General features: G+C 40.0%; 3 protein-coding genes across 4 annotated transcripts; all 3 read right to left on the bottom strand.

The window, feature by feature from the left end:
- Window positions 1–3,620: 3,620 nt before the first annotated feature.
- On the bottom strand, window positions 3,621–15,908 carry LOC111237852 (glycogenin-1-like). 2 transcript variants are annotated; one of them, XM_022767137.1, is made up of 8 exons: window positions 15,802–15,908; window positions 13,574–13,709; window positions 13,283–13,457; window positions 12,991–13,153; window positions 6,845–6,971; window positions 5,496–5,712; window positions 4,836–4,889; window positions 3,621–4,583 (listed from the first exon to the last, which is right to left on the bottom strand). In XM_022767137.1, the coding sequence occupies exons 1-8, from the start codon at window positions 15,806–15,808 to the stop codon at window positions 4,422–4,424; spliced, it is 1,041 nt and encodes a 346-aa protein (XP_022622858.1). In that variant the 5' UTR covers window positions 15,809–15,908; the 3' UTR covers window positions 3,621–4,421. The 2 variants fall into 2 exon arrangements, with proteins under 2 accessions (XP_022622858.1, XP_022622859.1); XM_022767138.1 differs by lacking the exon at window positions 4,836–4,889 and having other exon boundaries at window positions 15,802–15,904.
- Window positions 15,909–17,341: 1,433 nt separating this feature from the next.
- On the bottom strand, window positions 17,342–22,174 carry cpb1 (carboxypeptidase B1). Its single transcript, XM_022767226.1, has 11 exons — window positions 22,067–22,174; window positions 21,348–21,423; window positions 20,891–21,015; window positions 20,669–20,765; window positions 20,462–20,563; window positions 20,259–20,363; window positions 20,051–20,161; window positions 19,835–19,925; window positions 19,285–19,487; window positions 17,986–18,070; window positions 17,342–17,710 (listed from the first exon to the last, which is right to left on the bottom strand). Exons 1-11 carry the CDS (start codon window positions 22,129–22,131, stop codon window positions 17,523–17,525), a joined length of 1,248 nt encoding a protein of 415 aa, XP_022622947.1. The 5' UTR covers window positions 22,132–22,174; the 3' UTR covers window positions 17,342–17,522.
- A 310-nt stretch (window positions 22,175–22,484) lies between these two features.
- Window positions 22,485–29,100, bottom strand: agtr1 (angiotensin II receptor type 1). The gene is made up of 2 exons (XM_022767170.1): window positions 28,841–29,100; window positions 22,485–24,557 (listed from the first exon to the last, which is right to left on the bottom strand). Exon 2 carries the CDS (start codon window positions 24,449–24,451, stop codon window positions 23,363–23,365), a length of 1,089 nt encoding a protein of 362 aa, XP_022622891.1. The 5' UTR covers window positions 24,452–24,557; window positions 28,841–29,100; the 3' UTR covers window positions 22,485–23,362.
- Between the last annotated feature and the right edge of the window lie 42,989 nt (window positions 29,101–72,089).

The raw sequence follows: 72,089 nt of genomic DNA on the forward strand, positions 1-72,089 counted from the left end.
TGATGTTTTTTAAATTTTTATGCTACATTATAATGTGATGTTTTTTTGAGAATTTTATGCCATACTATACTATGACATTTTTGAGAATTTTTTGCCATAATATACTATGACGTTTTTTAAGAATTTTATGCCTGACTATACTGTGACGTTTTTGAGAATTTTATGCCAAATTATACTATGACGTTTTTACGAAATTTTTTATGCCATACTATACTATGACGCCTTTATAGCATTTTTTATGCCTTACTACAGTATGACGTTTTTATTACAGTTTTTATGCCTTACTATAATATTATGTTTTTATTCCTTACTATACTATGCTGTTTTTATGGCCTTTTTTATGGCTTACTATACTACGCATTTTGTTATGCCTTACTATACTATGATGTTTTCTTAGCCCTACTATACTATGACGTTTTTATGACATATTTTATGCCTTACTATAGAATGACATTTTTATTACAATTTTCATACCTTACTCTACTATGACCTTTTTTATGCCTACTATACTATGATGTTTTTTATGCCTTCCTATACTATGACGTTTTTATGCCTTATTATACTATGACGTTTTTTATGCCTTATTATACTATGACATTTTTTATACCTTACTATACTATGATGACTTTTTATGTCGCGGCACGGTGGTGCTCATGTTGAGAACTGTCATCCCACAGTGAGAAGGTTCTGAGTTTGAACACTGGGCCTGGGGCTTTCCTGTGTGGAGTTTGTATGTTCTCCCTGTGCCTGTGTGGGTGCTCTCCTCTCCTTCTCGCAATCTAAAGACATGTACATTAGGTTAATTGGCAACTCTAATGCCTTACTATACTATGACTTTTTTAAGCATTACTATAGTATGACGTTTTCATGCCTTACTATCCTATGATGTTTTTATGCCATACTAATATGGGCAACAAGGCACTACAGTGGTTAGAACTGTCCCTCCACTCTGAGAAGGTTCTGAGTTCAAATCTCAGCCCTAAGGCCTTTCTGTGTGGAGTTTGCATGTTCTCCCTGTGCCTGCACGGGTTCCCTCCAGGTACTCCAGCTTCCTCCCGCAATCCAAAGGCATGCACATAAGGGTAATTAGCCACTCTAATGTCTTAATATGAAATGAAAATCGAAAAGCTATTAACAATTAATTTTCAAAGACTTAACTTCCTCTTCAGTGACAATATTCAAATACAATAAGCAAAAAGCATCCACAGTCCATTTCATTTTCATGTCACTACGCCCTTTTGAGGTCAAAATAAAAATGAAAATGCACTCTGTCATCTCATCAATCTCATCAAGGCAGGTCGTTAGGATGTCACTTCCTTGCCACTTGTTTGTCTGTATGGGCAGGGTTACCAACACCACCAGCCATACTATCAAAGACCTTAACCAGGTCCTGTCAATTCATATCTTACAACCGTTAACGTAGTGTACATTACTTGTCGCCGATTTGTGGAAAAAAAACAACACATAGAAGACTACGCGCTCTTACTTTGAAAAGCGGAAATTGCGTTGTCAGCAAGTGCTCACGTGTTTTCCGAAAGTGGCCGAGTGATACAATTCAATTTTGGTTCAGCCTGGTGGAAAGTTTGTTTCAAAACTCCATATGTGTAAAATTGAAATCAACAAGCGTAGAATTGCGATCCACAAATGCTTTTTCGCTTCACAAATATAAAAATTGAGTCGCAAATGTCTGTTTGGAAGTTGTAAATGTTAGGAAGATATTCACAAGTGTTTTTCACAATTTGTAAATTAATTGAATGTATTCACAGATATTTCTTTACTTGTGGAATTTGTTTGTGTATTTGCAAATCCGTTTCATATTTGCAAGATATTTTTGTGAATTTGCAAATACATTTTTTGTATTTGTCGAAGGTGTTTTATATTTACAGATTGCACATTTACGCACGGGTTGTCGATCTGTTCACACAAATAATATTGAAACAAATCTACCTCCATTGCCGAGAGTAACACAGATATACAGTATGTGAGAAGGATGAAAAAGCTTACATAATGTATGCCGCGATTTCATATATTAAAAACATATAGGACGATTATTAAAAATAAAGTGTATGCATTGTCTATATATATAATACACAGTGTATAGAGGTTAACAGGACGTTAGTAAAGTAATACATTTATATTGCTCATGAATAGCCGTATTCAGTGTAACAGTATCGTATCTCCTTCAGGTCAAGGATTCCCACTAAGTTAATTGGACTAATTAAATGTCCACATTAGGGATCTCTATGACATATCAAAATGAAGCTATGATATTTGTATGCTTATTACACGTGTTATAACATAATGTATAGAACAAGAGTTCACTGTTGGAAATAATAGTCCATGCTGTTCCATTACCTCCACCAGTCCTCTGGGAAGTCGGGGTGTTGCAACACACAACACAAAAACTAAATACATCACAACTATGCACTCGGTAACACTCGTCTCCGGCAATCCCAACATACTCATCGCTGCGTTCAGTAGAGCAGGAAGTCCAAACCCCAACACAACTGTCAGAAAAACTGAAAATGACACGAGTAATGTAGCACGGAACACGGAGACTGGGGCCATCTTGACGGAATGGTGTGTTTACTTTCCTGGAGAAGCGGTCTACATCACCCGCAGTAGGGTTACGGCACGCCCCCGTGTTACATCGATAAAAACGAACGAAAACGGAACAATTTCGGTTGCGAAATTACGTTATTTGAAAATGAAACTAATACGCGCTAAGGTGCTGCTTTCCATAATGCTATTATCACATCTGGCAGCTAACTCACACCATTATATTATTTTTTGTTTTGGTAAAAACTAAACCTGTCAACAGTTAAGATAGTTAGCTGTTAACGGTCCTCCGTTCATCCGTAAGACCAAAGCTAACCACAAAAATGCCTAAATTAAACTAGCGATAACCAACGCTAGCACTGTCAAACTATCACCTTTAAGGGGTTAGATTCTACTGCAAAATAAGGAGGTATTGCGGACTTTATGGACAGTGATTTTTTAAACATTAATACACGTTACTATTTTTAACAGCCACAAGTCTCTGACACACAGGATCGAATCCGGTCTGACTGAGAGGGATTGAAGCGAAACCGGAAATGACCAGGAGAGAATCCTCTCGCTGTAAACCCCGTAGTTTTTTAACACATTTCACAAGTGTGGAAACTTTCTTACTGAAAATGAGTAAAATAAGGCAGCCCAATCAAGCTGGAATACTTATTATTAGATCAGCACACACATCATATTAAACACATAATTTGACATGTCATGAAATGAGCTGCTTTATTTTTAAAACACATTTACAAATACTGGTAACATTAGTCAGTTTAATGGGTATTTCCCACCTGACCAAACTCACTGATTCTACTCTATGATTCTATTCTACTGTTTCTCATCTTGGGAGAGACGCTGTCCCGGTGTCAACTGTAACATCTGCAACCGAAGGGCTTGGCTGGGTACATGATTGTGCTTTATTCAATATAGTGAAGGGACTGGAAGAGTATGCCTGCTAAATGCAGTAAACATATGCTTCCAAATCATTAAAACCTGCATACTGCATACTATTGGTATTGGTTCCCAAAAAACAAACAAACAAAAAAAAAAAAAACACTTGAGCAAATCCACAACTTTTCATGTTTTTAATGTTTCCAGATGAAAGATTTTGTAGTACAGCCAACATCCTGGTCAAGTAAAATGCAAGAAAGTTAAAAACCTAATCACATATTGAAAAGCTGCTAGCCAGGAACAGATAAGATGATGGCAGTGGAGAGAGCAAGACACTAAGGCACTGAGGATCTATATGTATGGCAACTAAATGACCGTCTATGGCATTTAGAGGTGCTGTAAACATGTTTTATATTTATGTTAAACAGTGGCTGTTCAGCTCAAAAGCAAGAGAAATAAACTTCAGAGAAAAGAAAATATTAATGCTCAGAAGATTGCTAGATGACTGTATCGTAAAAAAAAAAGAAGGAAAAATTAAGAATGTACATATAAGTGACTCCAATGCTTAGTAACAGTTACATAAGGCCCAGTTCAAATCTTGTTACCATCACCTTTTTCAAAAAGAGCACTAAGAAGAAAAAATGCTAAGTTTTAATCCATGTAACTCCAAAAAGTGAATTCGTGTTATAATAAATTTTTCCTGACTTTCCTCTCAGTGGAGCAGAACAGATACCTGTGGTACACTGGATAATGACAGTCTTGCACAGACAATTAAAGCCAATGATAAAATTTAACTCTTAATTTCCCCATTTAAATGGCTCTGTCTTTGGAGTGTGGAGAGGGAATTGCTGGTGGAGGGAGAGACTCAACTCATTTCTAGTTGAGAAACAGGAAGGAAAAATGCGACCTGTTTCTTGAAAGACCTGTCGTGAGTTTGTTAAACTGCAAGTGCTCTGTTGATATTCCACTTCATTCCTTCTTTATTTGAGAAAGGTATCAAGCTTTTTCTTGATATTGTCAAATGAGTCCATTCCCATGTAGTCTGCCTGACCTTGCTCCCATTTCTCTTTCCGTTGTTCTGAGGACAGCTGGGGTTCGGGTACTTGTTCATGTGAAGAGAAGCTTTCAACCTGCGCAACAACCTGAAATTAAAACACAACAGTGAAACATGGAAGGAAAATAGAAAATGACAGATTGCAGAGAACACATCCGTTGCGCTCATTGCTTTTTGATGCACTGAACTCGCCATACGTAGCCTTTCCAAATTAATAGCCGAAGGCAAACACACGCTGAAGCTTTTGATTTTAGAAGAAGGGTAGCGATAGCATTAAACCAGGTGCCAACAGATTGCTACTGACTGCTGAGCTATGAAAAACAAATCATTTTCTCCATACCTGTTCACTCTCAAAAGTGACCACTGTGTGAGTGACCTTTTCACTATGCTGGAACTTTTTGAGATAAACGGGAAGACAGGAAATAGGTATATCATCCAGAATCAGAGCAAAATTAAATAAAACAAAAAAAAAAAAAAAAAAAAAAAAAAAAAAAAAAAAAAAAAAAAAAAAAAAAAAAAAAGGTAAATGAAGGTGAAAGAAAAAAATAACACAGAAGTGACAGCAAAATACATGTGCTTACATAAATACAGAACAACCAATTTTCAAAACATATTTTCTATTGCAATCCTCACAATCCACACATCCTTTAGTTTTTTATACAGCTGGACAACCAGGAAACCTTGATGAGTGTGTCGATGGTCAAAATTGTGAGCTGTAAAAAAAATTGGTTATGATACACTTTTGGCATTGACTTGTATACTTGAGTATGAATTCGACAACATATTTAAGATACGGTGAAGTAATCCTATTATTTATTCCAATCTAGCCATGTAAATGCATCATCATAAAGTGATGGCAATTTGCTGTCAAATCCAGCAAAAAATACACAATTTGTTTTAAACATTTCTAATCTCCAACGCTTATTTTCAGTTTGAATAAACTATCATTTATCAGTGTAAATGCAGGGCTACAGGTCCAATAAAGCATGTGTTCAGTTACCTCCACACATCCGGAGTGAAACGGCTGGTCTCCATATTGCTCATGCAGCATGGGCACCACAGCGCTGGAGTACAAGGTCCACCAGTCCAGGAGGAAGTTGGGATGTGTAGTGGCCTCATGCACAGTCCCTGTGATCTGTTTGGCTTTGGGGTCAAATGTGTAACTCCATGGCTTGGTCTTCCCTAGGAAATGGACCACCTTAGCATTGCCACCATATCTGAAATGAGTAATACAGTAAATGAGGATTAGGATGTAGACACCTAAATGTTTTAATTATAGAAGTTTCATTATGGTTCATTTTAGCAAATTAAGTTTTTATGAACTATTTGGATAAAAAGTCATTGTGCTAACAAACTATAATTAGGAGACAGTCACTACTTTGAGTTGTGAATTTTTCTGAAACCTCTATTGTGTATTGAATTGGCAATATTAAAAACAACATTTGCAACAGGACATTGGTGTCTAAATGTTGCTGATGAGAAGAGGTACAATGAAGAAGATGTACAATGGCCAGGTTTATGAAACATTGCAATTCTGAATAGCTTTGAAAACATTAGTGCTGGAAAACTGGCTTAATACAGATAACATAAAATATATACACATACAAGTCATTTTGTGACACTTATATCAGAACATGTCTGAGGGTAGACTTCATGTTGTTGTTAGTGTGGTACTGGACTGCATTATATTAAATAGAGTCTATTAGGAAATCCCCCTCAGATAATGGCCAACTGCACGTGTACATAAATAAAGCTGAATCTGGGCCTGTGGGGTTTGTTTTGTTGTGTTTGCCAGACTTCTAAGCCCTATTGCTGACAACTACCAACAACTAAATACATGTTTATCACCCATGTCATTCTGATTGGTTGCCAGGAAATGTCAAACCTAAAAGCTTGTTGATGAGGTTTGTTTCTGTGGAGAGAGGTTTATACACAGAGGTGGTGGGGGGGGTTAAGAGGCAGTGCACAATGACCAGTCCTAGAGGCGAACATAAAAGGTCTTTAAATAAACTGCTCTATTTCAGGATTTGGTATCAGCTGTTGGGAGCTCAGGGTGGATATCCAACCCAGAGGCCTGCTGCGAAGCGCTCGGGCAGAGTCGCTGGAATCTTACTGCTCATCTCGCTCGTAACCTAATGTCATGTCACGATGTGACTACACATTCATGTGATCGAGTATCTCCTTACATCTTGGCTTTGCATCCCATACACAAGATTTCAGTAACACTGACAGACTCTAGTGCTGTAGTATAAACCAACTTTCTTGTGGAACACCAAAATGAAATGTTCACAGCCCTGACTACTGTGCGAGTGTTTTTCAGGAACATGACCTTGGCAAACAGACACTTACTGTTTGAATGCTGGAAGGTAAGTGTAGATGGCTATGCTGCTGAGGTTGTAGATGAAGGGAAGGTGTTTTGATATGTCAGCTGTTGCCCAGTTGCTGAAGAAGCCATTCAAAACACCTTGGTCTCCTCCTGCAACAGAGATTGTGGGGGGAAAAAAAAACAAAAACATATGTTTATAATGGTTTAGTAATCTGGGGGAAAAGTATATCTGATTCAGACAGTATATTAACATACTGTGCTTATCAGGAATAATTTGTACAAATCTGATGTTTCAGAAAAATCAATCATTTATCTGAAAGCAATAAAATCGGATAATCTTTCACAACTTCTGCAAAGCCTTTTGATCACAAATTGCACATTAGCTTTGATTTCCTTCATAAATACTTAATAGATTAAATTAGATATAGGACAGCAGCTTAAGCTTGTACTTGTGCAGGACTCCAGTGAAGCTAGTAGTAGTACCTTCCTTTAAGATCTACATCTTAAAATTCACTCAACTCATTTTTCAGGAATGGAAAGCTTCAGGTAACTTAAGTGTCATCATAGAGTCAAATTAGACTGCAGAGATGCTTTTACCTCATTTATTTGCATTAGTAGTGTGGAAATGATGTGAGAACCTGCTATGGGGGTGTAAACAGCCAACTCAGCTTACGAATGCGTCTTACGAAATGCTTTGACAGGTTTAGCGGATGACTGGGTGGCTTCAGTGGAAGAGGAAAAGCTGAGTGAGAGTGCAGTAAAATGATCTGCACACCTGTGACAGCCAGATTAATTAAATCTTTCTACTTGCGTTGGTCGACATTGATCAACACACCACTAAGATCAGTCCTGACAAGCTGGGAGACACCCTACTCTCTACTGATACCAAAATATCAAATATCAGTGTGTTCTAGAAAGACCCAGTGGTATATACTCATCAATAACTAATCAACCACAATACTGGGGAATTATTCAACTGATATTTTACAAAGACAGATTTTCTTTCTCTGCTCAGTTCCAATTGAAAATCAGCTCAGCTACACTAGAAGCCTTTCAGGGGCTGCATTGTTCACTTACATCCTTCAAATTGTTGTCGCTTAATGGAGTTACATGATCAAATTCCTCAGTTGAACATATAAATGTAGTAAAAGTCTCTCGTGCAAGAGATACAGTAGAGTTGCAGATCAAATGCAAGACTATACATCATGTTGTCTTGTAACTTCTACATCAATGCAATACTGAAAAAGAGAAACAACTGAATTTTACAGGAAGTGAAAATAGTTTCAAAAGTTACTCCAATTATTCACTGAATGTGGACAGGCAAAGAAGCATTTAGAAGTGTGGGAAAGTGTGCAACCGTAATTTATCATTTATTTCACAAAACATGCGGGAAAATGAAGCACCCCCTAAGACTTAAAGCAGTATTATTAGATTTAGTTCTGCCTCTTAGGGACATGCTTTAAACAAAGAGTAGTGTTTCTGAGCTCCTTACAAATGTAAGTCCAATATTCATTCTGTTCACACAGGGGCTAGACTGCATACTATTTTCACATGCCAGACACTAACTTTGACTTTCTGTTGTTTTGTGCTGTGCAGGTAGCGTACAGTGAATATTAGAAGTTTCTGGCTGAAAACAGCTGCCTGCTGCATCTGGAAAACAACGCCGATGAGAGCGGCAAGGGTGAAACAAAACAGTAAGGTTGAAATTCCCAAACAATGTGCAGAGAATGCTAAAATGCTCTATACAGCTGAGGAAATATTGATTTGTGGAGCTTTAAAGCTCATCACTCAAAATTCAAGCCCTATGGAATGTTTTATTTTCACCTGATATTTCATATCAAGCATTTTATATTAACCCGTGTGTGGTTCAGCATGCATGTATAGAAACAATTTTTGACTGGCTTTTAAAAACCTTCACATATTTATTGTTTTATTGTAAATTTGCTGTACTCAATTTTTGGTACATGGTGTGTCAGTACCAAAAAAGTACTAATGAGTACCATGTGCTGGCATCAAATGTGTAGTCAGAATCATGTAACATATTCTTGGATCAAACAGTTTCTGATTTAAAATCATTATTTTATCAAAGTTCAGTTGCTTGTGTTTTGTCAACATTTACCATTTAATTAATTGCTTTCTTTTATTACATTTAAAAAAAGTTTGTTTATAATAAACATTTTTATATTTCTCAAATGAAGGTATCCCATCATTCTGCTATAAGTACTGAAACTCAGGTATTGTATCTGCACTAGTACAGAAAATTCTCAAACAAAACCCAGCCCTATTCATGACTAGTCAGCTTTAAATAATACAACTAGACACAAGCATTTAAAATGTTTTGTCTCTTTGTGCTGGTGATGTGAATTAACATTGCGCTCTGAATTAAAACTTGTTTTAAAGTTTGCATTAGAGTTGCCTCCAGTCCTAGACGCCCAATGAGGGCTGGACAGCCACTCGGCCTCGCTCAATTTGGCTAATTTAGAACTGGGGCAAGCCTGTCATGGTGGTGGATTATGTAAACACAGAACTCTGGACAGTTTGGGGTGCAGGAATACATTTGATGTCAAGTAGGTCAGTTATAATTAAAGTATACAACCAGATTAGAAGTGAACCTTTACAAAATCTTTTTTCCAGTGAACATCTCCTCTGTTACATCATCAAATCTGCAACTGACCAGACAGAGCGCTGAATTTTGAGGCCAAGCAAAACATTACAAAACCTAATTGACTATCCATGCTGAATTGCTACACACACTGGCCATATAGTAAGCCTCTGGACTGACACTGGCACAAAGTGAGATGTTGGCTGTTAATGGAACTTTCACATGTAGTTCCTAAAAAGCACAGGACTGTGCAGCCTGTAAAACTGCTGTAGTTAAAAAAAAAAAAAAAAAAAAAAACCAAAAAAAAAAAAAAAAAAAAAAAACACTCATAGCAGCTGTTTGTCCAAACCCACAACCTTCACTGGGGATTTCAAAACTTAATATGGAGTTGAGTATCTTCATTTTGAGGGGATGAGCAGAGCTCAGCAAGAATGTGCATCCAACTCTGCCAGTTTGTCTTGGCAGCAGACAACGCTGCAAGCACAGATGCAGAGCTAGAGCCTCTGGGCTCAAACACAGAAAATATTTTCTTGTTGTCTTTCCCCAGCAATATTTCAGTATCATCCATGATAATCAGTGGGACAGAGAGGTGCACGTGTACATCATGTATTCCTTATAATAGAGCAGAACTGAAATGCTAAAGGTCAAAGCAGCTTCAACTCACGCCCCAGTACACATGAAAAGACCATCCACATCTATAAATAAGACAGCTTTACTCATTAGCATACCATCAGGCATACAGACACTGGCATCCAATTGGAATATTGGATATAAGAATAATAAAATTGTGCTGAATATTGCATGAATTTTACTGACAAAGAACAGTCTTTCCTGGAAAAATTAAGACAATAATGTCCTTTGTCTGGGGTTGTGACTGTGATGGAAAAAATTCCTGCCAACAAACACTTGTGGCAGACGGAATGAGTCGGTACTTGAAAGCGTTGGCCACTGTTAAACAAACTAATTGGTTTTTCTGATGTACTTTCCCTGCTGGAATCTCTTTCACAGTATCACAAGGGAAAACATTGTGTCATGTAATGTTAAAAAGGTTCACTGCTACTAAAGGACCAAGGACAAGCCCTGGCTTTTCCAAAGTTCACTACCAGTTACCAACAGCACTACCAATACTACTACCACCAGTACTTTCAACCAGTTTTGTTGATTCTAAAACTGTTTCCTTTTTTGTGTGATTTCTGAGGTCATAATTAAAGACTGATTTTGGCTTATCAAAAGATATGTAATGTGTGATGCATGTAGGTCATTCATGACTTTGAAAAAAACAGTATTACTTGCATTAAAATAGCATTATTCAGGACTTTCAACCACAGCTCATGACTGTCATTACTGATTGGATATATCTCAGTTGTCATGGAGGTGTCATCATGTGACCCAACTGTAGTCATGTGGTAACAGATGGATCATATATGGTCCTGGGTCAGGTGAGACAACAACAAAGACAACTCCATTTGCAGATGAAGACCATGACATCTGGTTGAAAACTTAAAAAAGCTAGCAAGTATAGTTTGAGTAAAGTTGATTTTGTCAAAACACAGATATATCAGTGATGTTGTTCTATAAGTAACAATAAGTCATAGTATAGAAATACCAAAGATATGTCTGAAGTACTTTAGTAACTGTGTCTCCATTACATAGTTTGTCCACCAAGAGAGGCACTGGTCAAGTTTATTTCAGTAGCTGTAAAATGTCCAAATCAGTGCACATAATATCTTGGTTACAATTATTTACCAAACCCTAACCAAATCCCAACCAAAGCAATCCCTTTCAAATAAGTTTCTTTATATTACTATTATCATCATTATTATTGTTATTATTATTATTAACATTATATTAAATTACATTTAAAAAACTAGATTCAACCGATATACTAGATATCTATTTTTTAAAATTTTATTACTGATATTGATATCAGTATAAAAACAAGCTAATATTGGTTGGGTTCTAATTTTTCTGCAGGCAATTATAAGAGCTTCTATATACTGCAGCTCTAAAATAAAGCTTGAAAGAACCAGGACCCCTATTAAAACATGCATTATCCATGAAAATGTATAATAATTACTGTATGTGAGAGTTATCAAGTCCCAGATTCAGGTTTTACATTTGCTTACGGTAAAAGCTGCTAGCTGAATGCTAGCTCAACATTGCATTGTACAAGAGCTATCTTCTAAGCTATCTCAAAAACTATGTGAAGCTCAACTGAGGTGATGTAATTGTATACTTGAGCAGGTTCAAGTGTTTAAAAGGATATTAATAAAGCTTAACATGAATGAATGCTGTGTCATGGTAAAATGTTTACTGGATACCTTTGGAATGCCATTTTTTTTTTTTTTTTTTTTAAAAAGCAAGGGCTGATTCAAGTGTTAGGATTTCAGCTTTTTTATGTAATGGTCATAAAACAGCTCTAACTTTTTTCTGGGGGGGCAAAGGTGGTAAACCTGAAGTATATGAGACTACATCCCCTACAAATGTAGACCAATGGTCTTTTCAGCCTCTGGTTTGAGAAGAGCTGCTCAGTAAACCTGATATGGAGCCAAAACGACAACCACAATTCAGTTACAGTACAGTGTGCCCCATGGAGAAGAGTTGCTGAATGTCAACCGGTGCTCTGTGCAAAATAGGGCCTCTCAAATTTAACCTTCACCCCACCCCAGCGAGCCCCTGAGAATAACTCAGCAGAGTTAGACTCTCTGTGACAGGAGGGCCTTGTGTCCGGGCACAGGGCTCGATAAAGGCCTTACTTAGAGCAAAAGATAAACAAGCTCAGTTTAACATCACGTTACCAGGAATTTAATGTTAGTCAAAGCTGGTCAAAGCCTGAATGTTTGTATATGACTGAAAAAAGACTATTGACATCAAAACTCAACTAAGTGGTAAACCAGAAATTCTTGACATACTCAATTCTGTCTTGTGATGCATTTGGCAATGACGTGTGAAAAGTGTATTTTGAGGTGAACTTGTAAAAGACACCAATAAATTTTATCTAATACCAACATGTATAAATAAGTTCAAAGGATAACTAATAATAAGTATGTTGCAAGCCATCTTAGCTTAGTATGAAGACTTCAGTTGGGGTGGTGGGATCAACCGAACAGCACCCCTAAAACTCATTAATAAACATGTGACATCTTGTCTCCTTTGTACAAAAACAACAAGTTTTGGTTTTACTGAAGGCTGCAAGTATTAATCTTCTTCACTAACAAAAGCAAATAATTGAGTTTCCAAAAATGTCAAACTATTTCTTTAAATAAATATGCTATATTACTATAATGAGTAGTCTAAATCTATGGTTTAGTCTTTAGCCCTACAAATCTAGTGTTTTATCCAACTAGCAATCCAAAACCCTAAAAAAGGTACTTAACTTAAAAATGCAATAAAATAAAATAGAAAAGCAAGCAATCTCACAGTTGAGAAGTTGAGATACATAATGTTCAACATTCTGCTTTGTAAATTACAACTAATAGCACAAACATTTCAGCACAAAACAAGAGAACATACACACAAAAAATGCTGTTAACATGAAAAAGGATAAGTATGTTCCTCCTGGCTTACCATCAAAGCTGCCGTGTTCTGTACAATACTGAAGCAGTTTGTCATAGGTCTCCATAGAAGGATGAAAAACAAACACACCAGAGTTGAAGCAGTCGGGCCACCCAGGGTCAGGAGCAGCTGACAATTCTTCTCTGTCAAATAGTTCATCTATATTTGAAAGAACCTAGGATGCAGACAAACAAATACAGGCAGACACTCATTTTCACATGCCTATGGTTAGAGTGCAACAATAAAAAAAAGGTAAAGCATCTTGAAGTTCTCCTTCTAATGAAAAATGCTCAGTTGGTCTCACCAGTGTGTCTGCGTCCATGAAAACACATTTAGAGTAATGTGTGAGGGTCCAGCAGTGGAGTTTGGTGAAGGTGCAGCCCAGATCAGGCCTCTTCATCATGGCCAGGTGAGCTGTGTCGCCACTGTCCAGCACATCCACCTCCCTCACCTCATCATAGATCCTCTTCAGCACGGACCTAATGATTCACAATACTAGGAAATGAATCACCATCAACCATCCAGCTGGAAAACAAGACATGACAGCTACCAGTGTGATTCAGAAATGTTCAAAAATGCCACTTAGGTATCTTACTGGCAAGGCTCTGACACTTGTGGACCAATGAGTACCACCAGCTTCTTGGATGTATTGTGGTTGCGCAGGGACTTGCCCAAAACCATGGCTCCCCGAGCATAGTTGTCATTGGTAGCCAACGTCACAAAAGCCTGGTCTGTAAAGGAAAGTAACAGGATTAAAATTTAGCCACTTCAAGGATAAATCTAACCTTGTAATGAGGTAACACAATATACTTTTTTGTTGCTTGTTTGCTGCTCATCTGGCTTACTTCTTTACTACAGCTGTTTGCATACTTATATCTATGCATACTATATTATTTAAAGTAGGTATTTGATAGAGGACCTTGCCCATCTTAGAAGTGTGTCCTGTTTAAAGATGGTCTACCTTGTCTACAACTCTTGCTTATATTGTGAATCATCTAATTTCTTTTTCTTTATTTAGGATTTGTTTTGTCTTCTACTTTACTTGGTAAAATCATACATTTTGTCAAATACTTCAACAAACTCCAGAAAACAGGTTTTAGTGAAAAAGTACAATATCTATGTCCAATAATGCCAGTAGCACAGTAAGTGCAAAGCTGCAAGCTCCAGTTGAGATAAAGCACAATGGGGATATATCTGGAGTTAGACAAGTAGCCATTGTTATTTGACTGACTGACACAGAAACATTAAGTTTGACATTGATGTTTCAAATAGTTTCAGTTAGATAGTATTTCTGTCTTTTAACTATATTTCTATCTGCGCTGCAAATGTCTTGTCATGGTGCCACAGCTTTCACATTTGGTCAGTTATTTGCAGTATTAAGAATCATAACAGCAAAAGCTTTTTTTCCCCCTTTAGGCAACAGTAGAAGCAGTTCTGGATGGTTCCTTTAAAGTCAAACAACTTAAAACATCAGGCAACTTAGTGTTTCAATCAATCCATAAGCTTAAAGACAACTGTCACTTTAATTGCTTAAAAACCCTGTATTCCCACAATCCATATGGCCTGGCCTCATTAGATTTCTCACTTGTTTCGAGAACAATAAGAGTTTAGTGCTGTGTACCAGATTTAATGTCTCATTAAGGTGAATTTTATTTGCAGTGTGGTGCCTACTCTGTACCACCACCTCTCATGGCAGGGAGGAAAATGTGTCAGCTACCTGCCAAGTCATGTCTCTGAACAATGACTTGCCTGTGAGAGAACATATAAATTGAGATGATGAAATCAGCATGGCAACTGGGGAGGCTGTGTGACGGTAGGACATGGGCCAACATGAATCCCACATGGATATATCAACACCTTGGCACTGTACCACCAATAATTGGAAAAGAAAGAACAAAAAGTACTTAGTGCAGTGTTAACCATCAGAGCTGCCAGGAAAATTTGTCCTGTTTCACTGCTTCTACACAGCGCCACACCTACTTTCCCTCACACCCCCTTTTTCAATTGGTACAACCAGTGCTGTAGTATTTATGCAAGTAGCCTAGCATGAAACACAAAAGTAACAATAAAAAAAAAAAAAAAAAAAAAAAAAAAAAAAAAAAAAAAAAGCAATTAATTCAACCAAAGCCCAGGCTCAGTGACAGTACAGGGTGAATCCCCTTCCATTTTGACTAGAGGGACAATCCCCAGTAAGATTATACTGCAAGTGAGAGTTGCGTTATGGAGAATGATGACATACAGAAGCACAGTGGTTCTCAAACTAAGGTCTTGGGACCTGAAAGGAGTTCAAAAAATATATCAAAGAATGATTTAATCTTGTTTTTATTTCATTCATTACAAATTGTCACCAGAGGATTATATACTGCTTTACACTAGTTAAATTTTAATACATTTAACAACTAGACATGGTTCAACTAAGTATTCTACCACAATTGGAGTGGACCACAAAGTTATCATTTATATCTGTCAATCACGTTTCAGACATGGCTGACAGCTTCACGCTATGAAGCTAGCTGGTAACAAAGATAGACAGCAAAACAAAGGTGGAGACTGTGTACTTGTACATAGCATGCTTTGGAAAACTCTCTGCTCACCCAAGGAGGCTGTACAAACATTATTGCCCAACAGGGAGACAGAGTCGGGCAAGCAACTATACCCACAGACAGACCATGTTCAAATTATTAGCTACATTTACTACTGCCAAAGTCCGCTATACTTTTAAAACTTTTCAGACAACACGTTTTAGCACGCGGGTACTTTCTCAGTGAAAACAACTGCGCAGTATCGAGGTTTGAAATGTTAAAATGTGAAATTGTTACATACCAGCCATGACTGAAGAAGAAGTCGAAGCTACTTTGTAGCCTGGACTTGAAGACACTGCAGCTTTACGTGGAGCAAAGGACTGACGGAATATACAGAGGTGGATTTATACCAGTATGACAGCAGGCAGACGCAGCGTCATGTGACGGTCTCCACACACCCACCTGCTCCCAACATGAGCCCCCACACCCCCAGCAGTTCAGGGAGTTCAACTATTCACAAATTTACAAATATACATTGTAAATGTAAAGGCAAAAGTAGCATTTGATATCGCTCAACATACTTTTTGTAGTTGTTTTGTAAAGTTACATGGTGATTTCATGTGGTCTCTAGGGAGAAAATTAAAATCTTATCTTAAGTCAGACATAGTTTTACATTCCCAGGACATCATTGTGCAGCCTTGACCTTTCAAACAACTTCCATGTAGCTCCCCTGCCTGGTGTCATCTTTACACATGATGACAATGTAGAGATGACGATGATGCTGTAATGAGGTGCTGACATCAGGAACAACATGTTCCATAATGTATATTTGGCATTTTGTCGCCATCTTGTGGAATAAATAATCTACAGCAGGACAGTGACAGGACAAACAGAGGTAGTTGTGGAGGCCACTGGTCCTACTGTGTTACACAACAGTGCATTATTTTTAGTGGTCTCAGTAGAGCTCTTGTATAAATTCTCAGATCAAGTAGTGTGGTAGTATTATACAAGATGGGTCCCATACTGAGGGAAAGGGATAAACTGTAGCCTTCAGCAGTTTTTATATTTAAATTTTTTCAGGGTCTTTAAGTGCACCCAAAATGGGTATTTGTAACATTCCTTACAAACATTCATACCGTAATGATTTTTAAAGAAAATGTAAGCACTGCTTGACCACGTATCATGAAAAATTTTAAATCTCTTGTCAGATTTTAATTCCTTTAAAAAAGCAGTCGGTGAAGTTTACCTTTCTACCCTCTGCTTCACAAATGTGTGCCAGTGCAGTTAGATTCCCTGCTGCTCTTTGGCTCCTTTATTTTCTCCACTCAGGCAGATGCTTGGTAGAGTGGATACACTGCCAATGAGTAGTCTGTGGTTGTCACGTACTGTGCTGCTGTACTAAAATCCTTAAAAACTGATACCCCCGCCCGCCCACCCTCCACCACTGGAACAGTGCCAGCTGAACAAAAGGGATCACCAGGGTTCAAAGGAGCTGGTATAGTAAATTGGTGGATCCTTTTGTTCCTTGAAGCATTGTCTTGTTTAAGTACATGGACACTGAATTGTTCAGGGCAACACACTGCATGGTTAAATTTCAGTGTCTCATTGTGCTTTCTTGGAACATGAAAGATTTTTTAAAAGTACATTATTCTCATAACTTACAAGAAATAATAATTTACAGCAGCCATGTTTTCTGGCCTAGTAGTGATGGGGTGTAAATTGTTAGCATTATTTTATTCACTATAAATCACAGTTTTTTCGTATATTTTCATACAAATGACAAAGGCTCAGTCCATCAGACTCTATGTTATCATATAGATATAAAAAATTGATTCAGCATGTGGGGATGGATCATTGATTTTATTGTTTGCACTCATCTTGACATTCTGTCAAGCACAGCGAGGAAACATGGCGGGTGGTGTCCGTATCCATGGATACGGACTGGAGATGGCTGAGAGGTTGGAGGGGCTGGGGGCTGGTACAGAGGAGCTGAGTTGGCAGGGGTCCTGGCAGTTCCGCTCGTTAATAGAGGTTCTTCTGCACATAGGCGGCGATGTACTTGACGGCCAGCATGGTCTCCTCACATGTGGGCTTGATCTGAGACTCAGGCAGCAGGAAGCCATAACGACCAGTGTCACGCAACTCGAAGGTGTAGGAATATTTCACTCCCAGGTCGTAGGCCCAGTCGTCAGAGCCTCCAGCAGCGGGGTCTGAGGGCAAATAAGTAGAGGGGGATTATTCAGAGTGGGATATGCTGATGACCTGGGACAGTCTGGATGTGTTTTCATACAAATACTGCTTTTGGGGGCCAAAAAAATCCTTTGTTTGCAAGGAATAGCCTTGGCTCCCGATAAGTCATTTATTTTTGTTGCCTCTAGAGGCAACAAAGGGTTTGTGTATCACAAACACATCAGAATGCATAATAGTAGAGGCGAAAATAGACTATCAAGCCTCCTCTCAATACACTATTTCCCCATGTACTTACAGATGGTTGCAGCACCAGGTCCGCTGGTGTAGCGGGTGCCATACAGACTACGCAGAGCAGCAGAAGCTCCCTCAGCAACCTTCAGCTACAATACAGAAAGGAAACAAAAAACAGATGTGTTAAAAAAAAAACATCAGTAGTTTGCTGACTTTGATAAATCTGAACCTGTTATACTCCTGAATCTACAACTTCTGACAGCATCAGAAAACATGTCTGTTACACAGCAAGATCTAAAGTTAGATACCATTAGCCACTATACTTGGTCATACCAGACCAAGTATACTTGTATTAGCAAAACACCTGAATGTAAAGAATTGAGTGACAGTAAAATGTATTGTTTATCAATTCAACTTCTGGTGTATAAGTGGAAGATTATGTTATTAATTCTTAAAAAAAAAGGGAAAAGATTGCCTGAAAAAAAGAACAATATCATACACAACCAAACAACTATTAAAATACAGCTGGTAGCAAGAATGGTAAATATATGTTTTTTTTCCCCAGAAGCATCCACCATCCATTTCTTCCAGTTCAAACAAAACATTTTTACTGATATTACATCACATAGTAATAAAGCTTCAGTGAGTTCCGGCAGGAAATGAAACCTCGAGAGAAATTCACAAGCAGGAAATGATATTTCTGGATGGACAGATGAGTTATGATGGATCCCCAGAGTTCTTTTGTTCTGTGAAGTGTCAGAAGAGCGCTTAAATTACAAGTGAATAATAGAGAGGCAGAGACATGTGATCTGCCTCAGTTAGTGTGAGAGCTGGAGCAGGGGTGTGAGTGTTAACTATGCAGCCCTCGGACACCCCAGTGAGAGGTAAAAGAGCCATGAGAATGATGCATATGAGGGAGTAAATGATTTGCAGCAGTTAAGTGTGTTCTTTAGATAAGAGACATAATGGGACTTGGTTGAATTCTTGCTTTTGGAAACACCTTCAGAGGTATTACATTAAGTTTATATTGTATTCATATTATATAATACCATATCTTTTGATTTGCTGATATTTTGTGAATTGAGATTTTACAGAGATTTCCAAATTCTTATAGTGAGGTCACTTTTACCTTTGATACGTCTCTGACATGTCTGGTGCAGTAAGTCTGTTGGTATTGTATTACGAATGAAAATATTTCCAGGAAGGCTGTATATAGTTGTGCACTACACTGATGCATGTGACACTGCCATGATGAACAATTCTATAATGACTATGACCGAGCAAGTATATTAGTTAACATAGTCACTATCTTTTTTCAGCTGTACGTACAATTCGTCATTTGTGGCAGATAATGAAGACTCACCAGCTCACTGTGGGTTGCGGCCAGCTCAAAGGTGTAGGAGTAGGGGAAGAGCAGCAGCTGAGAGTAGGAGTGGACGGTGATGTAGGCCTTGATGATGGACTTGTTCCTACGGATGAAGTTAGCAACATTCTTGACCTCGATCTCAGACTCAGGACTGTATCCACAGAAGGTGTCGCTGCAGGGGTTGCTGGAGGCTCCAGTGGCTGAAATTAAAATGAAAATAACATTGTGTTAAATTTTCTTTACTTCTTTAAATGCAGTATCTGATTGAGACCAAATATTTATAAAAGGAAGCATGTGTTATAAACCAGAGGGGTGGAGTTTCAAACATGCGTGAGTTTACCAGGATGGAAGGATTTAATGAAAGATGCTACCAATTTGCATTTTGGTAAATGTAGGATTCAAGCTTTTTGTGGAATGACTCATGTTGGGAACTAGAAGTCGCAGATTTTTAAACCTGTTTCTCACAAGCATCCCAACTTTATGGAAGTGCACTATTAATTCTCTGGAGTACCCCTGTAAGATATAGCTTTGTATATGTTTGACTTACTGCACCAGCCAGCGTTGAAGTTCCTGTTGGGATCAGTTCCAATGCAGCTGGAACCAGATTTCCTGGAGCGAGTTTTCCTCCACATCCTGTTCTAAAGTTCCCAAGTGGATAAAATACACATGTCAGGCATCCATTTAACAAATCAACAAATTCTTTAAGATAACAAAAATAAACAGAATGGTCTCTATTAGGTTTAGGCTTGAAATTGTAACATACGCTCTTGTGGGTGTAGTCGTAGCCATCAATGTTAAAGACAGGCAGGACAAAAACATCCATCTCGTTGAGCAGGCTGGTCATCTGAGAGTCCTGGCCATAGGTAGACAGAGCCTGCGGGAGATTGCAAAAATAAAAATAAGATCAGTGCTGTAATCTGTGGAAGTCTTTGTATAAATGCTTGCCATGCCTATCCAGGTATCCTCCTTACCTCCTTAACAAACCACTGGCAGAAAGCAGGAGAGATCCACTCTCTGGCGTGGATACCACAGTCCATGAAGATGGCGGGCTTTGTGGAGCTGGACCTCCTACCAAGCTGTGGTTGTTAAAGGTTATCATAAAAAAACATGTGTTAGATAGAACTGTATGAACTGTATGACTTACAAACTTATCATTATGTAAGTCCTGAAATACCTTGAGGACAGTCATGGGGCGTCCCTCGTAGGTGTTTCCAATGACCTGCTTACTGATCAGGCCATTGTTGGAGGAGGCAATAGAGGAGATCCAGGACTGGATCTGAAATCAAAAGAAGGACAAATAAGAAACAATAATAACAGTCCAATCAGGGTTGAGATTGTGACTAACACAACGTAATGATAACGTAATGTTTTTGCAGCATACCTTGTCCCAGCTATTGTACTTGGTATAGCTGTGGGCTCTGGGAGTGGGCCCCTGGGCCTGGGCTTCAACAGCAGTCTGCAGATCATCAATAAGGATCCTGCAGAGGGATTCATTTAAACAGTGTGTAACTCAAGAACAAAACCCAGGGTTTTATGTTGATGTTTTAATTTCATGCTTGTCAATTATATGTTTATATTTTGGGACCTTTGTCTTGTGACCTACACATGCTCCATGTCATTCTGCTGCAGGATGGTGTACACCATATCGAGGTACATGGCAGGCACGCGAATGTCCACATCAATGTCAATAGTCACCAGCTCAGGGCTCTCGGGTCTCCAGAAGTCGACCTGCAGATGGCAGCAAAGTCAAACACTTGAGCATATTGAAACGTGCAGATATGAAATCCCAAATGCAGCACTTCAGCCTCTTATTTGACAAGCTGAAAGAAATATGATATGTCAAAATACCAGATGATATATTTGATCGAAGCATTTGTGAAAGGAAACGGTGTGGTTAGAAATAATTTGCATATCTGGACATACACTGAGTAAATTAGCAGAGTGGCTCCAAAAAGTAGACCCAATTTAGCCTCTTCCACCATTAGCAAACCAGTGAAACCCCTGTAGTGAGCGAGGATAGCACTGTTAAGGTGGGGGCATGTGTGAAAGCAGATAGGTACCTCGATGTCCTTAGCCAGTTCCTTAATGAGGGTCACATGCTCATCAAGCACAGGCTTCAGACGGAAGACTTTCTCGCTAGTGAAAAAAAGAGAGGGATCATAAATACAGTACAATAGACACAAAATATGTGTTTCACATTACAGGACTGCCTCTTTACTACACAGTAAAAGAGTCACTGACATAAAGAAAATATATACGTATACATATTATATATAACTGTAAGCTTCTCACGTGCTGCCATGTTGCATTCGCTTGGTGGTATTTTTAAACATCAAACCTTTCGGCATCATTTTTACCTCCATAAACTATAAGAGGATGTCTCCCATAACTCTTTTATTTTCTAAATTCCAATTCTGAACTACCATAAATAAGTTGAAGGGTCTCTTTTAGCTTGCGTAGTTTAGTAATGTGCACAAATCACAAATTGACATTTACGTAGTTTAAATTGATGGGAGGTAACTAAATTGAACCAGAATGCTGTATACATGTACAGAAGAATACAGTAGTGATTTGGTTCACTCGTTAACATTGATCAAATACAGTTTTATGATGTATAGTGAGCAGGTGATGAGTCACATTATATCACTGTGCTTGCACCAGTCCATAGTGGAATACAAATTCATCATCAGCACTGCATATTTGATCTTTACAGCCACAGTGTTTCACAAAAGTGAGTGAAATGAATTATCTTTTGCTTTAACAAAGATTCAAAATTTACCCCTCAAAGCGAGTGGTGCCAGCCAGGGCAACAGCCACCAATCCAAAAAGCAGGAGGACCTTCATGTTGGCAGTGAGGCTGATCTTGCACCTGGACAGAATTTATATCCCCTGACCTGTCGGTCATTCGCCAATCCCCTTCTGTGATGCAGCAACATGTCATACATCCTCCCTATTTTTAGGTGCTACGTGGAGGAACAGAGCCCTACATGATGCATAGTCAATGATTAATAAATGCTACGAGTTGCTTGGGAAAACTTTGAACTAAAGTCATTTGATTCTGATTCCTCACAGTTACTTAATCTCAGATCAGCTGTTATTTCTGGATGTTTTGGTAACCAAAGACACATTTTCCTGATGATTTATAACACACAAGATCAACAACAACAACAAAAAAAAATCAACTTTGGACAGTAGATTTTTCATTTTATTCATATTTTCATATATTCACAAACTGTACACTTAGAGAGTAGAAAAAAAAATCTATCAACATGTTTAAATACCACAAATACAACCACCATAGTTATTGACAATGATCACCCGACCAGGAGTGTTTGTGTAGTACTCTTATTTATACAGTGTGTTACTCCTCGACTTGGAAACATTTCAGCATTACAGTCTTATTATGCAAACACTTATTATACATTTTCACACAGAGCACATAATTCGACAATACTATTTAGATACTAGTCATGGTCAAATATGTTAATAACGGATAAATTTACATCATATTTTTGCTACACATATCCAATTATTCCATGTATAAATCTGCGGCAGAGCATGCATGAGTGACTTATTTATTAGCTTTGGCGTTTTTGCTGAACATTTGATAACTGTTCCAATTGGTGAAAGACCTGCTGAGCACACAGAATGGTTATCACTGGACGATATATTACTGCACTGTATCCCATCACTGTATTATGGCGACAAAATCCTGCACATACATGCATATCTTATATAAATAATAGAAAAAGCGATATGTAATCATGTATAGCCTTCTCTTGCAGGGAATCACCCCATTCATATAGCGGAACAGAAATTTTGCCAGCATGAATGTGACAAGCATGAGTGCTGTGTGATGGTTTACAAATAATTATTCTGCAGACTGTAGTAAATATCTCTTTGACTTACTCACAGAGGGACATGAATGTAACTTTGCAGCCATTCTCCATGAGTCAGTGCTTGGTAATACAGTTGGGGATTTTAAAAGCATGGAATGTCTCCATCCCCGGACTCTTAACCACAGACCAAAACAGTGGGGTGGGTGAACTTGTACCCTCTTTCTTTTTTTCTTTTTTCACTTAACGTCAGAAGAGGCCTTACTTTTGGATGTAAGACTCAGTGCCTCTGAGGCACGGAATGACAGGGCGCTCATCTTGGAGCTGATGCTCAGGTGAGGCCCAGTAGGTCCACCTGGCGAGCAGCGCAACAGCCGCAGTAAGTTTTTGCGGAAGTTGTTCCCCACAAAGCCGTACACGATAGGGTTAACACAGCTGTTGAAGTAGGCGATGCAGATGGTGAAGGGCATGGCGGTGTCAATGATTTCCAGGATGGCACAGTTCTCTACCTTTGTCAGCTGGGTGAGCACCTGCATGAAGTGAAACACCTGATGGGGCACCCAGCACAGGAAGAAGGCCAGGACAGCTGCTGCGAGCATACGCAGTACCTCGTCATCCCGGGAACGGGAGCTTTTCTGGATGTGTCTTGCCCCCAGCAGCGCCCGTCCGATGAGGCAGTAACAGGTGATGATGATGATGAAGGGCACCAGGAAGCCCAGCAAGCTCTTCATCAGGCTGATGGCTAGAAGGAGCTCACTCAACCTGGCATTTTTAATGTGCGGGTGCAGAATGCCACACACTGTATTATTAGAGTCTTTGATGTTGTGGACATCCCTGGTCAGTGCTGTGGGCACACTAAGCACAAAGGCAAAAAGCCAGATCACCACACAGGTGATACGTGCGTACACCACGGTGCGGAACCTGCGTGATCGCACTGGGTGCACAATGGCCAGGTATCGGTCAATGCTGAGTGCAGTGAGGAAGAAGATGCTGGTGTAGAGGTTAAAAATCACAAGCCCTGCACTGGCCTTGCACAGGAATCCACCAAAGGGCCAGTGATATCCTGTGGCGGTGAAGGTCGCCCACATGGGCAGAGTGATGAGGAAGGTGAGGTCAGATACAGCGAGATTGAGAACAAATATGTTGGCCACAGTCTTCAGCTTCATGTAGCAGTAGATGACAGCCACCACCATACTGTTTCCGACAATGCCGATGACAAAGTTACAGCCATAGACGATGGGTACCAGGGTGAAGATGAATTCGTGGCTTCCAGACATGCCGCATGTCAGAGCTATCCCGTCTGTTGCTCCTGTCGTTATATTCTGCATTTTCCCTTTTTAGTGCCAGATCCTGGTACTTTTAAACAGGGGGCCCTGTCAGCAGGGTGCGTCTGTGGTGACTGATACAGGCCTTGGGCGAGGGCCTCAGCGAGTCCTATAAAAGAAACACAACAAAAATGTCACAGGCAGTCTAGGGGGAGAGCAATCATTATACCACTGGCATGGCCCATAAACGCTAATCCACACGAGCACCCATGAAAGTGCTCACCCTACACCAGCTCATTAAAGACCTGCACATTAGAGCCATCCTGAAGCTTTATGTTATTTCTGTAAAATAAGAAGCCATGAAAAACAGATGTTGTATGTTATTCAATATTCCAAAAATGCACTTGAAACATCATTATTCAGACAATCTGCTCTTTGCCATCTTCTTTAAATCGTCTCTCGGCTAATGAATGGCAACAGTAAAACTGTACAGTGTTTATCAAATGGCCCGTCCATCTGGGTGGACTGTCAGCACCCGGAAGGAGAACATTTATGCCTTGTGTTATGACCTGTGTTAATGAAGACTGCATGGAAAAGTGTGATCTTGGATAACAACACCATTAAACACTGAGGTAGTGAGTGGAGCAGGGAGGAAAGAGAAAGAGGGGGTTGAGGCTCCAGTCACTGTAAAAGACATGTCACGTTTCAAACCCTTGGTGTGCAGAGATACATTGTACCCAGCATGAGAACTTCTAATCAGCACACACCTAAACAAACAGGACAGCAGGGATTCGGCTCTGTGGAAACTTTGCTCTGTGAGAAAATCAAACCTGCGTGCTGCGGAAAATTTGCCTCAGGGCTAGTTTTTGCTTCATTTGTATGAGCAGAATGTGAAATGGGAAAAAAAAAAAGAAATTTTCCCCTTTGTTTAGAGTCTTTATGTTTAATAGAACAGCTTAGTGAGCGTCTTTAGTGGGGCTGATGCAATAATATTAGCATAAGCCTCATGTATACTATTACTATAGCTGCAAAGATAGTTTCTGTTACTAATTACACGAAAATGACAATATGTTCGTGGTTACATAGAAATCAAAAAGATTGTAGGGGAAACATGCTTTGAATTTGCAGCTCAGAAATGGGTAAATAACATATATAGATTATACAGAACCATTGTATGTGCTGTTTTTTAGAATAGTAAATTTGTTATTTTGTATATTACTTTCTCTAAACAGAAATGGAAATCTTCGTATTACCAGTATTACTAAACTAAGCAGTCGTCTTCCCACAAGATGGCATCCTAGCTTCAAGATTTTACTCACAGCTGATAGAGTGCAGTGATATCATGATGGAAAACCTGTCAGTTAGTGCACATATATTTATTTAAAAAATACTAAAAAGTTGCCTTTTGCAGAAATCCAGTTGCAGCTGCTACTGTTACAGCTACTTTTTGAATGTACAAACCTTCCCTATCTGCATTCCTGCTGCCCTCTGGTTGGCATTAAGACAATCTAAGCTCCTCCAGTAAAACTATTTTATCTCCAAGTCTCCTTATTTTCCACCAGGTTTCAGTGGATGGATTCTTTGAAAAAACCCCTCAGTGCATTAAAGCAACAACCATATCGGTTGCAGATGTGTGGATAGTCGAGTGTGGAAGATGTGTGGGTGCCAAGGGCAACAGAATAATGAAATATCTCTGAGAGTTTCCTGCACAGGCCCAAAAGTAGTAGGTAGGGTAAAGTACCAATACAGATGTCGCTGCTTAGATTTGCTGTACATGTGTTTTCTTTCTTTAATGATTTTAACAGTGGGTGACTGCAATTTTAAACTACACTGAAAAGGGCAACAACACACATATCAGTTTCACAATTTGGGGATTTAAAAAAGTTTAAGAAAATCTCTTGATGCTAAGACGATTTCTGGTGACCACAAATGGAAATATAGTGGAAAATCCACACCGCATGCCCTTTACCATTAATGGAAGGCTTGGCATTTTATTTTTCCATGAGGGAGATTCTCAAGGCAACGGGACGTGTGGTGAGTGAATATAAACAAGGCTGGAAGTTATTGCCGCCTTTATATAAAAGTGAGCCCCATAATAAAGGTGAAGTGGCACAGGCAGAAGGTGACACGGAAGCAGGTGATTTAATGAGGCTGTGTCCATTGAGCTACAGCTCACAGTGAGATGGCACATTACTGAATGACAGCCATAAACCCTGGGTGACCACAAACAGGAAGGTAAACACCTACTTCACAAGGTCCATGAGCAAGCTGCATCCTCTCGATCAAGACAATGGACTGAGAGGCTCTGCATTGTTTGCAAACACATAGCCGCTTACAATGAATAAAATCAAGTTTAAGAGGAAGTTTGGGGATTTCTTTTGTTCCACAGAGCGGCGGCTGACTCCTAAATGAAACTGCAGTGACATTCCATTTCTAATCCTACTCCGGGGTATTTAAACACAGCCTCTTCCTGGGATCATAAGAATTCCTTAAAAAGCTAAACCTTGAAAAGTTACAATCACAGCCTGGGCCGAGCGAGTTGGGCTGACTTCGGATAGAAACGTGGTTCCCATCAACAGAGCTATCTGTGGCTGCCCTCGGCCTGAGCACCCGGCTGCTCTGACATGAGCACCACCATCTGGCTGCTCATAGAGAGAGCCACTAAAATGTCTGGTTGATGGAGTTAATGATTTATATCAGCCCATTATGAAGTGAGGTTCATCTTACTGGGAACACACCACCTCAGCCTCCCACCTCATGATCATCCACTCGTGTAGGCTTTTTCGGTAAACAGACTGTTCCGCAAACCACCGGTGCTTCCTGTTGTTGTAAACCCAACCTTTATCTTATCTTAATCTGAAAACTACATTAAAGCTCAATTTGTCACTATTACTCCTCGCAGAGTTATAATATGGCTGTCAAAACCGTAGTGCACCTCATCTGTAACCTCCTACAACTCACTTCCTCCTGTCTCAACTTACACGGAGTCACTTGAGCTGAAGAGTTTTTGAAGTAGGAAACTTAACCGACAGAAACCTCATTGAGTGCCGAAGAAACTCTTTAAGTGTAGTGGTGCCATGCAATTAAGCTGAAAAACGCGCCAAACTAACATATTTCTCATCTAAAATATGCACTTTTTACAAACACATGTTCAGAAAGAGAAAGAACTGAAGATTTTGATGAAGTGTGTGTGTGTCTACATGTGTGTGATTGAGAGTGAGGGTGACAGTGTCCATGACCTAAATGAAGACTTGTGCCTGCAGGAGAGGAGCTAATGGAAATATTGGCTTCAGAAACCATGTCTGCACGTTTCTGTTTACAAAACCGAGCTTTCATGTGACTTGCAAAATTAAACAGCACAAACTTCTGCCTTTAAAACCTTTCCCTCATTTTCTGTACTTTATTTTAGGAAATATGCCACCAGGACTTTGACTTGCAACAACATAACAGATTATGAACAATTTTCTGTTCAATTTATTTCCAGCGAGGAGTTTGTTAGATTATTTTGCCGTAGAACCTGAGATTACATTAAATAACATAAACATAAGAGGGGGAAATAAGCACCTATAAAGGTGAAACCCACACGTAACTCTTGGTGTCTGCAGCGGTTTCTTTCCTCTCTTCCTCAACATTTTCAATCTCCAGTACAAGCTGCCCCTCTCACTGACAAGGCTGAAAATTAAACGTTACCTTTTTTCTGTTTTTTTCTTGACTTATCCTCCTCTGTTATTCCACAACCACCCTGCCTTCTTTACCTTCACCCCTTTTTCCAGTGTGTCTCGCGGACTGAATTCCTCATAAGTGAGGATTTTCAAACAGCTCAAAGCTACTGTTTATCAGGAAGTGGATCCAATTTTCTAAATTGCTCATGGCAGGAATTGTTGGGTCTCTGTAAATAATATAATATAGAGCACGGTCTAGTCTAGACCTGCTCTATATGAAACATGCCATGTGATAATTTCTGTTGTGATTTGGCACTATATAAATCAAATTTGCCATGACTATAGGGATATGAGACCTGGTACGTCAGAGTAAACTTTAGCATAGACTCCATTCCTCTCGCTCCCCCCACTCGTATAGTTTCATAATGCAGTTTTGGATTCTTCCCATCCCCACTGCACAGCTACAGTAGTTGTTTTAAAGGCTCTGCACACACAGGACTTTCACATGAACAACTTGAACAAACAGCAACAACAGGTGGCACCTGTCAAATCTAACAATTAGGTTTAGTTCTTTGCATTCATTTCCTACACATGGGTCCCCGAGGTAATATCAGCGAATTTCAACAAAAGACTTGTGAGATAAATATTTACAGAAACTGAAGCTTTTTTTTTGTTTCAGCGTTGGAACATTAGATACATGTCTTCTAAACAGCCAAAACATTTTAGAATTTTTAGAAAGAAAAAGTTGGCAAAATCATATTCCTGAGCATGAGGTAATGTGTGCTCTTACCTGTGGTGCTGAACCAGGAGGCTGTTGATGCTTTCAGGGCAGGACAGTCAGAGAGACAGAGAGACCACCGCAGTGTGCCAGTGACTGCCTCTGATTTAACTTAACTGGTGGAGCGAGACGAGCAGGAATACCGTCTGACACGCAAACACACACACCCCCCACTACTCTCTCTCTCACACACGCGCGCGCACACACACACACACACTACAATAATGAATGAATTATGTTGGAGCCAGTCAGCTACGTATTGTAGCATCTCTCTCTTGGCCGACAGTCTGCGCGCACACACAAACAAACATGCACAAGCTCTTACACAATAGCACCTCTCCTCCTCCGCCCCCCCCCCCCCCCCCCCCCCCCCCCTTACTCCCAAAGCACCGTCTCTCCTCTCTCTCCCTTAATGTCTGCTTTTAATCACTCACTTTCTCTTTCATATGAAATCTATAGCTGCTTTTGACAGGTAAAACTGATTAAAGTGCCAAATCTAGGCCTGTTGCACAATCTTTTGAGGGCATTTAATTCAGCATTACAGTTTAATTAACCAGAGACACACACACACACACACACACTAGCACTTTGATAAATCTTACTTTGATATCTCGACCACCTCTCTTATTCCACTAGTATCATCTCTGATCCCATGACAGTCCCCTGTCCCTTGTCCTCTACACAGCATGAAAGGAACGGCCAGGCTCTGACTGTGATTGGACCTGTCGACACACTGTATTAATAGCTGCCACGAGCTCACTCTTGGCTTGGATCAGGCTGTATCAGGGGCTAGAAGCGGGGGTAAAATTCGCGGGTTGGAGCCAGAGAGATGGGTTACCACTTTTCCTTCACTCCTTGCTGGGCTTCCTGAGAACATTTCCCGTTTTCCAGTGTGTGATTCAGTTGTCACTCATTTGTCAAACTTTTTTTTTTTTAAAGAAGTGGATGTATTGTTAGGTGTGTGTGAGAGTCTGTGTCAGGGTGACCAACCTGACAACTCCCCATGGTCAAGCTGGCTTTGTCAAGACTATTAAAGTGGGACTGAGGCACTTGCTGATGAATGTGACTGGTAAAACGGTACTGCAATTAATAATTTCATGAGTCATTAAAGAATATGATTGGCACGAAAGGGAGGTATTTGAAGGCTGCATACTTTACGGTTGTGTAAACCAGCTATAATAGGAAGAGATCTCTATTTTTAGGAACTGCAAACATCACACACAGCTTGGTGCTAAAGTTATTTGTCTCTCACTATTCTTTTCTTTCTCAAGGTCCTGACAGGTGTTGAGAAGTGGGTCACATCCTCACCTCTCTGCTGCAGTCTATTGCAACTGTCATGGAGATGGATAGTGATGGATGAGTCGACGTGGCTGTCATCCCCTAAATCCCCTCAGTTTCAATGTCCGCAGTGTTGATGGTGAAGAAAGCCTTCACCTACGATAAAGATAAATGAGGAAAGAAAGGAAAAACAAACACTTTGAGCTAAGTGGAGGTCCTGTTTGGTGGCTTTTGCTCACTCAGGTGTGACCTAGTCATTTGAGAATGATCACATTTACTGAGCTTTTAATGGCTCACAGCCTCCTGGAGGTCACATAGGGTCAAAAGGCAACAGGTACAAATATCTGGAAAACATGACATGCAGCAGAGTGCTCTTCTGTCTTTATTCCTGTCATTTTTCAGGAGGGGCAGGTTGAGGAGGAGAGTAACTCACTTTACACAGCAACAGAACCATTTACACCTCCAGGGGATTATAATCAGGCTCCATTATGTCTTCAGTTACTGTGAATGATAAGAATCATCCATTAGGCAAATGTTTTCTTATTGCGTATCCTGTCACAGCAATGAGAATCCGTACAGTATCAAATCGTCCACATGGTCTCAACCTTGCTGTCACAAGAATTCTATATCTGACCCATGAGACATCTCAGGAAGTGAGGAGAGAGTTATGTATCAAGCTTTGAATCTCTAACTGTTTTCCTCAAAACAAATAATTCTCAGTAGACACAGGATGTTGTTGCAACACCCCGCTCTACAACATTGATTTACACTCACTTGAGTACAAGCAGAAACACATGCTGATGATTTAAAAATGGAGATCTGGGGTGGGGGTGGGTTAGGGTGGGAAATGTAATTTCCTATAGGACTGTACCTTTTTAGAATGGATGGTTGGTGTTTAATTCAGGTTGTGGTTTCAAAAGCAAAACTTTATGTCCTGAAAATGAACTCTGCAATTCACTCTAAAAAAAGAAAAAGCATTAATAGTTATTCCAAGAGTGTTTCTAAATTCATGTTGTGCAACATTTTGGAACCTGATGTAACTACAGTAAAATCCAAGGAATATGGTCATTTATCATCTGCGGGGTAATACATAATTTCTGGGTGAGTAAGGCCAAAAAGAGGACAAGGCTTTGTCTCAAATGTTCATACCCTGGAGGTGTGATAGTGGGTGATGTTCTTGTTAATCAAATCCCTTCTAACAAGATTAGCTGTGTTATCACTCAAGCTGTAGTAGAATGAATTGATGACTGAGGTAATTACTGGTAGCACACAGCACTGCGGGGAAGTACGGACCTTTTACCAGAACAATACAGGCACTAAAATGCCAAACCAATGCACAGCCACCTGCTGAAGAAAGACAATACTGTGTGAGATCTGAACTGTAAACTGGTGACCAGTATTGACTGACAAGTAGCTGAGTCATCTTACAGTATATGTCTATAAATATATTTTACAGGTTAGTGCTGCATGGTTTCCATCAAAAACCCATGTGTGAATTTGTTACATTTTAATTGGTAGTAAGGAGGCAAGTTGAATTTCATGTTTTTACACAAAAAAGACACAAAGTTCTCCCGCTATACTGACAGTGAACTTGAGAGTAAACTTGGCTTCATATCTTGGATTTGACTGACATCGCCAGTTTTTCTTAAGGTCTATCCACTTTGTGCTCAACATGTTTTGCTGTTTGAATATATCTGGTTATGAAACTCTTGTCCTCATCCTTCCCAAATGAATTGAACACATAAATCTTTTTCACAGCAGATAATTTGACTCCTCATAGCAGGAAAGGCACAGGTGGAACTAATAAAATTAACCATGGCTCCATTCCAGCTATCACTGCCATGGTATGAAGCAATTACTAATGTTATTAGATACACCTGTGTTTGACAGGTCATAATGTATCCAGTGAAAACGGTCTGTTCAACTTTACCTTTTATGGTATTGCCAAGGTTTTTGACTGATCCACATGGATTCATCTTGCAGAAAAACACAGGCTAGCTCTGTGACTCAAATGTAATGACTATACATTAAGGGACGCTAGCTAAGAAATGATGGTAAGTTGATACATTGTTACAAAATAATGTTGCGAAGCTAGTTCGTGGTTTAGGCCGACAACTAGCATTGCTACACAAGTCACAGGTGACAAACCGCTTTAGGCAATATACACTGAACGCAGCCTTGTATGTCAAGTTTTTTTCAAACTGTTATTCTCCCCTCACTCTTGCCATGGCGGTAATGTGAAGCTATGATGCTAACTCTGCCCTAAAAATGCCGCAAACCGCTGCTGGCTAACTGCTTGTTGTTGTTGTTGTTGCTAATGTAGCATTTCACAAACTAGCTCACTTGGCATCATTTCTGTCTCCGTTGCTTCAGGACGTCTTTGACGGGGAAATAGTAACGATGTTTGGTGCTCCCTCTGGCCAGTTGTCATTCCCTCGTCGGCTTCAAACTTGAACTTCAAACCTGAGCATGAAGGATTTTCCTGCACCTGCTGTGGAGATCTGGTTCTGCTGCTACTCTTCCCAAAGTCTGCTGAGATGCTACAGAGATCACTGCTTCATTTCATGAAGGTAGGGGCTTGCTGCTTTGCTAACAGCTATGTTGTGATATATTTCCTAGCCTCTGCTCAGTTAGTGTTTGAATGTTTGGCTGACTACGCTGGTGGGATTTAATTGCTCTCTGACTGATCTGTGTGTGGCCTGTGTCTTGGCCTTTGTAGCTGCTGCCCTTTCCCTATGTTATTTATGGTTTCTTTTTGCTTTGCTGGGCTTATTTCCTCTTGGCTGGTTTATGTTTGGCATGTTATTTAATTGCAGTGCTTTCATGCTGTTGCTTTGCGTATTGGCGAACTATGAATTCTCACGTTTGAGTTAGCTGTTATTTGCTTAATTGGTTTTGCATTATATTTCCTGAGAGGTTGTTGCTCTTTTGTGATGGTTTCTTGCTGTGTTTGGGTCTCCAGGAAATGCTAACGTGTAGGCCTATTGTACTTTGGATGTTACTGTTGTTTCAATGGGAAAACATGGTCTTTGTCACACTTGCACTCCATATTCAGCTAAGAATTAGAGAAATATTTCAAGTGTATTATATGAAATCTTGCTTTAATATTGTTCTTTTCATATTTGTTTTATATATTTATTGCTGAACTCCTGTTTTGTGATTTAAGCTGCTGCCACTATGTATTGCTACTTTAATCTTACATCCATGTCCTAGTGGTGATATGCTAGTTATTGGAATAACATTCCTTTTAAAGGTTGTATTCTTTGCTGTTTCACACACACGCTATTCTGCTCATTTGCAAATTCTGCTCTAAAACAGCTGCAAAAAATTGTCCGCTGCCGTTCATGTTAGTCGCAGTCTCCCAGTTCTACAACAGCAACCACATGTACACAAGAGTCAAAATTCCCCTGTGAAGAGGAAAGTTTATTATCATTGCTCCCCATTCCCTGCTGTGCTGAACTTGGTGAACACTTTACAGGGAGTGATGAGGTCAGAATCTAGATGCCAAATATCGACTCTGTATTCACATAAATCCATGTCATGTCAGTTGGCTACAGACCTACTCACGTCTGCCATCTTAATGTCCCAAAACTATGATACATGAAATGCAGGACATGATGTTATCATAGTGCTGTTTGTCTGTCTGTGTTTGGACACATTCTTGTATGCCAATGATTACTTTTTGGAGCACTGTGCCATATAAATTTATGTTTAATGAGGGAAAAACTAGGGGAAAAAAAAACATTCATCAATACCTTGAAATCAAGAACATATGTTGAGACTCCCCTGTTATGTGAAGAACTACACCCTGACATGGAAATAGATGTTAACTAAGACATTTATGAGCTTAATTAGCTACCTAATTAACAAATAATTATGTTTTAAACTACTGTAGTGATTACAGTGTTACAATAGAATGTATGCGCCTTGTTTTTATGACTGATGTTTATTGGTGGAGCCAAGTTGTTCAGTTAACAATGGCAAATACAGTGTTTTTTTGTTTGTAGTGTAGATAATGGAGGCCTCACTACCAGAATACTTTTTTGTAACCTGTATTTTGATTTAACTGACGATCAACATTCTCATGCTTTGTTTAGACACAACAAATATTCATTTGTACAGAACAAATTTCTGGGCTTTTGACAGCCCTAAATATCCAGCACTACATAAATCACCCTGGGATAGCCCATAAGGGACCTGTCCAATGTGACTTTAACAAGCCTTTTATTTTCTCAGTGTGCTGCGTAGGTGTCAAGGACAGCTCTCACACCATCCCTCTGGTGCAGTCAAGGCTCAGAAAATATTTACTGCATCTCACACACTGAGTGGACCTGCCTTGTTAGTGTTGTTGCCTGCATGAGCCTGACTCAAAAACTGCTTGTGTGGGAGGATGAGAGGGACGTGGACAAAGCGTAACAGAACAGAAAGTGCATTTTGTCACATCAGCTCTGTTTTTTTTTTTTTGTTTTTTTTTTCTTAGTTGGTAATGTAAAGAGTCTGGAATACGTGTACAACCTGTAAGCACACTGGTTTTGGATTGAACTTTTGCCCCCAAGTCTCAATTCCTGCTTAACGTCACGGAAATCACTGACCCAGAGGTTTGACCCTAGAGATGTAAAATGATGTAGCTTCCACACTCCTCCTTGATCGGAGCAAAAGAACAGATATGTCAAAGACAAAAAAATCTTTTGCACAAACAGGAAACGTCCAAGAGATTGCGGGAGAAAGTGGTGGGAAGGCCTCTAACGGGCCTCTAAGAGTCACATTGTTTAGGTCTGGGCTCCCCAAGGTTGCCTTTTTACATCTACACACAGGGAGGGATGGGAAAATACTGGGTGGGGGCTGCTGAGGGAGGCTTGCTATTTCTCCTTGCAGTGTAACCTCTCCCATGAATATTTTAAGCTCTTTATTAGATCTATAGAGGATAAAAAAAAGTTATTTGTACTTCCTTCCAGTCCTTTAAGGTTTATCAGTCAGATGTCATTTGAATTCAATAAAACAGTGAACTGTCATGCAGACAGACGTATTTGGCTTCCTTAAGGTACGATCTGTTGAGCCAAAGGGCCATTATAGACTAAGATAATGGAGGAAGAGGCAATGTTGCCTTCAAGCAAGGAAGGGAGTATGGTGCTCTCAAGGTTTGATTCTGTTTATTAAAGCGATTTGTCATTATGTTCAGACAGGTTGTAAGAGTGTAAACAAATAAATTTGCTTCTATGTTCTCTCATTCATAATAGTTTCCTAGTTACTTTCATACTGTCATATATTCACTTTAAAGTGAAATGACGTGGGTATTTTATTTATTTTTTGGGTGTCCGTATGAGGCTATGGCAGTATGCTCTCTGGTTGTTAATGTATGTGTTCCTGCAGTAAAATTCAGTGTGTGTGTGTCTGTTGGCACATAATGTAAGTTTTTGTGTGTGTGTGTGTGTACGTGAACCTGTTCGCGTAAGACGGAGAAGTTTCACTCACACACTGGCGTACTAAGGGTCTGGAACCTGTTCTTATCCCCAGCCAGGCTTTCCTTATGTAAACAGCATGTGAACAGCATTGAGTTTTCTTTCTCACCCATGACCCTCTCTCTTGTAAAAGATCCATAACCAGGCAGGGGACCATTGCAAAGGTGGTGTGGCGTAAATTCAATTCTTTTAAGATACATCTGTGTATGAATATAGCCAATACTGTCTGTACAGTATCTCATCTTGTTCCCACTGTCCTTTTAAACCACCTCTGGCCATACTGCTTCTCTCTGAAGCTGCTGGGGAGTTTGGGCTCAGCTGAGTCAATAACCCTGGGGCCCTCCAGACCATATAAACACCCCCGTCCTCCGGGAAGAGGGTGACTTGCGCCATGCTGGCGATGTTTTGTCATGTTCTCATCTCTGTAGTAACAAACAGATCAGTCTTTGACAGATGTGTTTGGAGGAAATGGTTCAGTCTTCGACAACCCTGTCGTATAACAAATAAACGGGCTTCCTTTGTTATAGCATGTTCTTTAATTGGAGCTGCGTATAATGCGCTGGAAACAATTCTTGGTAAACATTATAACCTCCACTGGACAGAACAGATTATGGCGCTGGAACAAGATAAGACAATATAGCCCACTCAAAATCTAATTTAAAAAAAACACCTGTCTTAAAACATGTACGAGTTGTTATTTTCCTTAAACTGTGGAGCTGCTGCAGTTAGCTTTGATTCATGTAAGCCACAAATAAAAATGGTGACAAGTTTTCATGCCAGTGGAAGAACTATCAAAACATATGTAAAATCCACTTTTCTGTTTTCCACCCATGTAGTCATTATGTTCCAAACAGTCATATTATCCAAAAATATGGCTAAATACACAGCTTCCATCTCAAATTTGAAGTTTGACCATGTTGTTAGAAAGCTGGAGCATGAATTGGTTTCCATCCTATAACTTTTTCATAGAAATCCTATATAAATGCACTGTAGTTTGGACAACTATTCAGGAAGGAATCTTCAATTCTGTCAGACTCTGTCAAAGTCCACCGCTATTGTTGATATGCAAAAGAAATCTAATTACACTTCTTTTGTTGAGTGTAAAACACATTCTGTGTTGATCACCTATATGAAATCAAAGTAAATTTTCCCCTAGGACTAGAAATAAAACATTTCAGGACTGTATGATGATCATTTGGATTAGAATCATAATTGGCATTATTGCCATAACATCTGCAAACACCTTTGTGCAATGGATTTGTGCTTTTTGGGAAATAATCACTTTGAAACACTTGTATCGGTAGTATCGCTAGCCAGTAATGTTTTGTTCCCAAACTTGGGTATCTAAAATTATCTGAGGGCTGGTTGCGGTTTCCTGTCGAACTGTTCAGGTAATCTCACCAAGCAGGGGATTCTTTGTGTGATTATACAAGTTGCTATATACAACCTATGTACAAGTCATAGTGATGTGATTACAAAGTCACAGTGTTGCGGTCAGGTAACAACTCTGGATAAATTTTAGATGCTCTGAATGAATTCAACAAAACCTTTTTAAGAAGTCTAAAAACATCTATTTCAGTTATGTCTGAGTTGAAACAAGAGTTAATTTATTTTAGTTGGAGTTCTTACTGTCAGCTGACTGGTAGATTTAGATGTTATAGATCAGATTTAGAGGCAATAGGAGAACAAGCAACCTCATGAGACAATGAGCGAGAACAAAATGTCTGCTATTAACATCTAGTGATGGACGTGTTCATACAGACCATAAGGTTATTGCCTTAAAAGGAAATCTAAAGATTATGATTCCACCCTTTTGTTTTGCTTTCATACGGTGATAAACTCATCAGAACTGCTACAGGTATATTTTCCTGGAATTCCTCTTTAGATCCTTCTTGCTTGTGCGCTATAAGAGCCATGACTCAGTAAATGGAAGCATTAACATTTTACAAGAACATACGTTATTGCTCTGAAAATATTCTTAGCCGGGCTCGACCGCTGACATTATGCGCAAACAACAACTCAGAATCATAAAACAAGACTCTAAATGGTCTTAACTTGCATCTTTCAGTCGTTTCCCTGTTCGTCATCAGGTTCCTGCAAGTTTGTTCCATATTCTGGGATATTGAGTTCACTTGACCTAAACTGAACAACAGGTCAAGAACTTTGTTACAGCCAACTTGAACAGTCTTCTGGCCATCCCTCCAGTCCTGTTTCATGCACAGATCTGCAGACAACAGGCACTATGGGAAAACACAGTATATATGTTCAGTCACGTATCTACTTTCTGTGAAAATTAGTCATAATTCCTTTTTGATGGAATATATGTGTAATTGTCTGTTGTGTCTGCCCACTATGCTACTGAAAACAGTAATTTTGAACATTTTACGTGTAGTCTGCTGTCCTGTTCCCAGCATTTTCTGCTGAGGCGGCCTTGCTTAAGCAGTTTGTTTTGGCTGTGTTTTAAAGGAGTGCCAGTTAGTGGATGGCACCAAGGTCTTGTCATCAGCACATAGTCCCTGGAAAGGAGGTTTCTAATTTAGTTTTCTGTTCTGTTTTTATTTGGATATTTCAAGACACAGAGGAAAGACAGAACATCTTTAGCTTCTGCAATGTGACATTTCCAAGTGGAATATGTGGCCATTTGAATAATTTGAGGATGGATGAAAACACCGTGTAAGGAATTCATTGGTTGCCTGAAAGTGGGCGTTCCATAGGGAACACGAATCCCTAAGAGAACCAAAGTCCTTCAGAGCTGCATGACACAATGATCTGTCCAGTTGTTGAGGACTGTTGGCTTCCACCCACACCTCCCTGGTCTGAAAAAGGTAAAATAATGAGAAAAATAATGGTTAATTGCTTCACACAGCGATTTGCCAGATCTGTGGTGGTGAGAGTAAACAGGGTATGATCCTCTCTGAAGCTCTTCCTCATTTTCCAAACATCTGTCAATTTCCATGTGTTCAAAAGAGTGCAACTCCATGAATATCTTTAAGGAGAGACTGCCCGATGAATTGCGTCTTGCCTTGCTCTATGATGGCAGGCTGCTGTTCACTTGGACCCAAGAACAAACTGATGATATTTTGGTGGTCAAAGGTGACCTCACAAAACATGGTTTTGGCCTTGTGAACACAATTTCTCAGGAACTCCTGAAGGGAATCCCTTCAAATTTGAAACAAATTTGAAGCTGTACTCTGATTGATTGGGTGAGTTGTAGCTTTAATCTGGTTGGTTGGTTGAAATTTGACCTGAAACTAGTCTGAGTGAGGCATACAACTAATTCTATTTCTTTTTTTCTTTTTTTGTTCCATGTCTTTTAAATGTTTAGATATAACAGCCCAAAGTTTACCACTGTACCAGTAACATTCAATCACAAGACAGAAGAATAAAATAAAGGATTTAATAAAGGACTTGCTGAGCATGTTGGATTATGCCTCCTCCTTTCAATGAACAGGTCAAAGTTTTAGGAAACAAGCCAAGGAATTCAACAACCAGAGCCAAAATAGCTCCATGTGTTCTCAGTGGCGACAACCACATTTTCTCCCAAAAGACAAATGCATCATGGCAACAGACTTCACAGAACAAATAGGGCTATGAATGCAGGGTAAGCATGGAAAATATTTTTCCAATTTTAATACATAAAAAGTTTTTTTTGTGCTTGATGAATGATAAGTATCGTTCTACATCCTTGCATTTCAGTGTTTCTGTTTATTATTCATTAACCTTGAGCGGTTTGTAGTTAGCTTTATTGAATATCAGCTCATCAAAATATTGTGTACATCATTGGATCCAGAGGTAACTGATAACTGTATGCTAGCACAATAGCTCAAAAAGTGAAATATTTGCTTTCATACTTTATACTGTTATTGGAGATTGGAATCCAAGGCTCCTAAATTGGTCATAAGATGCATATACTTTATGATTATCAGGGGAAAATAACAGAGACATTCAACTGCCCCATGGGCGCTCATTTTGTGTGCTTCTGAGGTCAGTTAACCCCTGCTGAGCAAGCTAGAGTGGATGGGAGGAGGAGTAGAGCTAGAAGAAATAACACAGCAGCGGGGTATCTCATGCCAATCAGTGTACAGCAAAGTGAGAAAGATTAGCCAAAAGACTGATGCTTACCGATTTTTTTTCCCAAGACTCCGGGTTGATGTTATTACCCTTGAGTCTCAGTGGGGTTTTGCTTTGGTTCCCTAGATATTTCATACCATGTTCTGTACTTTAGCCTTTCTCGTTCCGAGGCAGTTTAATTCCCGTCACTGTATGTGCTTTGACTCATATCTGTCTAGATCTATAAGTAAATGAACATTTTGTTTTCTGCCTCATGTCTGTATTGCCTCTGTCATTATGGCATTTAACAGTGTTACCATGCTACTTGCCATTCAGGGTCAGGTTTCAGAGTACTCCCACTCTGTGTCGGCATGAAGAGAGGAGGCGACCCACCAAGAGGCAACTCCTAATGAAATCCCTTCCTGGGAGCTCTGTAAATATTTTCATCCTCTCCCTCAGCCTGTTGATAGACTAATACCACTCACTTTGCTAATTAATCACCGAGGAGTGAAGAGAAGCTGAGACGGGAGGACCTGGATAAGTGGACACATGGCTGTTGTTGGAAACTGTCCACATCAACACCCTGTATGTGCTCCTATCCTCTGTCCTCTGCTCAGATACACATCTAAACACAGGCAGGTAAAAATAGCCATCTTGTATTCAAAAGGCATTTACTATACAAACGTAAAACAGAACTTTCTACCCAGAGCCAAAATGATTTGGAAATTAATCAACAGCTTTTGTGATCTTGCATACATTTTTTCATTAGTTTTTCCCAGCAAAAAATGCCAGACTTCACCTGGTTCCAGCTAGTGAGGATTTGCAGCTTTTCTCTGTCTTATATTATAGTAAACTGAGTTTTGGACTGTTGCTTGCAAAGGACAAGCAATTTTAAAAGACATAACTTTGTGGTTTTAAATAGCTGTGTTGGTCATTTTTACTGTTTTGGTTTAGATAGAACAGATGATTTAATAATTGATAAATGACAACAATCAGTTGCAGCTTTAATCCCACATTTTTTGTTAAAGCTTTAGTAAACACATTACATAAAAGTAATGTGTCTAACAGACCTAATTGGATAACATCTTCAGTGAGTTAAATGTCCTAATTTAAAAACGGATCAATATGGTTTAATCCATGTTAATTAAGTAATGACTTTAAAGTGTAGGTAAACATTGGTCTCAACACTTTTGCAGTATGCAAGTGTGATAAAAGTATTTTCAGCAGTTTTTGGTACGTGTGGGTGAAATCTCTCACTGTATAGGAAATTTATAACATTATTATCAAGTTGTATGATTTTAGGGTAAGGTGCAAGTTGTCCATACATTTTCTGGAAATGGAATTGCAAGACTATTTTTGGATGGCATAAATGACATAAGCAGATAGGAATGCCTGCCTTTGCCTTTAATACCCAAGTCAATACAATCCTGTAAATTCAGCATTTCTGTTGATCAGCTCTGCTCTCTGAATTGCAACATTGACTACAGTAACCTAATTCAACCATAGGTATTTAAAAGATCTGTTCCTTAGCATAATGGTATAGAAAAATCTCTGAGCTTTCACTATACTCGTATTTCTTTACCCCATTGAGTCTGTTTTACACCCTGTCACATTATGTCTTATCATGCAGGACTATTGCATAAGGACAAGCTGTTTTGAGAATCAAAGTCTTGTTTTTAAGTTCCTTTCCCAACAGGCACTTATATTAATTAATGGTCTCAGTAGCAACAAATATCACCATAACAAGCTGCTGATAGCCTCACATAGGGGAAATACTACTCTCTATTATAAGATAATGTTGTTTTCTTTTAATAAAGATTAATCCATGTTAGGGGATGTGGCAGCACTAAGATAAGTATTAAAAAAATGGCACCCTGAAACAAAGTACTGTATTGCTAAAGATGAATGATTACACTCATAATTGAAATAATAAACTGACGTAGTTACAGATATATACTTGGACTCGTCTCTGCACAGCATATAAATACACATACTTGCACACATAATCCGTCTTTGACAGGTGAGATGCGCCACTCATGCTGAGGAAACTGTTGAATCTGCCCTTCTTCCAAACTTTTGCGTCACCTAAACTTCTCAGTCATCCTGGTTATTTGAGAAGCAATACTTACTGTTGGCATTAATACTGATTGATGAAGCTGACTTTCCACATGAGCCTCATGTTGGGTACTTGGGTAGCCAAACCACAGATGGACACAATGGGGGTATTCAACTGCTCATCTTATTTTCATACTTTCCAGTCTCTTCTATGGTCTATATAATATCAAATAGTTACGTAGCCTGTGAACAGTATCTGTATTTCATATTTTAAAAGTAAGTACCCCTTGAAAAGGTACAAGCGAGGGTCACACCCTCAGTTTAAAATCTTAAATTTGGTGGTAATAGGATATACTTGTTTATACAAGTGCATGCTAAACAGACGTCACAGTTAATAGGTTTTCAGAAAACTGTCCATCATGTTTATTTAATCACTCCTGATGGGCTTTTTGGTGATGCAGGGAGATATTGGTCTCAGACCTAGCACAGTGAAAATCAGGTTAGCTCTTACACTGAATGTGGAGGAGGCCTGCAAATCTGGCCCCTGTTCCATTTCCCCTGGCTGCATTACCCACTTCTAACAAAGTTACCGCACACTTCTCATTTTTCATTGGATTAAAAGGGCTATATAGATTTGGACATGTGACACTGTGGTACATCAGTCCCCAAGTGCATCTGCCCTACTGTTCAGATTGTCTCACACAAACACAAACACACACACACCTCCCCTCTAGCTCTCTTTCACACACACTTTCTCACTTTTCCCTCATATCTGGGTTCAGTTTGTCGCTGACCTCCCTCACAGACAGACGCTGCTCATTAGCCTTTTGGCTCCGTCGCCTGCTTGATTACATCAGAAAAGGACAACAGCACTAATAATCGTTTGCAATGACTCAGACCCATTAAAAGCTATAACAAGGCAGACAATGGAACGTATGGCCGCTGATAATTGCGTAAATTATTGTAGTTTTTGCCACACATTTAGCTGGACATTATGGATTGTCCTTCAACATGTTGATAAAACCCGGACAAATCTCAGAAGTAGTCTAAACTTGTTCTACCTCCTGAACCATTTGTGATAGGACTGTGAAATGATTTACTGTTTCTAAATTTACTGTATGGCATGTTATTCAATTCTGTAGTCCCTGCTCCAGGTACTTCCCTTCCTTTCCCTACTGATGGGAGAAGTCATTTTTTGTTACCTCCCAAAGGGCTGGTTTCATAACAACATCTTCATCCAAGGCGCTTCAGTCAAGGATTTTAGAAATTTTGCCTCCAGACATTTTTACACCATTACATAAATCCTTGTTTAATGACTAGTCACTCACTGTCATCATCTTTGATCTGCTGTGTTGAGATGCAGCCTGTTGGACTGAGACAAGAGTTCATTAATTCGAAAGATATGGGTGAAAAACCTGGTCAAAATGGACTTAAAAAAGGGAGGTATGTATCAAACTCCATTAGTGTCATATTCACATTTTCCAGTACAGTAACATATTTTCTATATTCAAACTAACTTCAAATAAGTTCTGTTATTCTTCCTCCGATGGCTCATTTCCTTGACTGTTCATCTGTTTCATATTATGTGCAGCATAGGTTACACTCCCCAGGGGAAATTATTTTGAGGGAACCCTCAATAATCATGCTCAACTGACATTTGAGGGACATCTTCCCAATATTCCCCTCAGCAACTACCCCTTTTTATATTATGTTATCATAACCTCTGCATTTAGTCAAGGGCATATGTTAACCATTCAGAAGATACTGTTTCCCTCCACAGTAACGCAGGGGTCCACGGGTTTGCAATGTTTGAAAGAGGTAGTTTCCCATGCGTGTTTCTCATGTAGATTGTGCAATACAACTTTTACAGGGGTGGGTTTGGAGATGTACTTTTTGTTCTTCCAGCAGGCTGTATGACAAACCTGCTAAGGTCAGCAAGTTTAAAGATGAGATGCAAGTTTAATGATTTGATAAGGATCAATTATACTTCAGGAATCGTTTATTAGGCAGGCTTCATTTTATCTTTCTGATCATCCTCTTTTTGCCTAAAGACAAAAACACATTAGATGATATAAAAACTGATGATCATGACAGATTTACAAGATCCTGGCCAGTCTTAAGGTGTTTTTTTTTAGTTGCACACATTATGTTGTAGTATGCCTCCGATCAACTGGAGTAGTCGTGATTATAGCGAACATGTTTGATTTTTACAAGTAGACCATCTGAGAACAAATAAAGGAAGGAAGATATTAAGGGAGGAACTCACTAAAGAAAGTAAGGAATAAAAAGAGAAGGAATCAAAGAGGGATGGAATCAAGGATGAAACTAAGGAAGGAATGAACGAACTAATGAAGGAAAGGAGAGAATTGGTACAGGACCGAATGATGTATTTAAGGAAGAATAAAATCGGGAAGGAAAGAATCGAAGGAGGAATAAATTGGGGAAAGGACAAAGGAAGGAAGGAAAGAATTAATTGGGGAGTTAAAGAATGGAGGAATTAAAGAAGGAAAAAAACGATGTTCATGCTCATGCACCTCACTCATGCTCAAAATCACTTTGATTTGAAGGCCATTCCCTAATAAATGCTTGTTAGGGGCTGTTTGAGTAAATTGACGTAGTTTCGATAACATACATTATTGTGCTATTTTGGGGTTACTTTGTCATGGCTAGGCTAAATATTTCAATTGCAATGTAAAAATATGTCAAACACTGTTGTGGGATCATACCTTTTGTCATGAGATATATGTGTGTGTGTATATATATATATATATATATATATATATATACCATAATAAGGAGGCCATCTGCTCAGACCATGCACACAGAAACAAAAAGGACACCACTGATGTCACCTAAAGGCCTTTTTTAAAGTCTGGCACATGAAAGGACCATGCTGATTTTTGGTTTTTCTTTTTTTCCTTTTTGAAGGTTTACATCCATTAAGCCCACTCATCTGGAGCCCACTGACACACAGAATCAAAGACGTCACCAGGTTGTTAACTGTGCGTAGCCAGGCTGTGCTGATGTCACGGCAGAGGATGTATACTGTACTACAGCTCATCAGCACTGTTCCTAGAGAAAGCAGGGTCCTGCACTGTTTTATAGGCGGGCAGTAGGCCACTAGATAACTTCCAGTCACAGCTGTTGTGCTTGTTTCCCCTGATAAGATTTGTAATTTTCCACACGGTCTACAATGTGCCCAGCACAATGTCAGACTTTCTGTTTCTATGAGGAAAGATAAAGGTTTTATGACCTGACTTTCTCTTTCATGTGTGGAGCATTTTAATCACACAGCTTTAGAAAATGTCTTTTCACTTCATAAACTTTTTGTCCAGCACAGTGACATTTAATGATGAAGTAAAATGAACCAGTTCTACTCTTTTCCACTTGATCACCTCTTACGAAGTCGTTCCATGTCTCAACTCTGCCCCTTGGTGGACGCATGATTGAACAGCTGAGACCTTGATTTTGATACTTGTCTGATTCTCTGAAGTCTTATTCAAAGAGAAATAAGAATTTCATGATGAGGATTTCTACCTCTAACTTCAGTGAACTTGACAAAGGGATGCAAAAAGGGTCTCTACTGCTTGAAAAGTATTGTTCTTCAGAGGTACTTTTAATGCAAACAAGGCATTATTTTTCATTTAAATATACAATACAGTATAAAAATCCCTTAATGCTTATAAGGATATTGGGATTTGGTATCAGTAATTGTAGCCAAAAACATTTGGCATAAGTGAACCTAGAGGCTTTTTTTTTTTCTGCCACTCTGAAAATCAATAAGAAAAAAAAACACAATTTCTCACAAGGGAATGAAAATCTTTATACAAAGTAAAGACATCACAGCAGATTGTTATTCAATATGGAGCAAAGCAGTCGCTGGATTTGAGATGTGAATTGGATGGGTGCCATCTTGTGGTCTGCAATCTCTATTACACAAAAAGACCCATTCAATGAAAGGACAGTTTATGAACCGGAGAAACTGATTCTACAGTGGCATACTGAGGAAAATGTAACTGATTTACCTATAGGTACACTTTGACTTAACATGTTTCTTATATTTGATGGTTAGTAGAATAAAGATGGGGGAGACTGGAGATATGCACGAACCTGTAAACCAGATGTGAATTCAGTGTCGCAGGTATGCAGTTGATCTGAACCACCAGGACACCCTTATCTGTTTCTTTTTAAAAGATGAGTCATGAAGAGATTTTGATCACAGGTAGTTCAGACAGTGACTTCATCACATTTTTAATTTATTGCCTTATCTCTCTTGTATTAAGAATCCTCATACATGTTTCCACTGTAAAAACAGGCTTATAGAGTCTTTTTTCTTTTCCTTTTTCAACTCATTCCCCCACATGTTATTCACATTGTGCCGAGTTTTACACACACACACACACACACACACACACACACACACACACACACACACACACACACACACACACACATTAAGCTACTTTCTGCTTCATGAAATTTCTCTGCAACTGGGATTCTTGAAATGATGGTGACACACACATGCCGACCTCCTTTATGCGTTCAGTTTAAGGTGCTGGGCAATAAAATGGCAGCTAAATCACTGGAAGTGTACACAGTGATAACCATTAAGTTTGACCACACCACTGGAGTTCAATTGATGCGTTGTAGCATGCAGTTAGCGGCTGAATGTTTGCAAGTCCCATGGTGAGAAGTTCGGGATGCTAACTCTGCGCCAGCACACCAAGCACATCAACTAGCTAGCCTTGGGCAAAGGAAGCAAACGTGCTGGAGTATTTGAGTCAGTTTGCATCCCTAATGTCAGAACAAAACGGTAGCCCCGGCGGTAACACTCAACGCTTTACTTGTTTATTTATTTCTGTATTTTTGCCCCCTTCTAATCTCCTGTTCCCGAATTAATTACTCAATTAGCATAGTAAATTAGCGAAACAATTATGATGCATGGAAAACTTCCAGCACACCATCACAGCCAATCTGGATACATTTAGTGAAGTGAGGAGGAAAAAAATAAAAAAAAAAAAACAAGAGGAAAGAAAGCAGGCAGGGTGGCTTAGAAACTAGAACCAGAGAGTTTGTAGTGAAATAAAACATTTTAACAAACAGTTCTGCCGAATGAAATGTGATCCCCTCTTCTCAGTATGAGATGTAATAAAAATAGCAGTACAAATTTAATAGCAATGTATAAAAGTAGCAATGAATTAATTCTCCATGCTTCTTAGAAGGTTGCATGGAGTGCATAAAGAATTAAGTGCCTTCCTCTTTCTAACTCAATGATCACACACATGCACAGAAGTGGTGGAGGTGTCAGGAGGTGAAGCTGACAAAAAAATGGTCGAGAAAAGAGGGTTTCCTTCACTTTTACACATACAGTAAAGGCATCGCATGTGCTTTAAACCATAAATCAGTCACTGGTAACACCACGCAGCAGTCCCTCTGTGTAAAATTCCACATCCTGGCCTTTTTTGAATTCACCAGAGCAGTTGGAAAATTGGCCCTTTGGCGTGTATCCACGTATCCCACAACTGGATGACAGTGCAGCCTTCTGTCTGCTGGTTGGAGAGGTGGACTCCTGCTTTTGTTTAGCAGGCGGACAAGGAAATGGTTGAATATTTTTAACATAATATTCCCCCTGGGATCTCGCATTGTTACAGCTAGTAACAACATGTCCCTGAACGCTGTGAAAACAAACAGGAACGCTGCTTTAGCTCGACTAGAGGAGAGGTGTAGGCCACTGAATAATTACTGCTGTTTGGGCTTGGACGAAACCCGATGATTCTCGCACCTAGAATAAGAGAGAGCCGATCTAGAATGTGACCTCCTCTTGTCCAGAAAACGGCATGCACAGTACGCTCACTCCGCCTGCACCACACTTTCCTCTAAGCTATAGCGCTGGACCAGTACCAGCCCGCTGTGAAGGTGGTGGAAAGGACTGACCCTATGCATGTGTCACCCTCTTCGCGCCTCCTGTGTCCAGGAAGTTGAAACCCCACACCATCTATGTTCTGCTACAGAGCTCACTGCTGTGCCCCTCCACAAAGTTTTATCAGGAGTGAAAGCATTGCTGCGCGCTCACACACTATAACTGGTTACCCAGTGTGCCTGTTTAATTCACTGCTGCAAAGGACACCATCATGTTTTCTAAGGCGGAGATACAAGCACTGAAGTTTCAGTAAAGTCTGCTTGACAGAATACTTTTTGTAATTTCTTTTTTTGGAGACTGTGTTCTCTCTTTTTACTGGTCCCCAAGAAAAAACATCATAAGATGCATCTTTGATATGAGCCCACTGAACACTGAGCTACTTGTGTGCCCACCCCATCGACTGACTTTAAAGAAGCTTTTTTTTTTTTCAGGTGACTTGTTTAGCACTTGTTGAATATTTGACTGCTCTGTCTATGTGCTGTTTGTGTTGGTCTAATGCGGGCCTATCACAGAGCTGTTAGACTCTGCCTTGCCGTCTTTTGCCACAGCATTTAAACATGGAATGGCAGCCTGTTTCAGTGGGATTGTGCATCTTAAGTTGCTCTGAGAAAGTTTGAAAACACAGTGTGTTTCATTGTCTGCCATATTTAGAGAACATGCACTGACTAAGTTGTTTCTATGGGAACATCATTACTAAATCTGCATGCAATTAGTTTGTAGGCTTAATGTATTCAATACAAACACAGCTAAGGAGAATATTTTCAACTTTGTACTGATGCTTGCACCAGCCCCGTGGCACTGCAGTCACCTGTAAGTGGTGCACTGTGTGGAGGAAAATGAGGTCACCTTTCCTACAAGTTAAAAACACACCATGGCTATCAAGATGATTGTATGTAAATACTCTGATTGAGAGTGTGTGTGTGTGTGTGTGTGTGTGTGTGTGTGTGTTATGGGAAGGCATCTATTAAATTGCAAATTAATTTGTGCTTCCTTTGACCTCTGACTGGGACACAAACACCGCTCGACTGAAGGCTGCTTGGACAGTTCTCTTGGGACACAGGAAGTGCAGATCTATACACACAGATTAAACTTTAATTGAATTAAGATTAAAGCAAAATTGAATTACATTTTTCTTTGCGTCCTGCTCATGAAAAGTTCAGTGACGTGCTTGAGTCATGGGGCCTTTTGAAATCTAAAAGTACCAATTCCTGATCCTCCAATACGCTTTCAACTCATACACAGGAAAATCTATAAGCTTCTGGCTTTAGCCTGTTCTGCCCTCCAGCAGGCCAGTCAAAGCAGACTACACAAACTGGCAATTACTCATAGTTTTGAAAAAGCATATCATCCTTGCACTGAATGTGTGAGTTTCAGGCAGGTGTGGAATGATGGCATCACAAATTTCCATTGGCATGCTCCCAGTGGCATAAGTTCCTTGTGAATATCACATACCTCATTACGCTCCACTCAGTTTAGGTTCAATGTGTAATTAGTTTAATGAATGTTGTCCACTGAGAGTACTGTGGAGGGACGCATCTCCTAAACTAATGTATTTGCATGACAATATGAGAAGCGAGCAGATTGCACATCATAGTCTAACAGTAGGCTACTCTCCTATGTGTAATAAAAGATCAAAAAGTCACTGATGGTTGAAGTGAGTGGACTAACATTACATAGTCGACAGCTCTTCTTTTTTAATTTTTTTAATTGCATTACATTGTTTGGCAAATATCTGCTTTAATTTGTCCGAGTTTGTTTCTTTTTTTCCTCCTTTCATTTATCTTTTCCAAGGTCGATGCAATCTGTTCAGTCTTGTCATGTAAATAAAAGCTGCATCTTCAATAGAGGAAATTAAATTCAAAGCATCCCACTGGCTGCCTGGCAGCTACATCAAATGGCTTGAAACAAGAACCTCTGTTATACTTTCGCTGTTGTTGTGTTTTGGTTAAGAGCTTAAAGTCACCGCAGGGACAAAAGAGAGTTCGGCGGAAGTCCGAGGCCGAAGTGAAGGAAGATTTTGATGAAGCAAGTTGATTAATGTAGCTAGTGCGCTACAATCTGCACATTTTGGCACAATGTCCACTTTAATCCAATGTTTAAAAAAAAAAAGAGAGAAAAAAAAAAAAAAAGCAGATAATAGAAGAATATGTTATATTGGACTTATGACAGTGTCTCCTTGTATGTACCTGCTCATTTCACAGACGTGTCGTAGTGGCACTGCTTTACATTCATGCAAAGACTGCAGGGAGTCCAAAACAAAACAGTATGACAAGTTGTGTATATTTAAGGACAAAAAAAAAAAAAAAACTCAATTAAAAATTACTACAGTCTTCTAGCTGGAAAGAGACAGCTTGTTACACTTTAATTCAAAACCCATCTATCTCGCTAAACTGTGTTTTCCGCTCAAGAGTACAAATTCAATGGTCTCCATCCTGTCTTTTTTTTTTTTTTTTTTTGGGGGGGGGGGGTTGGGGGGCGGGGGGACGNTTTTTTGGGGGGGGGGGTTGTCGGCAGTCGGAACGTCACCAGTCTTCGCCTGTCAAGGCTGTCACAGCTGGACTCCGCTTGTGAGTTGATTAAAATAGGAGAGTCCATAGCTAATTAAAAAGCTCTTCCCTTTTAATGCGAGAGTGTTAAATAAGGGAGCGGGAGAGGGGATATAAACAGCCTCCTGACAGATCGTTCATTTGCAGAAACTCCAGGCTCCCTGTTGGCTTGAGCGGTGTGTGTGTGTGTGAGCAGAGTGTTGATTTGTGGTGGAAATGCAGTGCCAAAGGTCACCTTTATGGCGACACCGTGCCATCCTTTTTTTTTTTTTTTTAGGGTCCGTCCTGGGTATCTCCAGTGCGTAAAAGTTTTATATTGTGATTTCATTTCAGGTTTTGACATTATAATATTCTTTTTATGTTATTGTTTCTCCTACCCCACAGTGAAGATGGGAAAAGAGGTAAAAAGCAGCCGCGTGTATTTCCTCCCCCGGCTCAAAGGGCAGGTAAAGTCTTCAGTCTGAATTTTGTGTTTATTTTACGAGCGACCCCCGCTGCTGCTGCTGCTGCTGCTGCTAATGCTTACTAGTTAGAGCTCCCCCTTGAGGTGGACATGATGGGGTGGGTGGGGAGGGACAGGCAGGGAATGTTTTCCAGTTTAAAGTTACAGTATTCTTGAACCTGGTCTTAGCTTTCTACTGTAATTCCTCCCTCCTGTACTGTCAGAATTATCATGAGGCGATGCCGGTATGTCATCCAGGCATGACATCTTGGAAAAAGATAAGATTAAAAAAGGTGCTTCACTTTATAATATTCCTTTAACCACATTTTGTGAAGCTACATTCTCCAAATTAGTGACATTTCAAACACAGGAGTCCATGCTCAAACAGAAATAGAAATATACTTTAGCTTGTTTGAATTTCCAAATGCCTCCTTCCCCAGAAGAAGTGAATATGATATATGGATTAGCTGGCCGTGAACTTTGTCATTTTCAACACCCAGGAGACTGAGGGTAACTGGTGCAACCTGAGCATCGAGATCATTATTCAGTGCAGTGGTCGTTTTTTCCATTGCTCACATACAGTAGAGGTTAACCTTCAGCTCTACACTGACGAAGACTGATTTTATTTATTTTTTATTTTTTTGCGATGATGCTGCAAAAAGCTGCTCTTCTTTTCGTTCAAATAGAAATGGAGTCTTACATGATTTTAAAAATAGAACGGAGCAATGTTTTAGGCATATTTCTCAGCTCATTGTGTTTCCCAGGTGATGGCCTGCAGGAGACATGCTATGTTGCACACACTTGCTGTACAGGGTCATGTGGCTGGATTCCTACCAGTGGTCCAAAAAAATAAACAATACATAGTAGGAAAAAAATGGGTAAAACAAAACATGGGCATTACTCTGATGATGGCAACAGTAAAGAAGTATTTCCAAGTCATAAATCTTATTCAGTCATTACATCTACAAAGCTGCGCAAGAAAGGAAATATTGTTTTGAACGAAAGAAAAAGCAACTTGACTTCAGCCTGCAGTTGCATAAATAAAGCCGGCCTTACAAAACAGCAGTCCTTGAGAGCTTTTGTGTGGCCGTCGAGTTTTATGATCCTAATTCTTTCGCATATATTGCCAACATAAATATGGCACTTCACCGTGGGATGCTCCACGGAGGGCTGTTAAGACCGAGGCTCGGCAGCAACAGGTTTGGACACACAACTTTTACTGCAGGCCCTATGAATTTTTCCCATCAGTGCCTTCTCGGCATGTTTGGGTGTGAGCAGAGGCCGCTTTCTGTGTGTCCTCTTTTTATTTATTTAAAAAAAAAAAAAAAAAAGAAATCTGGATTTGTGATGCTGATGGGAGATGATTTAGAGATTAAACATAGGGGAGAATTTTTGCTCTGCCATCCTGTCTACATTTCTATATCTAAATTTTTAACAGTGTAATTCATTAGAACAGCACATTGAAAAAAAAAAGAGAGAAAAATCTTGATTCAACCTGGGGAACCTGAACTTGATTTCTGCACTCAGTAATAAACAATATCCTGTGCAAACGCACTACATCTTGTAACGGATAGCTATATTTGACAGGAGACAGGAGGGTAGAGAAATTTCTTTTCAGTACACTGTATAAAGACTGTCGCTCAGTGCGTGCTATAAACAAGAGATATTGTGTCACGAAAGTAGAGAAAAGACACTTTTGCAACAAAAAAAAAGAAAAAAAGATGGATATTTAGCTCTATCCAACATGTTTAAGATCTTAGGCTTTGAGAGGATATGAGAACCTCAAAGGCTATGATGCACAACAGGGAAAAAGCAGTTGACTATATCATCATAACCCTTTGGCAACAACACTGTGGTGGGTGATTCAGAAACATGTGCTGCCATTTTATCATGCCGAGGGCCAAGTTTTGGAGCCTTAAACACCCCGCCAAGGCTTGATAAATCTGGCTTGAAAAATCTCATTTGCAGAGAGTTCGGCATCTGCAACAATATTTATCTTCTTCCCTGTCCAAGGGTAATGGGTTAGGCAGGATGGATGAGGGCATAGTCCTCTTGCCTTCAGGTGCAGCGTTCTCACAGAGGACCCGTAGACAGGCTGCTTATGACGAGGCAAAAGGAAACACATCAACTCCCTCAGTAAACATATCACCATGGTTGAACAATTGGCTATTAGCATAATTAGCCAGCCTGATCTTAGACTTTTTATGTGTGTGTGTGTGCGTGTGTATGTGTGTGTTTGGAGGGGGGGTGGGTGTTTTGCTGTTGTTCCACAGCAATTAAACCCATCTAATTTCAAGAAGAACAAACATTCTTTGGTGACTGGGGGAAAGCTTCGGGGCGCAGAAACTTGAGGAAAAATAAAGTCCTTGGTGGCACCAAGTCTTGTCTGATGATGTTTGCTAATTATGCAGCCAGGCACTTCCTGGGAAAACACAAAAAGTAATAGGCAAGGGTCTGCGCCTGAAGCTTATCAAGAAACAAGCAGGCAACTCTATCTGGATATGGCCTTTTGTCTCTTGTACAGAAAAGACGAAGGAGGACGGAGGAAGAAAAAGAGCAAGAAAACAGAAAATGTAAAGGTCAATTTCAAGTGAAGGACTCTGTCTCAGATGTAATTAACCTTTTGATTTAGGACACACTGTCTCGTAAATAAGCTGGCAATTAGTTTATTTGGCTATCATGTGATAGTAATGACTCTCATTAGCATGATGTGACCTCCTCTAATCTGTTGCCTCTGGATTTCTTGTCTGGCCTCGTAAACTAGCCTCTGATGACTGCTGATGTGTTCCCACTGATAGAACACGCAAGTCTAATGTAAAAGGAAGTGTTGCTGTGAAGTCAGCACTTCTATCATCTTTTTATTTATTTTTTTTTTTATTTCTGCCACATTCAATATCATTTTCTATCCATCAGTCTCCTTGCTCTTTTTGGGATTTTCTCTTATCTACAGAAAGAGGGAGGTCAGACTTTGGCATTCGGCACATTCTTTTATAGGAAACACTTTAGCAATCAAATGTTTTCCAAATTAGCTCCCAGATGCAAGTCAGTTCTTTTCTTCTCAGTACAGCCTGATCAACAAATGATGTATGAATAAGATGCCAATTTCAAGTCATTTTGCATGTTATCACGATGCATTTTTTTGCTTTTTACGTGTCATTTCTTTACTGACTAACCCCTAACCTAACCCAACTACAGTGGTGTTAAATGACACGCAAAGTGTTCTCTTAACATGCTGTGATATTTATCCGTCATCGCCTTGATATCACGTAGAGATATCAGCTGATAAAGACAACTTAGGCTCTGTAACTTCTTTTTCTTTTTGAAAAAGTAAATTGGGAAAGAAAGTTGGACGGATAACAATCAAGAACAACGGAGCGAGATGTCTTTCCCACTATCAGGTCTGAGTAAGAGTTAACGAGGCAGAGCACGAAGGAAAATGTGGAGAACATGGACTCTGAGACTGTAAGCCAGGAAACCACGGGGTAGTAAGATGTGTGAAATGGTCTTCCCTGTGCAGCCTCGCTCAGCAAGGGCCACAGATGTAAAAATATGGCCTGTTTTTACAGCACACTGACTTTATTGGTGGATTTTGATGTAAATGGTGGCGGCGATTGCCTTACTTGGACCTTGCACACTTTTTCTCAAGGATGAAAAGCTTTTATGCCATTGCTCACTTTGATTTTCTGCAAAACTACAACCCTGGGCACGATTTGGTGTCTGTCACGCTGAATGATGTAAGCCCACCTATTAAACCTCCGATGATTAATGTGATTATGCATATTTAAATTACTGAACAGGCAATAGTGACACTGTGTACACATTTGAAGACACAGTGCAAAGCAGAGACGTAATATAAAAGTCACACACTGAAAACAAAAACTCTTTGCTGTGCGCGCGCAATATATCACTGAATGCTTTAGGGTGACAAGCTGCAATTAACCGTGGATTGAGAAGACATTTATAAGCATTTCATATCTCATTAAATACATTTATTTATTTTGCATGAAAGGGTGTTTTTGTTTTCAAAGTTGTTTTTTTTGTTTTTTTTTGCAACAGACTAATAATTTAAATGTCACATGTTTCTCAGCGTCATGTTCAAAGTTTTGGACGATTAGATAGTTTAAAAAAACAAGATGACGACGTGAATAAATAAATAAATGTTAACAGTATGTGAGTGTTCGTGCCTGTAAGGGCAGATGAGAGTGGAAGATTTATTTTAGAGATACTCCCTTGAGAAAGTGAAAGATTTTGTAAAATAATTCTTTCAGGATTTTAATATTCACAGTTCTCCTCTGAGACAGACACTGGGCCGATGGTGGGGGGGGGCAACAATTCCCCATCCACCATTTCTGTCAGCACTCACTCTCTTCCTTTTCCACGTTCTCCATCCACATTACCTGCGTTATCTCTGAAATGGTCGTTTTAAAAGGAATAAAAAAAGCAGCTGTGGAGAAAACGGCTGGACGAGGAGCAGAAGGTAGTGGCATATAACCGGTGCTAAAGTAAATGTCAGTGCTACTAAACGGCCAGGATTACAGCCCTGAAGACCCCCTCCCCCCGGCCAGCCCCAGCAACATTGAAATAAAACTGGTCATAAAACCTGAAGAGGTTACCAATCTCTGCTGAAACACTTCGATCATCAAATCCTAACCTGGCTGACAACTCCCAAAAGAGACACCGATACACAAATAATTTCTTGTACTTGGTCAGGATAAGGAGGTGGACATTTCCAACGCGTCCTCTCGGAGCAGAAAATAAACGGCTAATAAATACTCGCTTTCAATCTTCTAATTGTATTCCTCTTGATTGCTGTTTTGATTCTTGAAGAAGGTTAGCAGAGGGAAAGATTATTTTTCATATCCCTGAGACACCCTCGGGCTGACTCACGCTGTCAAAGAGGCCCAATCAGTTCACATACTACAAGGAGATGATTTTCCACAAGAATGACAATACGTACAGCGTGTATACAGAGGGGTGCACAAACAGTCTGTCTCTAAGAAGTCATGACACATAGATGCCAAGCAAGAAAGACCAGAATGTTCTACCTTTTTATACCAAAACAGTGTTGATGCTCTGTAATAAAAGAATAAAGAGCTGATTGGAAACAGTCGATCCGAAGAGAAGGTGTCTCTATGTGTTACTTCAGAATATCCTGCTTGGGCATGTTTGCGTTGGCTCCAGCCCGGTGTCCAGATCATCATCCTCAAATATCAAAGACGTCTAGCTCCAGCTGAGATGTTTATCTGCTTCCAAGTCTTGAAGCCACACAGCCAAAAAGAACAATAGTGTTTTCTCACCACCTCAGAGTCCCATGCTCGCCTATTATACCGCTAAAATGATGGTCAATATCCCAGAGTTCATAGCTAGTGCAGCCATTAAACATCGCAGCTCTGAGAAAGCTATGTCAACTGTGTTGGAGGAAAAACTTGAAAGCTTCTCTTCCATAACCACTCTGAGCAAAGAGGAGAAAAGAAAACTTCCTCGTGTTTGCGTCCAACTATGTTTCCAGATGTGCCAGGGGTCAGGGGTTAAAGATAAAAGTACCAGGATGTGGCGTACCCCAACTAGAAACCGGTTTGCAGTGTGTGCATTCCTCACTGGAGGGGGGGCGATGAGCAAAGTGCCTCGTGTGTTTCTTCTTTCCACCGCTCCCAGTGAGCGGCCTCATTCTGCGGTGGTGAATTATGACACCACAACTTTCGTGCTCGCTACTTTGGCAATGTTTACCAATGACACCAAGGCAAAATGCCAGGCATGTTAAACATTGCGGGTGAAAAACAAGTAAGGAAGTTGTTCTCTGGCGTAGCTGTGAGTGGAGGTCTCAGACTTGCCTCTGACCTTCTCCACAGGGAGTCGCTAGAAGTGTTAAAATATTCCACATCTTTCTTTCCTGGGTAAATTAAATCATTTAGCACCACATCCTTGATGAGAAATTTGAAAAAACGAACTTCGCAGCACATAGCCGGCCAAGCAAAGAGTGGGGTTTGACTGATAGCTCTGACTAAAGGCCGGCCTTTCCACCCCCTGCCTGGTGCTGAGCAGCAATAGAGACATCACAAGTTATGTATAAGAGTCTATTACGTCAATTCAAGAATGTCTCCCAGAAATTGGGCTAATTTCACAAAAAAACGCTAATACGATTATTTCAAGTGTGTCAGAGGCTTAATAAGTGTGGAAATTGGCCTGTCATATAAGACCTGAGAGTGGTAGTAAATTGTGTGATTACAGTCACAAAGCCTTGGCCTCGCTTATTGTTTCTTTACATATCGTAATCTGCTAAATGAAAATGGACTGGACAACTTCATTAGAATTCTTAAAAAAAAAAAAAAAAAAGTGGGTAACATTAATATGACAGAGACAACTTTATTGTGGTATTATGGTTATAATGAGCTTTAGTGGATGTGCAAAGATTACATGTCCCTTGAGATGGCTTCTTTTATTATTAGGCTCTGAGTGTTGGCTCCAAAAAATTGTTTTATTACCCCCAGCCTCTGGCAGACTGGTCCTGGAGAAACACAACCACAGTGGCCCCACTTATTTCTAAGGGGAAAAAATAAAAAAGATGCAGGATATTCAGTAAAGATGTCATGAAGATGCAAAGAACTCTTCATTTGAGGAGTGGACAGGATCTGTGAGGTTATATATATATTTTTGAAACTGCTTAGAGGATCAAGGAGGCGAAGGAGCATGTATAAAGCTATAGGTTGAGTGTAGTGTGGAGTGGCTGGCGTGCTGAAGAGAGCCCACAGGGCCACTAGATGGAGTTAGATCCTACAGAAGAGCTTTGGGACCATGGCAGAAACAAGACAATAACGGCAGAAGTGAAGCAGAGGACACGTAGCCCCTTCATGTGCTCAGACCTTGGGAAGCGAGAATGCATAGTTTCCTGTAAAGAGACCACAGCACAATCTTCCAGTGGCCTGGTCTTATTTAGTGTCCTAGGAGCATGCGTGCTTCATAAATAGACCATACACATACATACCATGGGAGCAGCTACCTTTTATTAAAATGAAAATGATAATCACCTCGAGCGCATCCCCCAGCTTTCAGCCTCTCTCATACAGTGAGCTAATTGCCCACGCTAGTGTTTGGTTTGTCCATACAGCTATATGTAAGTAGGCTCTGTGTGGCTAGAATAGGATTTTGTGTTTTTTTCCCGTAAATGAAACGCCTACATTACTCTTCTTCAGCCTGAAACTGCTGATGACCACCATAACATCTCAGCTCCATCCAGATTTAAAGTCTATGAAGTTGGTCAAATTGACAAAAGTGTGTAAAATCTACACCTTTTATGAGAGCCTGTTAGTTGTAACATTGTTGTAATTATACAGGGTTTTGCGTGAGATGAATCTCGAGGTCCATCGTTATCATGATTCAGGTGATAGTTTTTTTTTTTTTTTCTTTTTTGGGAGGGACAGATAGAGCAAAGGAGGGGGGAAAAAAAAAGGAATCAAATACATCATGAAATGGGCTGACGGCATGCCTTACTGTGTGATATGATAATGCTGATACAGAAGCATGTCCCAGTCTCTAATGGAGAGAAAATTATATAGTTTGATACATTGATAAGAGGAAAGTGACATGCTATTCTTTTTTTTTTTTTTTCTTCTTTTTTTTTAATCCTCATTCTCTGCTTTGAATCCAAGAGTGGCATTTTAGTGTTAATGGTGGATAAGAGCGGAAAAATTATTGTAATTGGAAAGCATTACCAGCCCAGTTTTTACACAGATATAAACAGCACAGTACAATCTGCTCCAAAAGAATAATACAATTAAAACTGCCTAAACTGTATTGGTTTAGGTATAAAAAGAGACACCTTTTTAGCAGCACCACATCTATTTGAATATTATGTACATTATGTCTGGGGCTCCATATGTCACTGCACTACAGATGAGGCTTCAGTGTCTTGACATGATGTAATGTAAGATTGAAGGAAAACAAATGTAAGTGCTAGTCCCACAGGAGTAAACATGAACTGAAGAACTCATGAACAAATGTGTAGTGCTGTGAGAAGAAGGGGGGGGGGGGGGGGGAGAAAAAAAAGAATCACCATTTCTCTAGATCTCTCACGTGAATTGCACCATTTAGCATGTAGCAGTTGGGACAGGTAATTGACTCCAGAATCCAATGAGGAGTATTTATGTCATGGTAATGCATTGTTTCACAGCCTTTATAAATATTCATAGTTTATGTTGATTGAGAGACATTAAACAAACGCTTTTATACATACGGTATATATGTATATAATATGTCCATGTTTGTTTTTCTACCAGTTACAAGATCATTCTGATAGAAAAGAGATTGTCTTACCACAAAAGCACATTTCTGAACATCCCTTTTTCAATTCAGCTGGCGTGTCTGATCCATAGAAAGTCAGCCTCAGCAGCTGATACATTTAAAATACTGCAATGAATTAACCATTGTTGTTGGATGATCTCATTTACATCCTGCTTTGAGCTCAAACTTCTAATTCTCTTTATATACTGAAATATTAAAAGCCTAATATGTCATCTGTCATGGCTGTCATTTATCATCTTAGCTGCGGCATGTCCCGTGCGCCTGTAAAAGATTCTCTTCAAATTACGTTTTATTAAATTGCCAGCATTTGTTCCTGTTTATATGCCTGTCCTTCCATTTCATTTCCAACTTGGCTCCATTAGCAGCTGCCTATCTGCATCTTGAGGTTTGCCCTTCCATGCCTTCATTTACCAAATGACCCTACATCCCCGTTTCTGTCTGGCTTAGACAGCTGAGCTGATTAAGAAGTTGCCTTTTGAACACTAATTTATTCCACTCCACCATTTTGTTATATGGCCATTGTTTCATTTAAAGTTTACCCTGCTTCTCCTTAGATGGAAGTCACGCTAATTCTGATTTCCTTTTGGAAAAGCTATTTAGTCTTACAATGTATGATGGATCTGATTAGTCATTCAGGCCGGCCTCTGCTTTTATGCTTACATTAGCTAACACAAAGAGCCCCCCTACAGGTTAAAGTTTAAATGTGGATTAGCAGATAAAGCAACTCCTGATTAGGTTACTGTGGGGCTTTAGAGGGGGGAAAAAAAATGGATTTTCTCTGCACATTATTTCACAAACATCTTCACTCTCCCTTCTTTCTCTGCCTTTCTTCTCTTCCCCCGGCTTCATCCTCTCACACTCACTCCCAGCATGGATATCTATTTTGGCGCAAAATCTTTGAACAATTATGCAAATGCATGTAAGGCAATGCACAATACAGTATGGAAATGGCTTGGAGAGAAAATGGACTCATTAAGGACAGATGGCATGAGTGCTAAAAGCCATTTGTTATGAATGCAGGAAGACATTTCAGACAATGTCAGAACCTGAGAGACATCAGATATGTTTTTCACACCAAGCACTATTTGTTGTGGTGGTGTAGTTCTTGATTATTTCAGCATGTTGATGATTATAAATGAGCTACTACTACAACAAGATGCAGCAGAGACTTCTCTTAATGTGTTATGACTGTGGCGTATAGATCTACATATACATCTTGATAGACTTGTAACATTTCATCATCTCGCCATGTTTCCTTTTTACGCTCATGTTAAATGATATCACTGATCAATTTAACCTTTTAACGAAATTCTGTACGTTTGAGCAAAGCAGCTGCATGTTAAATATGGAAGCATGTGTTGTGATAAGATCACTGAGGGCGACATGAATAGGAATGTAGAAGCAGTTGTTATGTAAGTTTGTGAAATTACATGCGACATATGCATGACTTCTGCACTGATATTACATACATTTGATTGTCATTTCGTTCGACATGAATTGAGCTGCATATAAAGGAGGATGTGAACGGGAAAGATTACAGTTTCCATATATTGAAACGTCCTTTGAAATGGCAACGCAAGGCGAGACACAAAGTGAACAGTGGGGTTTTTCACAATTAAGAAAATTAAGTCTTTCTATTTGTGTGGTAAAGGATAAGATGTTTCGTTATCAATGAGGCCGGTGTTAACCCCGGGTGGGAGAAAATTATTTGCAGCAAAGATTAAGCTTTACAGTCCATTGCAGACAGCAGTGTAAACACAACAGCATGGACGCAGGATTCAGTGTGAAGACCTGCAACAGTAACGTGTCTGAAGGGGGAGTTCTAGGTGGAGAAATGTGGGCTTTGACATAGCCACTGTTTATTTTGTCTTTGGCCCTCTGTGGGCTTCCCCAGTACCACTGTCTGGGCCTTTGATGTCACTGAGGTTATTGTTGACTATTCTCTGCTGTCTGCCTCAATATTCATCCGAGCTTCACATGGGACACAGAGGAGAGAGGCAAGACTGCCATTTATTTCTACACTAATTTTCCTTTGTGATGGATGGCTTTCTTATTGTGTCATTTGCGCCTTTGAAAAATGCTCCTTGGAGCAGAAGAAATTACCAGCTTCCAAATCATACAATCAAGCACAGTTCTCTGGAAAAAAAAAAAAAGAAGAAAAAAAAAAAGAAGAAGAAAAGCTTCAGTGTAGGACACAGAAGACTATACAGAATGGTGTAAATTACGGAAGAAATGATACTGATATGTTGGGTTTAAAAGTGCATTCATTGCTTTGAATTAACCAAAAAATAAAACATAAATAGACAGACTCTTAAAGAGCAGTTATAAGATTTAACTGTGATAATATATAAATGTAAGATTAATCTAATATTGAATGAAATGTTATTATAATGCACATATATTAATAACATGACACAGTTTTTGTGGCTTTGATGCAATACAACTACTTAATCACAATGTATTACAAGTAATCATCGCTCAAAAACTATAATGTCACATGTGCTGAACAGTTATATATATGATGAAATAATAAATGTGCATCCATGATACAAATAGTGCAGTGTGTACAAAAAAATACAAATGAAAACACACTTCCTAAATCCTAAACTTTTTTTTCTACTCTAATCCAAACTGAACATGTAAAATCATTGACACTCACATAATCAAGTGTTAATCAAAATATTTTAGCATGAAAGTCTGTGACGAAAAACAAATCCTACAAAAAAAAAAAAAAAAAAAAAAAAAGTCACAGAACAAATAAATGAAGGGTATCAAAGGCTTTCATATTCAGGACTTTCTCTTTGTTGTATTCAGATTGTCTTTTGTCCGTCTTCTGACTATTGTGACGGGACACAGAGACTTCTAAAGGCCAAAGTTTCTTATTAAATTATTTCTGGGTGAGATGAACAGAAGCTGAATAGAATCATTAAACTTCACCAGTTATAGGAATGCATGCGCCGCGCTGCTGTCTGCTGCGAGATGAAAAGCTGTGCATTTTCATGCTCCTTCAAAACCTTTAACTTGCCATGAAAAGATATGACATCAATCCTGGCAAAAACACAGGGGAGAAATGAATGATACCATTGTGGTCTCTAAACATCAATCATGCTCAATACTTTGGAAAAACAATGCATTTTTGTTTGCATTTCAGAGGTGACAAACAACACTTGTGACTGGCTTAACATTGTCAATTCCCATTACTCAAAACCTGAAGCAAATCAGAATTAAACTGTGGCCCTGTTGCTAGGCAGCTGAGTTCTCTTGACATGGTGGTTAGTTTTTCTTTCATTGCTTGACAAGAGCGTAGTGAAAGGAGTTTAGAAAAACTTGCTTAAGGCGCTCAGAGGAAGGGGATAATTGGAGTCTGTGGATTGTGTAGTGGCCCTTGTGTGGAAACTTCCAGAGCTGGAGACAGAGAGAGTCGGACGCAACAAAATTTTAACTCTTGTACACAAACTTGACCCCGGGACTACTGCGGGGTTTTCCACACTTCATTTGCAGAGTGTTTGCCCCAGCGTGGCCCAGGGCCCAGTGTCAACAGCACAGTTTACAGAGAGACAGGTTCGGGGGCAACGCCGGAGAGCAAGTCATGACAACAATGACGGTTTTTATCCTCGTTTTGGAGTTCAGAGAAAGTGTTAAAAGTAGAAACGTAGGGGGCTAAGGATCATTTTTTACGGAATGTTTGGGTGCTGTGAGAAACCACACATATTGTTATAGCACAGATTTTACACTTTGTCTTTTAGATAAAACACGATCAAGTGAGGTCATCTTGATACTGTAGCCATGGTCAATTTTATTAGTCTGTCTCTTGAAATATAGAAGAAGCTCATTAAGTAAACAATGAGAAGGGGTCTATGCCTTTAATGACCCGCGGAGGAGCCCAGCCTGTGAAAGTGCACACCCAGTTTAAGAGGGAACCAATTAATGCTGGATTAACATTCATGGTTATTTACAGTTGCTTTTGTGCTTGTTTCTGCACTCCCGACTTCCACACAGAGGAGAGAGAGGGAGAGAGAGAGGGAGGAAGGGAGGGAGGGAGGGAGGGAGCGAGCAAGGGAGAGGGAGAGAGAGAGAGCACGCCGAGGGGCTCGGAGAATGGGGGGTTGTTTGGACGCAAGAGGTGCAGCGAGGTGGCTGGGTCCATTGTGAGGACACCACCTCTCTCATTATGCCCTCTCAATCAACACTCCTGCTCACAGGAAGCCCCTGTAAAGCCCATCTGCCATAGCTAATCTACAGGCAGCCCCGCGCTTGCGTCTGGGCCTGCTACCCTCAGCCGCATTATTCTCAGATCCAAGGCTTCGCCAGGGATCAGCCAAAGCCCATTAAAGTAAATAATAGCCAGAAATGACAGGCTTAGTGAGGATTGGGGAGGAAGTTGAAGACCAGTTTGAGCTGTGAGCTCTGATTAATAGAGAAAAGCATTTTGGGGGAGAGAGGGGGTTGGATGGAGAGAGAAAGTGAGGGAGAGAAGGGGGGAGAGAATGAAGGAGAAAAAAAAATGACCTTAGCCTGCTGCAAAGAATTCCTCAACCTCAGGGTTGTTAGGACTAGTGCTACCATCTGAAGCATTAGCAATCCTTGAGCTACTTTTGCTTTGATGAAGCTCAAACAGGATGGGGTTCGGGGGGGGGGGGTTGTGTGTGTGTGTGATGAGGCTGGGGGTGGGATGCATGCCACGGTCCGCAGAGGGCCTCAAGACAGAGAAACGTCAAAAGTCAGTCTGAGCAGTGGAGAAAACAAAGTTTGTGGGTGTACGTAACATTAATAACAAACAGGTAAAAGAAAGTTAGAGGTACTTTTTTACACCAAGTCTGTTACACTGAAAGTCACTTTTCCTATCAGACTTAAAGATTAGTCGATTAGGTGACGAAAAAATGAATGACTACATTGGATAGTGATGGGATTTTTTTTTTTTTTTTTTTTTTTTGCAATTTTCCGATAGAAATGATGAATTGATTATCTAAAAGAGTAAAGAATGGGATAAAAATGATTGTTAGTTGCATTGAAATATATCTTAGCATAACCAGGATGTGCAAGGATGAATGGATATTGCTCTGAGATGCACAGAATGAACAATAAATTCAACACAAATCCAAAAAACATGTGCATATTTGCATATTCTTAACTTTATTTTGAAAACACTTCATTCTGTACCAGGTGTAGAGCCACATACGTGATGTTTTCGGTGCCCCGTCACCGTGTTTCATGTGGTGTGAGTGAGTGTGTTTTGGACTTGAATGCTTTTCTCTCCACAACATTGTTATTTGTAGTGGAAGTAAGCCTCTTGGCTAGTTTGAAAGAGCTACTTTGTCATGGTCAGCTTAAGGTTAAACAATTAAAGCTGCTCCCTAGAGTCAAGTTAGTGTCAAGTTAGGCATGGAGACCAATGGTTAAGTTAGTAACAGAGAAGAGAAAGGAACTTGACTTGGTTAATAGTTAACTGACCTGCTGACACCCTCGGGCATCACACCAAACATGACCCCTGATAGCTTCAGATCACAGCCCATAACGTCACTGATCAAATCCAGCCCAGCATAACTGAAAATGCTGTCATGCATGCTGTTTTAGCTCTGAGTTATAGTTTGGTTACATTTGAAAAAGGCACAATGAGTCCAGGGAAAACAACGGACAAAATTAAACATCCAGTACCACAAGCTGTGACCTGCTGGGTAGATGATGTTTTGGTGTGCTGAGAGGATGGATAACACCCGATCGCAGGAGTGTTTGTGCTGTCTGGACTCGGATGTTTGTTGCCACAAAAAAAAAAAAAAAAAAAAAAAAAAAGTATCCACTTTGTGCTTGAGCTCAGCCCAGGATTTAACATGATTTGTCACTGGGCCGACAGTGGAGACGGTCTAAGCGAGATTATGTGAAGCAGTTCCACCTCTGCTTAACTACTGTAAAAATTGCTTATACGCCTGTGAAGGAATTGGAATGCATTCAGGAAGCGAATGATCAGGCTTGCGGTCGGTCGGGCCGCCTCTTATGGGATCCTCTGATTGGACAGACGCCCCAGACAGCCGGGGCGCAGGAAGAAACAAGTTAGCGCTGCATGAAAGGTACACTCACTCCTCTAAGAATATTGTCTATTGATCTATCAGTTACCTGAATCTTCAAAACCTTGGAGAGGGGGAGAAAAAAAGATGTGTGGAGACCTCTGCCTCAGAGATGTAATGAAGAATTTAAGATCCTCCCAATGTTTTATTGACAAGAGACTGTAAAAAGATATGATACATAGAAACCGACAAGGCCTCTAGGGAAACACTTAAGGTTTCTTAAAGAAGTGTTTAATGGTATCGATTTTTATTGTTCAGTGAACAGTGTGAAGCCTTTGACTGTTTTATTGAACGGATTTAGACACATGCTCTTAAACACAGAGAGGAAGAAGACTTTTCAGTTCTTAGATTTAATCCATCAAACAATGTGTGCATTGAATTTTAATGAGCTGTCTGACTATAAGCCACACTATACACAGCTGCGCTCGGATTTCAGATGTTGCTGTTCTGTTTATTTTACAGTAGCTGCTTCCTCCAAATACCTCTTATGTCATAGTCCCCTGTGTAGGATGTGGTTTGTTTCCCACTAATGCGACAGATGTTAGGACCTCAGCAGCCAGTAGAGGCCTCTCATGTCTTATACAACTCTGGATACAAGTTGGAGACTTGCATGAGTAAAAGCTAAATGGCCATTTTGGCATGATATAATATAAGTTGCCCTGAATGTTGCCACTAAATATTTTGGGGAAAAAAAAAATTTTTTTTGTTGTTTGTTTGTTTTTTTTAAATGCTGAGACCAGCCATCGCTCCTAACAGGCTTGTTGGCTATTATAGGAATAAATGAATCAGTCACCTTTCTCTTTCCGCCTGGTGAATTCAGTGGTGGGAGCCGCATCACAGCTCTTTGACCAAGGCCACTTTCTCCACCCCCCCCCACCCCCACCCCCCCGCCACCCTCCTCTCTGTCCAGCCTGATCTTTCCTCTTCAGAGGGCTGAATACTCATCCTTGACCGGCTCGCCTAAATGAACCCTGCTCTCCTCATGTACCACAAAAGTGCCACTGTGTGGTGTCACCCAGGCTTTCTTCCAAGGAGACAGTGTGATTTCTATATCCGTTGTCATGGTGATGTGGCAAGAAGGGAGGAAAATGGAGCTCTAACCTCTGGCTTTAGCCGGCTCCCAGGCCAGACGGTTCATTTGGGGAGAGCAGGAAGCAGCACTCTGCCTGTTTTGTTTGTATGCCGACAATAGCAGCACTTAAAGGTGAAACAGGGACATAGTGGCGCTATCTGCCAAACGCTAGGTTGTGATTACGAGGCCATACAGGGGGATTTGTGTGGTATTGTAAATGGTAGTTAGGACCGATGGAGAATAACTAAGTAACAACCAATCATGAAACCAAACCTTTGGGCACTTTATCATAACAAAGAGATAAGACATCATCACAGGGCGGAGAGAGGTTCACTCTATTTCAACACACCTCAGTGAAAGCAAACCCTATTTCATGGAAGCTAATACAATTCCTCAATTTCAGAGGATTGCTTTCAAACACTCCTGCCAGATACACCTGATATTCCTCGAGCAGGGAATTGAAAGAACTCAAAGGTGTTTTTTTTTTTTTTTTTTAATCTAAATTCCTAAACGGGAAAAGGAGGGGCTTCTTTGCATTTACCCAAAAAGAAGGAAAAAAAAAAAAAAACAAATAAAAAAAACCACCATTTAAGGCTGGGAGGCAAAATGAAGACATTGGCATTATTAAAATCAAATCTGGAATGGCTCACATGCACTCCCCTCCTAATGACGAGGGAGTGCCATGGCCAGTCGAGAGGAAGAGAACACCATTTTCTATTCATTTGGCAGCGTGCCCAGATCTCATTCAACCAAAAAGTCTTCTCAATCCAAACTTAATCCCAGCCAATTAAAAGATGGCGTTGCTTTTCCTCCTCCATCGTTATGCTGATGAGACTGCAGTTCATCACCAGGAAGGTAGAGGTTTGTTTTTTTGGTGGGGGGCAGAACATATGGGATGATTTTACAAAGCTTGAAAATATTTATCTTTTGAATACTTGCGTCAAAATCGTAATCACTCCAGCTTGATAAACCCTAATGTGTTGCAATGTAATGACAAACTTGAAAAAGGAATTGATCTGAGAGGAAAATGAATATTTATTGATGTAGAAAAATATGCTTTGTGTTTTTCCCTGGCTCCTAGGGGGAAGGTGTGAAATCTAATAAAGCCATTCTCAGGAGAGGTGGCTTTGATCAGAGATTCTCTAAACAAGCAGCAAGTCCCATGTGAACATAAGATCTATACGCTCCAACATGTGCTGTCTTTACATCTCGACTTCTGTTTTTGCTAAAAGAGAGCTGTTGTATTGGAAACAGCTGAACCATTTCAGTTTGAGCCTGAGGCAACGTTCTCCTCCCAAAGAAGTGTCGATGCACCGTATGTCATAGATATTCTCCATAAAGTCTATTTGAACCTCTTCCTTTATGGTATAGCTTCCCAAGGTGCAAATGTGCTGTTTTTTTTTTCAGAAAATATAGATTCATGTTAATGAGCTCAGATTTGTGTTTGAAATGTTTTCTATTTTAAACAAGCAAATGTATAGAAAGGTGTCAAATAATGTGTCTCTGTGGAGTTTTACAAAACAAGTATAAATGTGGATATACAGTGTGTTTTTCACACTCAACAGCACATGGTTCACATACTAATTACTGAAAATGGATGTCTGTATAAAAAAAAAACAAAAAAAAACAATAACTGAGGTGAAAATGATCAAATGATGCTCTGGCTTTCATCACTAATACTGAGCTCCAAAAATCACAATCCTGTTCCCTCAGCACTTTCATATCTGCCTAGTGACAAATTATGGTGGTACTGATCATTTACATATTAGAGAGGGAAAAGGAGCTGTAGTCGGACCAGTCGGGGTTAAAATAGCATGCAGAAGTAGCCAAATAATGTGGTGAGGGTGATGCAGCAGAAGTGGAGTGACATGCTGATGCAGAGTGGGCAGAGTTGGCTGTTGCTCCATGCAGAGTCTGTGTGTGTGTGTGTGTGTGTGTGTGTGTGTGTGTGTGTGTGTGTGTGTGTGTGTGTGTGTGTGTGTGTGTCTTACTGTGTCTCTCCTCTCACACTCCAGAAGGTCACACAGGAAGTGGCTTGCACATATGCACACACACAGGCACACACATATTGGGCCAGCCTCTTAAAATAGCCATAGAGGTCTCATGCTACTAGTCAGACCACTTCTATACCAAATAATAATATCTGCTATATACACATTATAGCTAGCTCTGATGGTGATTAAAGCATCAATTAATACATGTTTTCATTATGGATTTAAGCTCTTAGGATTCAGTTTACAGTGCGCCACTAAATATAGGCCTATACACACAGAAATAAAGCTAGCACAAGTGACTGAGGGGGAAAAAACCCCAAAGCAGCTTCAGAACATGTTTCAGTGGGATAGCCATGCAGGCGTGTGACAGGGCAAACACACTTAACTAACAACTTCCTTCACATTGGATGCACTTTGACAAACAGCCTTGCTCCTCAGCGCTTACGCCATGTGCCTCAGCATTAACGCTAACGCCCTGTGGTATGGTCGGCTGGACAGGCACTTGACTGATGGCTCTATTAGAGCCCCCCACCACGGCACCTAGTCCTATACCCGGGCCTTCCTCCGGCCTGGACGTGCTGCTGACAATGCACTGATGGGCTAAAGGGGAAGACTAAATGGAGGGTCTAAACACACCAACAACCACATTCAGAGACGTGCCAATAGACCAGTACACATAAAAACATACCCAGGCACATGCATGTGAAGGGAGACACATGGACGCGGCTGTGCGCACACACACACAAGAACCACACAAGGAAGTAGAAAGGATTTAGCCATGCTTCACCTTTTGTATTTGGTTGGAACAATGGCTTACACAAATGCAACACACAGCTGATCTGCACCCCTCCGATTCCGCCTCTTTGGTGGCTTGTTCCTGAGACCACCATGAAACATGGAGGCCACTGAAAGGCTGGCTCTCGATAATCAGCTCTGAAGGGGGTGGAAAATACAATTCATATCTCCACTCTTCTTGGGAAAGCAACCACTGGAGCAGGAAATGACAGTGGATGTTTTAATCTTCAAACGGTGAGCACCACGCTCCCTCAGGCTAGATGGAAGAATCTGCTCAAATGTGACGGAGCTGCCTACCCATTTGAGCAGCCGGCTCACTACAACAGCTCAGACCGCTTTTGTTAAAAAAATGTTTCCAAAAAATAAAAAATTAGATGTCTTCCTAATAAATCTATACTCGGCAATTAATGTTTTTTCTTTTCTACTACATTCCCTGAATCTCCATGGCTCTCATGAGCTTGTCTGTATTGAGTGTCTCTGAGGTAGAGTTTTTTGGCTAAGACAGGCAGACGGCACTGTCTCTCGAGGCCCAGGCCGACACTACTCTCCTGGGCAACACTATAAACACCTAGCCCCCCTGGCACCTGTCATCCACGGCTGCCTGCTCCCTTCCAACAGGACTCGCAGGGAATTTGCAAGGTGGAGAAATGACATGACAAACAATTATATCCCAACACCTCTCTGCGAGTATGTTGCTCCTTTCATGACTTCCCAATCCTAAAAATTCGATTCAGATGTGGAAGATTAAATTTCTACTGTATATAGCCTGAAGATGGCAGAAAACAAAGAAAGAAGTGAGCGGAGAAAAAGTATAACAGGTGACACTCAACCAAATGGAGTGTCTCTGGTCCAAATTCGGATCGAAATGAGCTCAATTTATCAATGTCAATAAGGGCGGCAATCCCAGGATGGCGAGACATGCATATTAATTGAAAATAACGAGATTAAGCCACTACAATCTGACATTTTGAAATGGGCACTTTATCTTCAGGGCTGGAGAGATACAAGATTGCCTACGTACAAATCAGAGAACACTGCTTAATTGCATGTTATCACCCTATGATTGCTTTGGCATTATATAAAACAGTATGGTAATTACTCCACAGATAGTGATGTAAATAGCCTCAGGCTGCTGCTCCCATAAGAGGAAGGGGAGAGAGGGCACAGGGCTGAACATCTGGGCAAAGAGGTAGCACAATTAGAAGTGTAGAGTGAGGTGATTAGCTACATCACTGAGGCGTTAGCAGAAACATATATTTGACAGCAACATTCACACTCACTGTGAACACTTGACTCAAAGATTTAAACAGTGTTGGCTTCAAGAGATCCTTAAATGTACACAAACGAGAGTTAAAAACTGGAATCTATAGGAGGATGGGTGTGTGAGAGCTTGATGGAGAAGAATGTAAGTGGCCCTCATGGTGTCACTGCCGCCCAGCCCAGTGAACAGATGCACAACGGGCCAGCTGGAGGTCCCCTCCCTCAGCAGAGGCCCCCCAGCCCCGGAGGAAACACAGCTCTGAGGGCTGCCGTCATATGTTTTCAACGTTTGTACAACGCCTGATAAATGTAATGTAAAAGGGGCTTTGTGTGCGGGGGGCAGTGGGGGTTGACTGTGATTGCTGGTAATAACTGACTAATAGAATAAAGCAATAACGCACAGCCTCAGGGCGAGAGCCCTGTACCGACAATTTCATACTGCAGATTTATCATCATGTGGAAATTAGCATTTCAGTCTGTTCACTTTCCCATCTGAAGGCGCTCCGTCATGAGACCGTGTACCCCGAAAAGATCTGTCGACTTCAGGTCTCTTTCGTCACGACACTCCATAACTCTCCTAACACCCCACGGAGAAAGACATCCCAAGTTGATGGGGAACAATAATGATGGAGATTTGCAGCATGGCTTTTGTAGGCACTTCATAAACAACAGACTATTAAAATACAATCACAATATTGGACACCAATACAAAAAAAGAAATTGGTGGATCTCTATGGGCTTTAATGCAACAATGTACGTACATCGCTGGCTCTGTTTGTTACGATAAGACATCGATAAAAAGATGAGAATATATTAAATTATTCGTTCATCTGTCTGTTTCAGCTAAAAGGGGATGTTCTGTATCTTCTGGGCACTTGCAGGAAGGTTTTAAGACTCGTCAGACACATCAAGTCTTGATTTAATGAGGTATTTTGACGACATTAGATACTACGTAACTTTTTTGTAACAGATAACAAGAGTTCTATTTATTTATTTGTTTACATTTATGATATGCCATGATGGTAAAACTGAATTAGCCATATTCAAACCATATCCGGCCAAAAACCCACCATATTTGTTACATTGAACCCCACTTATTGTCGAATAATTAGTGTGAAATATTTATTTCCTTACTTTTGATGCACTCATGACTCGTCAAAAATGCAGCAGAGATGAAAAGTGAAATTTTGCCCATGAAAAAACTTTGTGCTCGTCTTTAAGTTCCCCCTTTACTTGTGTTTATTTTCACCAGAGTGGTTGTTTCTCACTAACAGAGTCAATGAGCGACTGAATAAGCAAATGGTACTCAGAGGATAATTTTGCTTACAATGTTCTGGAGGCCTATGATTAGAATATTAATTAGGCCCATCTATGACAGTCAGATAATAACAATGTCAGTAGGCTGAATGGATTCTGTGACCTGTAAAAGGCCTATTCACAATCTCCAGTCTGCCATAGTTCATTCTTTTGGCCACAGGCAGCAGACTTTTTCACACCCTTTCTAAACGTTCTGATTGTCCCCCACTGAAACACTGTGGAGGAAGGATGTTAAGAAATACAAATATGTTACATAAAGTGCATGTTTTATGTCAAACAAAGTTGAAATTCACGGCTGTTTTTGGAACTTTTTTTTTTTTTTCCTGACTTGACATACATTTTCTGAAAAGATATCAATTGATGTGTATCCTCCCTTTCTAAAGAGTTGACTTGGTATGTTTAGACTTTAATTACATGACACGGATCACAAACCCCACAGCAGAGGAAGCTTCCTACCACACCCACATCCGATGTTCACTTGTCCTCTAATGAAGTAGTGATGCCTTTTTTTCTGAAACTCTCAGATCGTAGCAAACTTTCAGGACTGAAAGATCTCAAAAAGAAGTGAAAATTAATTCATTGTGGTTCATTTATTGTAATGACATCACATTAGATCATAACATGCAGCCAGAACAGTGCAGGATCTTTGAATTAGTAGTTCTGATGTAAAGAGTATCCCTTGTTTGCCCTATTAATGTTCGAAGATTACTCAA

Source organism: Seriola dumerili, unplaced genomic scaffold (assembly GCF_002260705.1).
Source record: "Seriola dumerili isolate Sdu_G_001 unplaced genomic scaffold, Sdu_1.0 BDQW01001124.1, whole genome shotgun sequence".
In the NCBI taxonomy this organism is placed as follows: Eukaryota; Metazoa; Chordata; class Actinopteri; order Carangiformes; family Carangidae; genus Seriola; species Seriola dumerili.

What these genes read in the sequence shown, in the direction of transcription:
- LOC111237852 (XM_022767137.1), bottom strand. An exon ending in AGAACACGGCAGCTTTGATG is followed by an intron (nt 6,972 to 12,990) that starts GTAAGCCAGGAG and finishes TCTCTGTTGCAG; the next exon opens with GAGGAGACCAAGGTGTTTTG. An exon ending in TACCTTCCAGCATTCAAACA is followed by an intron (nt 5,713 to 6,844) that starts GTAAGTGTCTGT and finishes TACTCATTTCAG; the next exon opens with ATATGGTGGCAATGCTAAGG.
- cpb1 (XM_022767226.1), bottom strand. Translation starts at nt 22,131, where the DNA reads ATGAAGGTCCTCCTGCTTTTTGGATTGGTGGCTGTTGCCCTGGCTGGC. An exon ending in GGCACCACTCGCTTTGAGGG is followed by an intron (nt 21,424 to 22,066) that starts GTAAATTTTGAA and finishes TTTTTTCACTAG; the next exon opens with CGAGAAAGTCTTCCGTCTGA. An exon ending in CCGCAACCCACAGTGAGCTG is followed by an intron (nt 18,071 to 19,284) that starts GTGAGTCTTCAT and finishes TCTGTATTGTAG; the next exon opens with CTGAAGGTTGCTGAGGGAGC.
- agtr1 (XM_022767170.1), bottom strand. Translation starts at nt 24,451, where the DNA reads ATGCAGAATATAACGACAGGAGCAACAGACGGGATAGCTCTGACATGC.